General features: G+C 29.5%; 10 protein-coding genes across 12 annotated transcripts; 5 read left to right on the forward strand and 5 right to left on the reverse strand.

Annotated features, from left to right (window-relative positions):
• Window positions 1–9358: 9358 nt before the first annotated feature.
• Window positions 9359–10276, reverse strand: LOC108450101 (EPIDERMAL PATTERNING FACTOR-like protein 5). Its single transcript, XM_017747563.2, has 2 exons — window positions 10042–10276; window positions 9359–9923 (listed from the first exon to the last, which is right to left on the reverse strand). Exons 1-2 carry the CDS (start codon window positions 10124–10126, stop codon window positions 9676–9678), a joined length of 333 nt encoding a protein of 110 aa, XP_017603052.1. The 5' UTR covers window positions 10127–10276; the 3' UTR covers window positions 9359–9675.
• A 3256-nt stretch (window positions 10277–13532) lies between these two features.
• On the forward strand, window positions 13533–13868 carry LOC108450846 (putative glycine-rich cell wall structural protein 1). The gene has a single exon (XM_017748616.1). The coding sequence runs from the start codon at window positions 13533–13535 to the stop codon at window positions 13866–13868; it is 336 nt and encodes a 111-aa protein (XP_017604105.1).
• Window positions 13869–17706: 3838 nt separating this feature from the next.
• LOC108450100 (acireductone dioxygenase 1) lies at window positions 17707–19957 on the forward strand. The gene is made up of 5 exons (XM_017747562.2): window positions 17707–17860; window positions 17945–18032; window positions 18129–18223; window positions 19319–19558; window positions 19657–19957. The coding sequence occupies exons 1-5, from the start codon at window positions 17849–17851 to the stop codon at window positions 19783–19785; spliced, it is 564 nt and encodes a 187-aa protein (XP_017603051.1). The 5' UTR covers window positions 17707–17848; the 3' UTR covers window positions 19786–19957.
• Window positions 19958–27611: 7654 nt separating this feature from the next.
• On the forward strand, window positions 27612–29205 carry LOC108452427 (heat stress transcription factor A-6b-like). The gene is made up of 2 exons (XM_017750216.2): window positions 27612–28150; window positions 28231–29205. The coding sequence occupies exons 1-2, from the start codon at window positions 27848–27850 to the stop codon at window positions 28948–28950; spliced, it is 1023 nt and encodes a 340-aa protein (XP_017605705.1). The 5' UTR covers window positions 27612–27847; the 3' UTR covers window positions 28951–29205.
• An 8780-nt stretch (window positions 29206–37985) lies between these two features.
• On the forward strand, window positions 37986–44058 carry LOC108489848 (uncharacterized). The gene is made up of 18 exons (XM_017794525.2): window positions 37986–38506; window positions 39169–39408; window positions 39545–39608; window positions 39692–39821; window positions 39897–40044; window positions 40156–40404; window positions 40540–40624; window positions 41065–41167; window positions 41541–41666; window positions 41743–41856; window positions 42066–42184; window positions 42487–42568; window positions 42659–42751; window positions 42836–42925; window positions 43043–43162; window positions 43247–43338; window positions 43544–43601; window positions 43697–44058. Exons 1-18 carry the CDS (start codon window positions 38320–38322, stop codon window positions 43772–43774), a joined length of 2178 nt encoding a protein of 725 aa, XP_017650014.1. The 5' UTR covers window positions 37986–38319; the 3' UTR covers window positions 43775–44058.
• A 584-nt stretch (window positions 44059–44642) lies between these two features.
• On the reverse strand, window positions 44643–45787 carry LOC108451844 (early light-induced protein 1, chloroplastic-like). The gene is made up of 2 exons (XM_017749533.2): window positions 45256–45787; window positions 44643–45160 (listed from the first exon to the last, which is right to left on the reverse strand). The coding sequence occupies exons 1-2, from the start codon at window positions 45412–45414 to the stop codon at window positions 44738–44740; spliced, it is 582 nt and encodes a 193-aa protein (XP_017605022.1). The 5' UTR covers window positions 45415–45787; the 3' UTR covers window positions 44643–44737.
• A 1712-nt stretch (window positions 45788–47499) lies between these two features.
• LOC108452323 (early light-induced protein 1, chloroplastic-like) lies at window positions 47500–48667 on the reverse strand. The gene is made up of 2 exons (XM_017750098.2): window positions 48088–48667; window positions 47500–48006 (listed from the first exon to the last, which is right to left on the reverse strand). The coding sequence occupies exons 1-2, from the start codon at window positions 48229–48231 to the stop codon at window positions 47638–47640; spliced, it is 513 nt and encodes a 170-aa protein (XP_017605587.1). The 5' UTR covers window positions 48232–48667; the 3' UTR covers window positions 47500–47637.
• Window positions 48668–49431: 764 nt separating this feature from the next.
• LOC108450590 (perakine reductase-like) lies at window positions 49432–51920 on the reverse strand. Of its 2 annotated transcripts, none has more exons than XM_053018990.1 (8): window positions 51803–51920; window positions 51631–51705; window positions 51019–51189; window positions 50685–50888; window positions 50415–50587; window positions 50197–50293; window positions 49906–50059; window positions 49432–49722 (listed from the first exon to the last, which is right to left on the reverse strand). In XM_053018990.1, the coding sequence occupies exons 1-8, from the start codon at window positions 51896–51898 to the stop codon at window positions 49547–49549; spliced, it is 1146 nt and encodes a 381-aa protein (XP_052874950.1). In that variant the 5' UTR covers window positions 51899–51920; the 3' UTR covers window positions 49432–49546. The 2 variants fall into 2 exon arrangements, with proteins under 2 accessions (XP_052874950.1, XP_052874951.1); XM_053018991.1 differs by having other exon boundaries at window positions 51807–51912.
• A 1457-nt stretch (window positions 51921–53377) lies between these two features.
• Window positions 53378–55837, forward strand: LOC108453879 (transmembrane emp24 domain-containing protein p24beta3). The gene is made up of 4 exons (XM_017752235.2): window positions 53378–53726; window positions 54564–54750; window positions 54960–55067; window positions 55523–55837. The coding sequence occupies exons 1-4, from the start codon at window positions 53517–53519 to the stop codon at window positions 55654–55656; spliced, it is 639 nt and encodes a 212-aa protein (XP_017607724.1). The 5' UTR covers window positions 53378–53516; the 3' UTR covers window positions 55657–55837.
• A 172-nt stretch (window positions 55838–56009) lies between these two features.
• On the reverse strand, window positions 56010–60077 carry LOC108453878 (meiotic recombination protein DMC1 homolog). 2 transcript variants are annotated; one of them, XM_053018992.1, is made up of 15 exons: window positions 59839–60077; window positions 59662–59744; window positions 59017–59108; window positions 58868–58939; window positions 58737–58775; window positions 58573–58630; window positions 58438–58483; window positions 58234–58279; window positions 57706–57767; window positions 57495–57561; window positions 57319–57411; window positions 57158–57226; window positions 56836–56914; window positions 56506–56677; window positions 56010–56247 (listed from the first exon to the last, which is right to left on the reverse strand). In XM_053018992.1, exons 1-15 carry the CDS (start codon window positions 59853–59855, stop codon window positions 56217–56219), a joined length of 1026 nt encoding a protein of 341 aa, XP_052874952.1. In that variant the 5' UTR covers window positions 59856–60077; the 3' UTR covers window positions 56010–56216. The 2 variants fall into 2 exon arrangements, with proteins under 2 accessions (XP_052874952.1, XP_017607722.1); XM_017752233.2 differs by having other exon boundaries at window positions 56010–56252; window positions 56487–56677.
• Window positions 60078–70601: the final 10524 nt, after the last annotated feature.

Consider the following 70601-nt stretch of genomic DNA (forward strand, 5'->3'; position numbering starts at 1 on the left):
TACCAAAGAAAGATGGCAAAGTACGAATGTGCGTGGATTATCGTGACTGAATCGAGCAAGTCCTAAAGATAATTTTCCTTACCACTCATTGATCGTTGGTGGATAACACAAAAAACATTCATTGTTTTCTTTCATGGACGGATTCTCGGGTATAATCGATCAAGATGGCCCCGAGGATATGGAGAAAACTACCTTCGTAACAATGTGGGGAACATTCTGCTACAAGGTGATGCCATTTGGGTTAAAGAATCTTTGGAGCAACATATCGAGGGCTATGGTAACGTTATTCCATGACATGATGCATAAGGAAATAGAGGTCTACGTCTACGATATGATTGCTAAATCCCGAGGGAGGAAGAGCATGTAGTGAACTCAAGAAATTGTTCGACAGATGAGAAAGTTCCAGCTAAGGCTTAATCCGGCCAAATGTACGTTTGGGGCTACCTCGGGAAAGTTGCTAGGCTTCATTGTCAGTGAAAGAGGTATCGAAGTTGATCCAGATAAAATAAAAGCCATCCAAGAATTACCACCTCCGCGCACGCAAAAGGAAGTTAAAGGATTTTAGGAGATTAAACTACATCGCCCGATTTATCGCTCAACTTACCAACCAATGCGACCCAATCTTTCGCTTCTTTGAAAATATAACCGGAAGAATGGAACGAGAAATGCCAGTAGCCTTTGATAAGATAAAACAATATTTGTCCGATCCTCCAATGCTAGTACCGCCAACTCTTGGAAGACCATTGATATTGTATTTGATGTGTTCGAAAGTTCAATGGGTTACGTCTTTGGGCAACACGACGAGTCGGAAAGAAAGAAAAGCGATCTACTACCTCAAAGAAAAGTTCATCGAATATGAGGCAAAATATTCGTCCATTGAGAAATATTGTTGCGCTCTGGTTTGGGTAGCTCGGAGACTCGGACAATATATGTTGTATCACACGACATGGCTAATTTCAAAGTGGACCCAATAAAATACGTGATGGAATCGCCGCACTATCGGGAAGAATGGCACGATGGCGATCCTCCTTTGAATATGACATTGCCTATGTAAGTCAAAAGTCGATAAAAGGGAGAGCAATAGTGACTTCTTAGCAACTCGAACGACAGAGAATATGAGCCTTTAAGATTCGATTTCCAGACGAAGACTTAATATGCATCACGAAATAGAATCTGAGTCATCAAAGAGAAGTCATAGAAGATGTGCTTTGATGGTGCGTCAAATGCTTTAGGGCATGGAATTGGAGCAATCTGGTATCACCAGACGGAATCATTATCTGCTCACCGCAAGACGAACTTCTTCGTACCAATAATATCGCAGAATATGAGGCTCAGTATCATGAGGCTTCGTGCGACTATCGAACGAAACATCAAGATCTTAGAGGTGTCGGGGGACTCGACCCTAGTGATTTACCAAATCCGTGGAGAGTGGGAAGTGAGGACTCAAAATTGATTAAGTACAATGATTTAGTGGTGGATTGATCAAGGAATTCAAAGAAATAGCTTTTCATTACTTCCCACGAGAAGAGAACCAATGGTGATGCCACGGCCATTGGCTTCAATGTTTAAAGCAAGTAGAAAGCGAAATAATGCCCTCAAAATGAGCATATCTGAGGTCCCCGCACACTGTTGTAGCATTGAGAAAGAAGTAGACGGACGGCCTTGGTTCCATGATATCTTAGAATATATCAAGAATCAAAGGTATCCGAACAAGCGAATGAGAACGATAAAAGAACAATTAGAAGAATGGCGGTGGATTTGTTCTTAATGGGGATATCTGTATAAAGAGGAAAGGATCGGATGCTTTTGAGATGTGTGGATGATGTTGAAGCGAAAAATACTTGAAGAGGTCCATGAGGAATTTGCAAAACGCATGTCAATGGTTTCAATATGGCGGAAAGATCATGAGACTTCGGTTATTATTGGTGACAATGGAAAATGATGAATCAATTTTGCGAAAATGCCACAAATGTCAAATCTATGGCGATAAAATTCATGTAGCCCTTCACCCCTTCATGTCATGACTTCTCCGTGGCCTTTTTCTATGTGGGGCATGGATGTCATAGGCCAATTTCTCCAAAAGCATCAAATGGACATCGATTCGTTTTGTGGTCATTGATTACTTCACAAAATGGATAGATGCCGCTTCGTTTGCCAATGTGACGAGGATTGCAGTTTGCGTGTTTTGAAAAAGAAATCATTTGCGGTATGGTTTGCTGAAAGAATCATTTCAGATAGTGCCACGAATCTGAACAATAAGATGATGAAAGAAGTGTGTGAGCGATTCCAAATAAATCATCATAACTCCTCGCCTATCGCCCAAAGATGAACAGGTCATTGAAGCGACCAATAAAAATATTAAGAGGATCATTGGGAAAATAACTGAGACATATAAAGATTGGCACGAGAAGCTTCCATTTGCTTTGTTTGCATATCGCACATCTGTGTGAACATCTACGGAGCAACTCCTTTCTCTCCGGCTTACGGAATGGAAGTCATGCTACCTATTGAGGTTGAGATCCCTCCTGCGAGTCTTAATGGAATTAAAGTTAGAAGAAGCGAATGGGTTCGAGCTCGATATGATTAGTTGAACCTCATCAAGAAAAACGTCTAAGAGTAATTTGTCACGGCAGATGTACCAAGAGAGAATGATCGCGCCCATGACAAGAAAGTATGGCCAAGAGAATTCCACGAAGGAGAACTCGTCTTGAGGAAGATTCTCCCAATACAAAAGGACCTGTGAGGAAAATGGGCACCAAATTGGGAAGGACCATACGTCGTAAAGAAGGCATTTTCGGAGGACCTTTGATCCTTACCGAGATGGATGGCAAGGAGCTCTGAATCCAAGAACTCGAGATCTTGTGAAGAAATATTATGCTTGAGATGAAAACCGAAAAGGGCATCAAAAAAAAAGGGATCAAGCGAAAACCCGAAAGGCGTATTGATTAGCACAAAAGATTAGGATGAAAACCCGAGAGGCGTCCTAATGAGGTAAACTCGCTTAAAGAGCGTGGCGTTTAACAATGGGTCAAACAAAGGAGACTACAGATTTGAAGCATTTAAAGCTCAAATCTTCTACACAAGAAGCCGCTTCGAAAAGATTTTTGATTGAGGAACGAGGAAGAGTTCATGTGTTGAATATCTAGAGCATTTGTATCCATTGAATCGATCCTTTCTTTCTTTTGACATTTTTTACTCTCATTGGTTAACTTGCTTTGTTTGCCACATTTGAAATAGATGAATATGAAATATCATTTTGTCCCTATCGACCTTTTCATGCATCTCATTATGTGTTTATTTACATGATAAATGGTGAAATGACACACTCTAAGCAAAAAAATGTTAAGCATTACGGATGAAAATTTGATAAGCACAAGAGTCTCAAAGTAAGAACAAAGTTCAATCGGGGCAAAAGAGTGATATCGAGAAACGTCGATTACTCGTGAAGCTTGAAGATGTATAAGGCACGAAGAGAAAGTCGAGAATCAAAGCAATGAACACAGATCCTCAACAATCGTGGCTAAATGGACATACAACAAACATGCTTAAGGAGCACTGCATAATCATGTAGGCATAAAAGCATTTAAGACAAACATGTGCATATCATGATAACATCATACATGGCATATCTGGTACTCCAACGAGCAAGAAATCTTGAATGAAAGTCGAATGAATCAAAGGAAAAGACACGAATTCTACCAAAGGACAGGTTTTGGTATTTTGATGTTTTTAATTCATGCTTTTCAAGGAAAATCAACTCATATTGCGAGAGATGAGTTGAGCCTCAAGACACGTTGAGGTATTTTTAATTGTTGTTTTCAAAATCAACTCATATTGCGAGAAGTGAGTTGAGCCTCGGGACACGTTGAGGTATTTTTAGTTTTAAATTGACTCATATTGCGAGAGGTGAGTTAAGCCTTTTAATTTTGTTTTCAAAATCAACTCATATTGCTAGAGGTGAGTTGAGCCTCGGGCACGCTGAGGTATTTTCAATTTTGTGTTTTAATCAACTCATATTGCGAGAGATGAGTTGAGCCTCAAGACACGTTGAGGTATTTTTAATTTTGTTTTCAAAATCAACTCATATTATGAGAAGTGAGTTGAGCCTCGGGCACGTTGAGGTATTTTTAGTTTATGTTTTAAATTGACTCATATTATGAGAGGTGAGTTAAGCCTTTTAATTTTGTTTTCAAAATCAACTCATATTGCTAGAGGTGAGTTGAGCCTCGAGCACGCTGAGGTATTTTCAATTTTGTGTTTTAATTTCAACTCATATTGCGAGAGGTGAGTTGAGCCTCGAGTCACGCTGAGGTATTTTCAATTCTGCTTTTCAATTTACGTTGTTCAAGAATCAACTCATATTGCGAGAGGTAGGTTGAACCTTTTAATTTCTACTTTTTCAAAATCAACTCATATTGCGAGAGGTGAGTTGAGCCTCGAGACACTTTGAGGTAATTTCAATTCTGTTGTCAAAAAATCAATCTGGTATTGCAGTGGCGAGTTGAGCCTCGGGTCACACGCCGAGGTATTTTCAATTTCCGTTTTCAATTTTTGCCTTTCAAAAAATCAACTCATATTATGAGAGATGAGTTGAGCCTCGTGACACGTTGAGGTAATTTCAATTCTGTTGTCAAAAAGTCAACTCGTATTGCGAGAGGTGAGTTGAGCCTCAGATCACACGTCGAGGTATTTTCAATTTTCATTTTTCAATTTCTGCATTTCAAAAAAAAAATCAACTCATATTGCGAGAGGTGAGTTGAGCCTCGGACACGCTGAGGTAATTTCAATTCTGTTTTCAAAATTCAACTCATATTGTGAGAAATGAGTTGAGCCTCAAGACACGTTGAGGTATTTTCAATTTTGTTTTCAAAAATCAACTTATATTGCGAGAGGTGAGTTGACCCTTGGCTCATCTGCTGAGCTATTTTCAATTTCTATCTTTCAAAAAATCAACTCATATTGCGAGAGGTGAGTTGAGCTTGAGATCACACACTGAGGTATTTTTTCAATTTATATTTTCAAAAAATCAACTCACATTGCGAGATGTGAGTTGAGCCTCGGAGTTACATGTCGAGGTATTTTCAAAATCTGTTTTTCAAATTCATTTTCAAAAATCAACTCATATTGCGAGAAGTGAGTTGAGCCTTGGCTCACGTCTTGAGCTATTTTCAATTCTTTTTTTTCAAAAAATTCAACTCATATTGCGAGAGGTGAGTTGAGCTTTTAATTCTGCGAGAGTTGAGTTGAGTCTTTTAATTTCTTTTTCAAAATCAACTCATATTGCGAGAGGTGAGTTGAACCTCCAGTCACATATCGAGGTATTTTCAAAATCGCTTTTCAAGTTAAGTTTCAAAAATCAACTCATATTGCGAGAGGTGAGTTGAGCCTTGGCTCACGCTACCGAGCTATTTTCAATTCTCTTTTTAATGTCTGCATTTTAGAGTCAATTCATATTGCAAAAATGAGTTGAGCTCAGGATCACATGCCGAGTAGAGAATAAAGATTGAAGCGATTGAAGACGTCGATTCGCCTCCTTAAAGTTGTAGTGGAGTTGATCGAGGCATCGATCTTGCCTTTCCGAGTCGCAGAAGAGAAGACCAAAACCTTATCTCACCGAAGCGATAAAAGAGCATATTGAAATTGTAGATCTTATCTTTACGAGTTACAGTGAAGCGGATCGAAGCCACAAATCTCATATCCTTGAAGTTACTTTGGAGCAGTTGAAGCTACAAGGCATATCTCCGAATTTGCGTGGATTGAACCAAAGCTACAAGATGCGGTGGACTGAAAGAGACTAACTAAACAAGAAGAGTTCCAAAGCAAGTCAAGACCTAGCAAGACCGGCAAGTTTGGTCTTCCTTGAAAGTCTTTGCTCTATTATCGTTGCACGACAATGAGCAAAGAGGGGCAGCTGTAGAAGCCCAAATTGCCCGGGCCCAATTATATGAAAACCCAACCAAACCTCTAAACCCACTAAAACCCTTAACCCATGACCCATTTACATCTACCCAAACCCAATTCAAAAGCCCATTAAGCCCCCAAAAAAACCTAACCCAAAAAAAACAAAGAAAAAAAAAAAAAAAAAAAAAACCTACCAAAAAAACCTAACCCAAAAAAAAAAAAAAAAAAAAAAAAAAACCTAACAAAAAAAGATAAAAAAACCTAGCCACCTAACCACTTTCCCACTTGCCCCATTTTTCCTCCCATTGTCTACCACCACCACCTACAAAATAGAAAAAAAAAAAAAAAATCATGTAAAAGATGGCTATAAAAAGCCATTCAAAAATCATGTAAAAAAAAAAGGAGGAGGATTTTACAAAGATTGAAAAAAAAACACAAAATCCTTCAAATTTTGAACACAAAAGAAACATCAATAAAAGGTTGCATCTTTTCTTTTTTCCTCTTCTTCGAATCTTTTTTTTTTTTTTGTGTTGTTTTTTTCTTTCTTTATATATACATATATTGTTAAAAATTTACCTTTTCCGCCACACCCACGGTGGCCATGTGGTCGACGACATGGAGATCGACGATCGACCGGTGACGATGACCGCCCCCTTGGCCGGATTTCCTTTCCCCCTCCTTCTCTCTTCTTTCCCCTTCTTTTTTAGGTATTTTATATATATTATGTATATATTTTTAATGCCATTAGTTATATATTTCTTATGTATATATTCTTAAATACTATTATATACATATATATATATATATATTTTAAATACCATATTGTGTATATATTATTATTACAAATTATTACTATTGTTAGTATTATTATAACTATTATTATATTAATGTATATTTTATGTACATATGTATATATATATTTTGCACATATCATTATTTTATATTATTGTTGTAAATTTTTATGTATATATTTTTTATGTACGTTTCCTAATATTTTCTTTTATTGTAGATATTATTATTATTATTATTATTACATACTTTTATTATATGCATATATATATATATATGTATTTTATGTACATATTATTATTTTATATTATTATTACCAAATATATCATTTTTCCTATTTTATTATTAGTACATGATTTATTTTTATTTTGTAAATATCATTATTATTATTATTATTCTAATATTCTAGTATTCCATGTTAATATTTTTCATTAATGATATCATTTTTTAAGGTCCTTTATCTATTTTTAATTTCTCACTTTAGGAATATTTTTCTCATGTTTTAATTAATTTCAAAAATAAGACAATGTACCAATTTAATATTAAGCCATCGATTTTATCGCTATGTTGGGTGAAATTAAATCGGCTTGTGTTAAAAAGCAGGACACCCTTTCTAAAAAAAAAATCGAAAACTAAAATTCTCATTTTCAATCGGATCATGATTAAATATTATATTGAACTCGTATTTTTGAAAATCAAGTCAACACATGTTTATGAGATACCAATTTTGGGCGTCATGAGGGTGCTAATACCTTCCTCATGCAGAATCGACTCCGAACCCCAATTTTTCTCTGGACTTTCATGTAGACCTAAATTTGGCCTTCTTTTTGTTTTAAAATAATTTTATTAGGTGTCCGATCACACCTATAAAAAAGGATCGGTGGCGACTCCCTTTGTTAATAAAATCGAAAGTTGGTTTTCAAATGTTTAATAAATCGCCACAATTAGCGACCAAGCGAAGCTAAAAATTTTTTTTTACGTCGCTACAAGTTAAATGGGTAAATCCTATTTTTAGTTATTCTAAATCTATACTATGTATAATATATTTAATTAAATTGGTGTCACAAGTTAAGCGGATACTGAATTATTTTAAGGGTATTTTTATCTTTTACATTTTATATAAACACAAACTATCATGATTTTCAAAATTTCAAATTTATCATTCCAACCAACCTCACATTTATTTTAATGTAATTTTTTTATATAAAATATCATACAATTTTTCCATCTACATGGTAGGTGTGCCATAATTTAGTATTAACAATAGAATTTATATTTTATTGAAAAATAGAAAATGTTTATGTTTGGTCCATCTTAAAATTTATATTTAATTAATTTTTTAGTAATTTCACCTCACCCATGTTGAATGTAGATAAAACGAGATCATGGAGAATGAAAAAGAAAAAGAATTAAATAGGGAAAAGAATGTAGAGAAAAAAAGATGGAAGGGGGAAAAGAAGAAAGAAACAAGATGTCCCATTGATACTCTTTATCTATGTAGCTTCCGAGTCCCTACTCCAAGTAGAAAATAATGGAACCCTCTACCTCCATCACTTGCTTTTTGATTCCTTTTTTGTACACATTTTAAATTATGGTTCTCACAATAACACTGTTGTAGAGGTATCGGTACTGGTCATACAGGTTAATTACATATTAAAGATTTAAGTCTTGTTTTTATATCTGATATAACGGAAGTGTATAAAAATAAATAGTATAAAGCACAAAATGAAATTACAATCAAAACAATTATAATTTATCATTATGATACATAAATAAATAGATTGATAATAAAATATATTTAAACATATATTATATATATACATGCTTTTTAAAGATATTTATGGATTGAACAGACCGGGATCTTGGCCCCCAACATTTTGAGTGATTTTTTTTTTGGAAAATTTTAGAAAATTTTAATTAATCCTCTTAAATTTTTAAAATTTTTATTATATCTTTTAAAATTTTAATTAAGCTCACTTAAAATATTTAAATGTTCTCATTAATCTCACAAAAATTTAATTAATTTTTTTAAATTCTCATTAAACTCTTAAAATTTTTAAAAATTTTACTACCCAAAATTTAATTTCAAAATCAGCCATTTGAATTGAATCAAATCAAACACATGCGGAAAATGCATACATTTTTTTTCTCTTAAAAATTTGAACATAGAAAACTTTAACATACATATATTATAATATTATACATATTTAATCTTTATATAAATTACATAATGTTTAAAATAAAATTAAAAATAAGTCAATTTGGTCTCAAGCATTAAATGATGGAAATTGCAGTCTAAATCCTATCTATTCTTAAATAAAGTATACCAAAATTCGTATTTCAAGTTTAATATTCTATTTAAATAGTCGAATTGGCACAAAATTTCTAGGTGTTACTTGTATAAGGGCTAAAACTTTCAAAATGATAAAATAAAGACAAAATATTTTCAAAAGACCTCAAATAAGGACATTTAACGCACTTTACCTCAATTTGTAATAGAAAATTAAGTAAATGTCAATTGAATATACCATCAACCATGGTATATATTCATTCTATGATAAAGCATTTTAAAAATAATAAAACATGAAAAAATATATAGCAAATATGAATACATAAATCCACTACTACATGTTAATTGTAATATGAATTAAAAATTTAGACACAAATATTTTATCTCCTACAAACTTGTTTCAATGCAATTAAGATAAAAGGAGGACTAAAAAGAGACAGAGAGATGATTAGAGATCCCCCTTGGTAATCTCACATTATAAAATAACTTACATTTCCAAAGCTTTTACTGTCTTTCACAGGAAGATGCAAATTCATTATATAAACATAGATAGAAAGCAACCAACACTGTAAAAAACTTACTAAAATAGCAATACTAACATTATTATACTTTCATAAATTTTTTTATTTATTATTTTTTTTTTTGGTTTGAGCAAAAGTCTTGGATTTCAGTGTACTATTTTTGCTTTTGATTTTTTAGGGCATGAAAATCTTGTTGCCACACTTGCAACGCCAAGCTTCAGGGTAGTACTCGAGTGGCTTCATAACTAAACCTGGTTGAATCGGAACGTGAACCGGTTGACAAGGCGAGCAGCTCCCACAGTTGGATCTACAAGAAGGTGGTGAAGAACCCGGCCCACTGAGTTGTTTTTGGGATAAGAACCGGCTCAACACCACTGACCCAGTTCTCCTCTTGCTCCCTTCTCTCACCTGGAACTCACTTTCTGCACAAACAACCACGAAACTGCACTGAGTTCAGACCGAGTTAATGGTTTATATCGTACATGAGTAGTTTAAAAAGTCCAAAAAAAATGAAAGGAAGGGGGTTTTGAAGATAGTTACCGAGTTGAGAAAGAGTGGAAGCAAATAAGAGAAAGGTGAAGGCAACTAGGATGTGGTGGCGGAGGCGGAGGCGGGAAACGCCCATGCCGAGGAGGAGCTGGCGGAGGGAGAAAAGGTTATCAAGGTCGCCTCCGAAGTGCTATTATTGAAGGTTCTTTTTTCGGTTTTGCGTGAGAGAGTGTGTCCCAAGTCAAAGACAGAAAATACACAGGAAAAATTTTTTCAGAAGAGGGCATATATAGTGTCTGAAAAAATTTTAGACAAAATTAAAAATTATCTATATATATATATATATATAAACTTAAAACTTATATAAAAGTTCAAGTTTACAATTTTTTATATTTTACAATTATTTAAAAATATTACTTGTTAAATTAATGATAGAAATTTAATTTTATAAGAACAATTAAAAATATTATGTAATAAATTTATTTATTATTTTAAAATATTAATCAAGTGCATATATTATAAATAAATATTCATACTCATTATAAAAATTTTAACTGAATTGATATCACGAAATATTGATTAGTTAAAAAATAAAAATATTAGTATTTTATAAATATTTAATATTTTTATTCATGAAAGTAAATAAATAATTTATAATTTTATTCATAATGTTTGGAAAGTATTTATAATTAAGAATTAAATTTAATAAAATTAAAACCCAAATCTTAAACCTTAAAGGATTAATATTTTTTTATGGTTTTTCATTAGTATGGGATGAAACACTGTGTGAAAACACACCATCACAATCATTCAGGGCAGTGTAGACCCAGGCAGCAGCCCCACTTATTTAGCCTGATAATAAAACAAATATATTTCTTATATGTTACTTTAGTAAATTCACCCAAACAAAAACTTTTAAAATTAACTTATCTCATTTTTAAAACCCACATTCACATCAATGAAAAATAAATAAACCACACATTATTGTTTATATCACTTATCATTATTAGAAAAATATAAAATTTGTAAAATAATATTAATTTTTAATATAAAATTTATATAAAATATACTGAATAAATTTGTCATATTTTGACTTTTAATAATTAATTCTTTTCAACTTTATACTTTTATCTTTTAAAAAATTATTATAGATAAAATTTTAAAAATATATTATGAAAAATTTTAATTAATTTTAAATATATTTGTAAAGATTTAATTCAATTAAAATATTGAAGTCAAGTTTTAAAAGTCTTTGACCTAAAATGTCTATTATTTTTCATCCATAATTGCGACAAGTTCTAGTATTAATTAATCTTTTCATTCTTAATAGTCTTCCTTTTCTAATATTTTTAATGTTTTTTTTAAAATTGGATTGATAGTCTAATCGGTCATATTATCGATTTATCTATTCAATTAATTTAACCGTTTAATCGATTTGATTTTTCTAAAAATTAAAAATTAAAAAATCCAATTTAACTACCCGATTCAATCTATTTTTATCCTGTCCATATCGATTCTCAAGCCAATCAATTTAATGACTCTTTTTGAACTGATATTCTGATCTATTTCTGGCTTAACCAATCGATCTGACATGAATCAAACAATATTAAATATTTCCTTACAAAAGGATATTATAATGCATGTGTTCCAATTATACATGTGTATTTTAAATATCATATTTTATATTTATATAAATTTTAATATATTATACAATTAGCTTTTGAATTTGGTATATCTTATCCCAATTTAGTATTTATGATTTAGTTACCTTAATATTTTTTTAACGCCAGTAAATCTAAAATACATGTCACTTTGATAGCGTAACACGTGCAATAATTTGTGATGCAGTCGTCTAAAATTTTAAGGTTGTAAAAAAAAGGTTGAAATATCTAAAAAATGGCAGTGAACATAAATATATATAAAAATATTTTTTAAAAAAGCATCAAATAATAATTCAATTATTAGCCATATAACCTTATAAAACCAATCTAAATTTATTGTATATATAAAAAAGAAAAGTTAAAGCAATCCTAAGGTTGCACTGTCCAAATTTAAAATGCTTTCAAGTACGTACGTAGAAGTATATATGTCTATAAATAGGGGAACATCGAGTTGGGTGACGATTTAAATTTTTTGTCTAAGCTGATATTTTTTTTATGTTTATTATTCACAGTATATTTTATAATTAAATTTGAATAAGAATATTTTTAATCACATTATCCCTTGGTTTGGAGAACATTTTTGCCCTTACTCACATTTCAAGAGTATTCACATTCAAGACTTCAATTCTTTGCGACACCCAAAATTCTTTTGAAGATTTCTCCGCTTGAAGCATACCTTTGTTTGGGAAGTTGAGGTGTAGCAAATGGGGTAGTGGACTTGCCCCTTTACTTAAAAGGTCTATTGTAGGTATGAATTATTCAATTTAAGAAATTATTTTTTGAACTTTCGCCGCTAAATTTTTAAAATTTTATTTTAACCCTAATATCATATTCTTGACTTCGCCCCTGTCGAGAAGTACTAGACCTTCTAGAGTTTCATCCATAATAGAAAAGGGTTACGGAGAGCCTCCAAGCTTGTTTAGCAAGTAGTGTGTTATTAAAGGTTTGAAAATATCGAAAACCCAATCCGTTCCTTCTCTTAGATTTAACTAATTTCAGAAGTTGGAATAGCTGTAACAACTGCTTTCTTATTTCTTCATTGGTATTGGGCGAGAACTAAACCGATGATTTAGAGAAATTTACCATTTTTCTCGTAGCATGTTGGAACTTGTCAAGGATAATTTCTAAGCTATTATCATCCGCATAGGAAAATGGAGAAAGTTTTTCTGCAAACAAAAGTTAATTTATAGATGGACATTTTTTTTTATCAATCTAAAGGCTCATTTAGTAACCGCACTCTTCAAGAGGCAAGATCCAACATTTGTCACTAGATAAGGCAATAGTGGATATCCTTGCTGAATTACCTACTAAGTTATTAATTCATAGACAAAGAATCGTCTAAGCAAACAAGTGTTGAAACACACAAGTCTTGGGAAACCGTACAGAAAGATGAGGCAATAGTGGATCTCCTTAGTTGAATTACCTAAGTTATTCACTATATAATTAAGTGATAATAATTGTAACACTTATGATTAAAAATAATTATAATTATAATTATTGTTATTTTATATTAATAATCTTTTATCATATTTATTAGAAGTAAAAATTGCATGCCCGATTAAATTACTTTTGTTATCAAAGTTTTTTATTTTTTATATTTTAAATATAAATAAGAGTTGTTAAAGCTGTCCGTAGGAATGTTCTTTAGGAAGAAAAAGCAAGTATAACGCATTGTTGAGGGTCCTCATATTCTAATACTAGGTTTCGTTTAGCATTATTCATATCCCTTTTAATGTTTATTTTTTAGGTTTATAGCTTCCATTTAAAACTGCCACGAAAAACATGCATTCGAGTTACGTGAAATAGGATGGTTTCATCTCATTTCTCGCACCTATATAAATTGCTGATTCACTTGTTTAATAAGACTACAGTAATCTAGAGATGGCTCGCTTGCTTGTGGTGTGGCTTTTCTTAATTTCTCTATGTTTTTCTTCTTGGGTCCAATCGGCAAGCGCTCAACCATTGCAGGTGGGGTCTCCTTCCCCGTCACCTTCTACTGGTGCTAGTACTGGCAGCGGTAGTGGTGGTGGAGGAGGAGGTGGTGGTGGTAGCAGTTCATCAGGTGGGACTGGATATGGATCAGGAAGCGGCACTGGTGGAACCAGCGGTGGAGGAGGAGGTGGTTGCGGCGGAGGGACTAGCAGCGGGAGTGGCAGCAGTGGAAGTGGATTTGGGTTTGGGTTTGGAAGTGGCTTCAGAGGTGGTGGCTCTTACTAGAATGCATTAGGCTCTTACATGGTATCACTTGTGTGTGCACAACTATGCTCGGTTTTATGAATCAGTAAAATAAAGTATTATATATGGTGAAAACTTTAATAAACATATAAATTTATTTGAAGTGTTTTAAATCTAAAGCATTAAAATTTATTTTACTTCCTTGTTTTAAAATTTAATATTTTAATAAATATTTTCAAACTCAATTTTTATGAAAAGTTAATGATTAAATTTATCGTTTATAAAAAATTAATGGTCAAATTGACAAAAAGTACAAATAATGAGAACTAAATTTATTATCATACATTTTAAAATTAAAAAAAAGAACTTCTTTGGTATTCCCTATCTATTTTACCTCAATCCGTTGATGTCCTTCCCGATGATATCTGTCTCTATTATTTCCTAAAAATACAATTAGTTAAAAGATTTTACTAAAATAATAACATTTATCAATAATACTAAACAAGTATTTATTTGATACTACTTTTATTAAAGCTAAAACTAATCGAAAAATCGAATCTGAAGCTAATATTAGTTGAAATTTTAAATATTAATAAATTCTTATTCCATATAATTTATATATATTTTCTGTCAATATACGTAATTTATATTATTTAAGAACACTAATAATGGAATCTTTTAAGCAAATATAATGCACCAAAAAGTTAAAAAAATGTCTGTTCACGTGCAATTTGACGTGACATATATTCATCATATTTGGGGATATGAATAGCTCTCCCAATATTTTCCTAAAACTGTATACTTATTTAGTACTACACACTGTAAAACAGTAAAAGTTAAAAATCATTTTGAATTTTTTGATGGAGACCATTTGGCGTATTTTGTTTTTGAATGGTAGAAAGTTAGTTGCTTCGAACTACTCTTTTTTTCTTTTTAATTTTTAAAAAAATAATGTTCCAAAAATTAATAATGTGAATTTCATGAAATTTCATTCTCGGCTAAACTAACTCAGTTAAATTTTTAATAATAAGAGTTAATTATATTAAACATTTTAAATTATAATTTTAAGATAGTAAAATACAATTTCGTCATTTTAATAATTTATATTTTTATAAATTTTAAAAGATTAAATCAATTTTTTATCATTTTTAGGGAGAGCCAAAGTGTAATTTTATCTTTACTAATTTTAAATTTTAAAAAAATTTAGAGAGTCTAAATGTAAAATTTTCCATTTTAGGGGGACCGGAGCCCTACTAGCCCCCTAGCTACACCCTCGATTATGATATTCCTTCTAAATTGGTTTCAAACTTCAAAACATTCTAATTGCATCTCTAAATTATCGGTGTTATATCAATCGGTCATTTCATTATTAAAATTGTTATTTTAATCATCAAATAACACGTTGAATCTTATATAGTTAAATTTAAAATTAATTTTTAAATAAATAGATTGTTGCTACGTAACTTTTAAAATTAAAAATTAAGTAAAAGTTAAAAAAATACAAATTATAAAGCTTTTAAAAATTTCAAAATTACAAAACTAATTTTTTAAAAAAATTATTAGCTTTTATTATATTTTCATTTTAAATTATGTAAAAGAGATTTGAAGAATAATTTAAAGATGTTTAATGTAATTAGTTGTAATAATAGATTATAAAAAATTATAAATGTCCAAGGGCAAGAACCAAAGGGCCTAGCCATGAACCCATTAGAAGTGGATGATAGGAACAGTGTCCCTATTAAAGGGCTACATTACTTCCAAGTTGCAACATTCCACTTTCATTGGGTGTAGAAACTAGAAAGGGACACTTCAGAGATTTTGTTATTTCTCTTTTAATTATGAAAACATTTTCTATACAAAGAAAAGAGAGTAAAAATCTGCATAAACCTGTTTGGTCCTTATTGGTGACGTGTTATAATTTTGTGTATTTATATTAATTTTATGTTATGATTTACTTTATACGAATTAAATTATGCTTTTTTATACATAATTTATATTTCAACTATATTTATTTTGCTGGTATTTTGAATTTTGTTTTCTTCACTTCAATACTTAATACAAATAAATCACAATTTTATCTCAATTTATTGTAAAAAAAAGTACTAAACTGGATGATGTTTTACGTTCTTGTTGGTTTTTCTTTGAGCTGGTACGGATTTGGACAATAAAGATACTTCGAGCAGCTTGATGTGATTTGTAAAATTAAAAGACTGTCAATTTACATTTCAATCGTTTTTTGATATTTAAGTTAATTTATGAGTTAAAAGAATTTTCAGATAAAATTTGTAGGAATGAGATGGTCGAATGAGCATATAAAAAATGACAAGACATCTATTTAGGTCATTCGCCCATCAGATTTGTATGGTGGACAAATTATGTTAGTCATTTGTTTGGCGTCAATCTTTGGTCTCTTTGCCTTGTTGCCCAGAGTAGCGACGGGTAAACAAAGGCCTAACTTGGACTTTGATACTAAGAATGCTATCACGTGTAAGGTAGAAGGGAGGTGAGCATAAAATGACTTAAAGAGATAAATTGTCATTTTTCATATAAACATTCTATCATCTCATTTCCTAATTTTTTTTTTTCTAAACATTCGTTTAACCCAGAAACTGACTTAAGTATTGGAGTGGCAACTTGGACACCATTTAATTCGTCATTTGATTTTGCAAATAGTATCAAGCTCCTTGGAACATCTCTATCTTGATTTTTTTAGGTAAATTGAGACAAAAAATATCAACATAAACAAAAAAATTTAAGTATCAAAATGAAAATATGATATAATTAATTCTAAATAACAAATTATGTAAAAAAATATCAACTTGTTTCCCTGAAATAAATAAAACTATTCGATTAAGGAAAAAAAAATCATAATGTATATAACACATGAGAGAATTTCATATTTTGTCTTATTTTTCCACATGAGCATAAGGGTGGCATTTAGAAAAAAAGAATTGCAATTACCTAGTTAACCTATAGTATTTCAGTTCTTAAAAATTCAAATCAAAATTGAATACCGCGTGTTGACAATGATGGTTAGGGTGTTCATCATCTTAGGTATGGTTTAAGTTTGAGTCACGCTAATCGCGTTGTTGTTAAGACTTTTTCTTATAGTTCACCAAAAAAAAACATCAAAATCAAAATTTAATTGAATTTGAATAAGCATCAAACTGGACAAATTTTCATTCATTCGAATTTGTTCGATATTTTCACTAATTTATAATATATATATTTTATAATATAAAAGTATAAAAAGTTATAAATAACTGTAAACTAAATAAAATTTTAATTTTTTGAATAATAACAAATTTTATATAAGTTCTAATCATATTTGTTCTTTTTATGTAATCCATAACCATAAATAAGAGGATAATATAATTCAATGCACTCAAACCTACAACCTCCTATATTGACAATCATATTTATACCAATCGAATTAAGACTTAATCTACGTCAAATCAAATAAATTTAAATAATAATCAAACCCAAGTTAATAATACTACCATTCCAATCGATGTAGTCTTTCTTATTTTTCTTTTTCCTAATAATACCCTACATTTAACATCAAAAGTTAAACCCATTAATTCGATTAAAAAATTAGGCCCAAAATCTTTTACTAGTTTGTAAAATATAATTATTTACTAAATCTACTTTTTTTAATTTATTAGTTTTTCTAAAATTCAGTATTCTTATTTTAAAAGATTTTTTAACACGTGTGGCTGTGATAATTTTACTAATTATAATTCATCTCTAAATTTCATTTCATAATTTAAAATGAAATAATTTTTTTTCGGGCCATAAAAAAAGAATTGAAGCAAAAATTGATTTTATATATAAAATTAAATACCACAAAAATAACAAGAGAAAATCAGAGGCGACACGTGGGAATCAACAATGTTAAAATCTAACATGACGGGGTAACTCAACGTTGTCGATAAATACGAAACGGAGGAACTCACTAAACTTAACAAACAGTTGAATCCTTATCCCATTCACTGAGTCTCAACACCGAGTCATCATCACTCATGGCTATCGAGGTAAGTTTCTACAACTTCCCAGTTTCAATCATATAACTTCAATGGTAATGGGAATTTTTTTTTTTCAATAACCGATAAAAACAGGCTTGGTTTATGGATGAAAGCAAAGAAGACCAAAGGCTTCCTCATCGACGCAACCCCAACGAACCTGTTTCGTTGGAGCACTTGGCAGGTGAGTTCTAAACGTTTCTGCTGTTACATTTTCTGGGTTTTTTGTTTTTGGCTTTGGGTTTTAATAAAAATGATTGATTCTTTTGAATAATGGTAGAGCTGGGAGTGTTGTATTGGCATTTGAACCCCAAGGATTACGAGAACGATGAAGAGTTGAAGAAGATTAGAGAAGCCAGAGGTTATAATTACATGGTAATCTAACTTTTTTTATAATATTTTTTGACTCAATTAGTGTTAATGTCTTGCTTAAGTTGCTTTGCCTATTAGCTTTGTCTTTTATGCTCTTAGAATGAATTTCATTGTGTGTGATGGGAATTAGAAAAAGCCTGTTCCTGTTGTATTACTTTTGGGGGAAAAAGGGGATTCCAATTTGGTTTTTATGTACAAGGAAACTGCTGATGCAAACCAAACTGCTGAGCTTTTTTGCTTTGCAAACTCAATAGTATAGTACTCTTGTCTTTCTTGTTTTCGAATCTTGATAGGACTCTTTATTTAGAGTGACGACATCCCCTAGATGTGGATCTTGGTTTCTAGTAACATAGATTCATGCATGCATACATAAATACATACATACACCAAAAAAAAAAAAAAACATGTTATTTGTGCTATAAGCAAACGAGCAAATAGTTAATCTGTTATTATGTGTATTACTAAGATGAGGTATTGTGAAATTATGATTCGAGATGATTTCTTTTTGAGTTCTGAAAATGAGATCTATTGTGTGATTAACTGTAGTCCGTTAGGTAATGCAGAACGTAAGTTATAAGTTACGAGCTAATTTCAAGGTATATACTATATAGTTAGTTTGCATTTCATTCGCCTTTGTACCCAAATGGTGGGATTCTCTTGCATACGTAGCTTTTACTTTTAGGTTGTGTTAACTGGGCTAATGTTGTAAATACGAAGAGGAAGTTGATAGATAGAATAAGGTGTTGTACTCAATTCCAAATCAAAAGCAAATTGCAACATTGATAAAAGGTTTGGTCACAACTTACAATGGGACATTCCTGTTTCTTAATAGAGCATTTGTAACGGCTATTGAGTTGTTAAGTTGGTTTGCCTAGTTATGTCATTCCTACTCTTCATTTTTCACGAATCCGAGGCACATTTGGATATGAGTTTGGGGGATACGGCACTCCAAAGATGCTCTGAATACATGAAATACTTGGTAAAATCCATGTTTGACACTCACATTTGAGTTCGAATATTGTAGTTGCCTTGTTATTCTAATTTGAAGAGGAAGTTCTTAGGACCTTCATTTGTCTAATCGTTATATTGTACATGTAGGATTTGCTTGATTTATGCCCTGAGAAAGTTGACAACTATGAGGAGAAACTGAGGAACTTTTACACCGAGCACATCCATGCTGACGAAGAGATACGCTACTGCCTGGAAGGCAGCGGGTATTTTGATGTTAGGGACAAGGATGACCGATGGATTCGGATTTGGATCAAAGGAGGAGATCTTATTATATTGCCTGCTGGAATCTACCATCGGTTCACTCTCGACACCAGCAACTATGTCAAGGTAAGAAAATGTGTAAAATCAAGGGAACTTAATTTATAAGCTAGTTACGGATACCTCAGAGCTGCAGTTGATCGAATTTGTGTGTTTACATTGTGCAGTTGATGAGGTTGTTTTTGGGAGAACCGGTTTGGACAGCGTATAATCGGCCCCAGGAGGATCACCCTGCAAGGAAAGAGTACATTAAAAGCTTGACTGAGAAAGTTGGGGTGCCATTAGCTGCTCATTAGAGCTATTTGTTACATGAAGTTCCCCTCTATATATATGCGTGCATGTATGTATGTACATGTATTAGTTTCATAAGTTTCTCAAAGGCTGAACTTGATAAAACATTATGCATCTGTATATCAAAACATTGAATTGCATCTATTAATATATAAATATCATGTTATTTAGGATGAATGTGTTTTATTTACTAACTCTTGTTTAATAATATCTATTCAAGCGAAACAGATACTCATCGAATTAAGGGGAAAAAATAAGGCTAGAATTAGATGGGTATTTGTTTTTATTAAAAATATTTTATATAATTATATTCAACTATTGTTTGTTGGGTTAGTATTTAGTACACTTGAGAGTATTCTTTTTATTTTCGTGTCTTTTTTATTAAATATTTATTTATTTTAATATTTTATTATATTTTATAGGATACTTGTTTAACTTCGATCTTATTTGTAGAGTTTAAAAATTTTACTAGGAGTTTATTAAATATTTATATATATATTGATAAAATTGTAAGTAATTATGATTCGATGAAATTATTTATTTAACTTTAATCTAATTTTATTGTGAAATTAATAAAATAAACCAAAATGGAATCGTTTATTCTAATTAACTTAAACATAAAGGGACAAATCAGCAAAATCTGAAACTAAGATAATTTGTGTTCAAAACGGTTTAAATTCAAAGAGTTTACGCTTGTTCAATGGTCTTAAATTTTACCAAATTCGTCTAACTCAAATACGTTTTAGACCTTTTCATATTTTTACCCATTAAACAACTATACTTTGATTTGGTAGATTAAATGAGTATCAATCTCACATATTTGAGAATTTAGTAAGAGATTTAGATTAAATGTCTGTAACTAATAAAATTAAAACAAAAAGATTTTTAAAAAATTAATTTGATTTAAATTATTTAATAAGTAAAAAATAATATATCGATGGCTTGTTTAACTATAAAATAAGTATAAAGGACTTTTTGATATATTAGTCAAGATTAATTTTGTGCTTTATTTAATTTAATATGTTTTTATTAAGATTGTAAACATAGAATTTTGTGTATATATATCATAAATTCAATTTTAAATACTATAAATTACACCATATATAAAAATAAAATGTAACAATATTAAAAATAAGTTACACTTAGTTGAGCTCAAACTTTTAATGTTGTAAGTCAAATTTAGTCCATATTTTAAATTAACTTAATTTTTTTATCTATATTCATTTTTTGTGTCTAATATTTTTATTTAAATACTCTTAAATATCGAATTAAAATTCTAATTTAAACAAATAAGTCGAAAATCAATAATGAAACACTTAATTAAATAACAAACTGAAATCCACCTGAATAAATCTAAAATTTTCTCAAAATTTGACATTGGCATTAAATAAAGTAGCCGTAGATTGGAATCCGAAATAATTAGAAAAGGTGAAGGTAATGAACAAAATCCAGTGGTGGTGATGTAAGATATGGGTTCTGGAGAGTTCCCCATTAAGGAGGGTATGGGAATCTTGTGGAACCAATAATGGAGGGACAGACAGATACAACACACCTTGTCTTTATATAATTAAAATCATGTTTTTAATTCTTGAATTTGATTGCCATAATTTAATCTCATAACCTAACCTAAAAATACAAAATAATTATCAACTTGGCTTTGAAATTCTCTGAGGGTTTTTGGTGTGTCGGGTATATTCGGTGAAGTTCTACAATAAACCAAAAACTATTTCTTTAAAATATTACAATTAGGCCCATCTTTCATCAAATCAAACTTCAATTCAATCTTTTTAATGATTTTGTGGACTGTTCATTCCTTAGTCAAAAGCATGGTTTTTAGAATTATATTATCCCAACTTGATTCATTTGTATCTCAATTCATATCTATTTAAGAGTCAATTGATTCTCCCTTTTATTTCGAATTGATGTATCGATTAATCCAGTTTCAATAACTAAAGTTTAAATTTCTAATGACAATTTTCGCATAAAAATCACTTATCAATCAATATAATTTGATGCATAAATGATATCACCCACCTAGAGGCAAAACCAAAACAATTTTTTAGGGGCTGAATAAAATTTTAATTTTTTATAGTTTATATCGTTATAATTTTTAAAGTATTAAATCAAATTTTTATAATTTTAAGGGACTAAAATGTAATTTTACTTTTTCTAATTTAAAATGTTAAAAAACTTAGAGAACCTAAATGACAAATTTTCATTTTAGGGGGACCAGGGCCCATGCCAACCCCCCTAGAATCGCCTTTACACCCACCAATATATGATAATAACAAGGTTTTCAAATAAAAAAAAGAATATACAATATTTAGTAGACATTTATTTATATCTGTACTATTAATGAAATCTCTTATTGAGTTGGTATTACGGGCTAAATATTAACCAATTTGATTAGGAAATAGCTAATATATCTTTTTATTAAATAACTATTATTATTATTTTGAGAGTCCTTTTGTCTTTTCGTACTTTTATATAGTTTTAAAATAAAAGAACAAAAATTAACATATCTAATGAATGAACCCGTGTTTAATAGATTTATAAACAATTTTTTACTACTATACTAATAATAATTCTTAATTAAATTTAAAAAATAACTTTTAACATAAAATATATTCTTTTACCAAATTTGAGTATCTATACTATTTTTATTCTAGTTTGAACATATAATATATGTATTATTATTTTTAGATCTTACGTTTCATTATTTATTATATATTATGTTTAAATATACACTTATATTTTAAATAGATGGTTTTCACGCGCATACATATACAATAAGCTTTCTCAATAGTATAAAATTTGTGACTGAGTTTGATGTAATCGACTCATTGACACAAATTCAATAGTAAAATGACAGAAAAAGGTTGAAATTTGATTACAAGAAACTAATCAGTTAAGGATAAATATGTCTTTTAATGTGAGGAGAAAACTACCCACTATCTATTTAAGCCATGCTAATAAATAACTAGCATTAAAATTAATCATTCACGTCAAATAATATATATTTTTAAAATTTTAAAATTTTTAAACATAATTATTTATAAAAATACTATTATTGTTTATTGAGAAAAGTACAATTACAATACAACACAATTATAAGTCTGATCAACTACAGACAATAAATTTGAAATAATCAGATAAAATCTACATATGGCACGCGTATAATATAAGACAAAGACTTACACCGCGCAAGTACACATAGTGTGACTCAAATTTAAATCACAAAAATTCATATATTTATTTTATATATTTCAAAAAGTAACTTTAACCAATGTAATAAATATCTTATCAGTGGATATATCATTTTTACTTGTATCGATACATTTTGATATCGACATGTTTCAATTTTGATGTATTGTTATGAATTTATTAATCACGCAATTTTTAAGATATTTTATTTTGATCACCCAAGAAAATCATACAATTTTATCATTATTATTAGATAAATTTCTCATTTTAGTCATATAAGGATGACGTGGAATTACAGTTTCATACAATCCCTTCTCTGTACTTTAATATCAATTCTAGCTTTTAACTTATGGTAGAGAAAAAAATATATTAAATATCTGAATAAATTTGAAAGTGACACTTGTTTTTTTTTTTTTTTATATTTTTCATGTCTGTCTTATGATATGGCTGCTACTTCCAACGATATCATCTCGTCTTCCCCTTAAAGTGCAATGTGTCCCACCATTGCATCTAATCACTTGTTGGTTAAATGTTCATTTCTTCACAAATGGTATTTAACTTTTATATATAGTGTATTTTTGAATTTGTTTAAAAACATTATAGATTATTGAAAAGATTAATTACGAATATAAATTTTAACAAATTTAATATTTATGTTTTGATGAAACTATATATGTAAAGAATGTTGTCCAATTTTTGTGTATAGAAAAGTTTTATTCATATTAAGATTTTCAAAGAAGGTTTTATGGTATAATTAATTGTTATGAAGAAAATAAATGATAATAAAATATGATTTTAACTTTTCAGCATTATTCATGTACCGGTTCGTGCATTTTGGCCCCTCTTAATAATTAATATTTTATTTTATTTTATTTTAACACTAAATGTTCAACTTTGATCAATCCAAAATTTTATAATTTTAATTCGATTCACCATGATGAAATTCCTAGTTTACCCCTTTGTATGTTTATATGAATTTAAACAACATTAATAGTCTAAATTCTAAACATAGATTTTAGTAAAGTAAATGGATGAATGTATAATTATTAATATAGCAATTATATACTCATGTAATTACAATAAGTTAATTATACTGTAACTCTCTTTGTAATATTTAATAGCATCAATTATAATTATATAACTACGTAAATTTAATTCTAAAAAATAATATTAATTATTATAAAATGATGAATAATACTTGGGAAAAATTGTCTAATCGAGTGACAAAATTAAAATCAAATCATCATATATAATATGTTAGTTCAAGAAAGTATCCGACAATACAATGACTAATGAAATTAATAAAAAATTTAATACACTATACAATTTTATCTAATTATTCTAATATTCTATATTTATTTAAATCATGTGAATAATCACACTCAAATTTAATTTCCAAACCCACCATTAATATCTCATATTTACATTTTAATTGTTTAATTTACTATTAATTAAAAGTATTTTTAGTCTTTACTTAAATCTAACTTTTAAAAGCAGCATCTTTTTGACTTAATGATCACTTTTGGCCACTTATTAGAGCATAAAATCCAAAACCAATGATATTATGACAGGTTTAAACACCTTTGGAATTTACCAAATCGAGAAATAACAAAGTTCATACAATTAAATTGTATATTATACATCATGATTCGGACTTTAAGTGCTAAGCGAATCAAAATATAAATTAAATTAAAAGTATTAATATTATGTCAATTACATCCTTATATTAGCTTAAGATTACATTGGGTGTTAAATGTAAACTCAGATTTAATTAAGAGAATATTCAAATAAGTGATTAAAATTTAAATATATGTATACTTACTACATAGAGAGAACTTAAATTTGATGTGTTAAAAATATACGGTGTTGTTAGAAATTAGGAAAGTTACTTTTTTTCTTTTTAACATATTAGATTCAAATCATCGTTACGATACGGGTAGTTAAAATTTTATTTGTATTTTAAATATACCCTATGTCATATATGAGTTAACATTTAGCGCTCAAGTTAATTGGTAGCTAACGAAAATACTTAATTGATATAATATTGATATTTTGAAGATTCAATTAAATATTTTTAAAGTTTATGTACTAATTTAGAATATATAGTCTAATTTAAAGACATCCTATATGATTAATCCTCATTAGAAGTGTCATAAATAATTAAAAATAATTTTACATTGATACTTATACATTTTATAATTAAATTTAAATAAAAATATTTGTTAATTCTTAAACAATGAAACAAACCATTTGAGTCGGTTTAGGCGAATTACCAAGATAGGGGTTGAATCTATATTTTTTTAATAAACATCTTTGATTGTACATGTGTCAGGTAAATATCATCCATTTTTTTCAAAATTGTAGTTATTTGTATAAAATATATAATCTCTTTTGTTAATATATATATATATATATATATACATATGTTTAGTAATTATAATTTATACAAATATAACCTAGAAAAAGGGAAGGGGGATTGGCCATTCCAAAATTTAAGCATAAAGCCAATGAGCCCTTGCCTCAACAACAAGGATGAAATTTTAAGAATGTTGAGAATTTAGATTCCAGTTTTATTATGTGTAAATGTTTGAATTATTTACTAGATTTATTTTAGGTGGTTAGTTAGTTACATTTAATTTGTAAGAGTTAGGTTAGTTAATCAATCTAATATTTGTAATTATTGATTCTATTTTAACTTAAAAAATAAATTAAAGAATTTAATGAACAACAAATATAAAAAATTATAAAGTCTCGTAATCAAGATTAGATTTGTTTAAGTCAATCGAATTTTAGTTCAGTTGGTATTAGTATTGTTATCAATGCAATAGGCGTGTGTTTAAGTACGCTGAAGTATATTATCTTCTTATTTAAAGATTGGGAAGAGGTTGCGGATGGTTCTAGGTATTATATCAAAAAACAAAAATTAGGAATCGTTATATGCACTCACTTACCTGAAATGAAGTAAAAAAAAAAAAATTGTTTAATGTTGGAGCTGCTTACTCAATTCAATAAGTTGAGACTTGTATAAAGCAAAATTTAATTGGAACTGATTAACTTGAAATTAAAATTTTAATAATATAATTAAAATTTTATTTTGATTTAATTATAAAATTAATAAATATTAATATAAAATTATGCATTCATATTTCATTATTTTTGAGGCAACAAATTAATGAATTATTCAGATCAAACTAGATCTAGCCGGAATATAACAATCTTAGATTTCACTTTGATTAGTGCATAAAATAATACTTAAATGCTTAGATATTTTCCAATAAAAAAGGACTATTTGCTAGATATTTTTGGAAACCCTAAATCCTTTCCCCAAAGTCTCCCACATAGATTGGTCAAAAGGAAAGGGGGAGCCCTTTCATTTAGAATAGTAATAAAAGTTTGCTGATTTCAAAAAAATTGCTACATTTATACCTTCATTTTACATACCCATTTTTATTTGAAAGATTTAAATTAAAATTTTAACTTCTTTTTTTATAAATTATAAGAAATTTATGAAATGTTTTATAATATTTAACTGTGTAACATAAATGTATTATACGAGTGTATACCAATATTCTAACTTGTAAATTGTAATTACACAAAAGATTACAACACAAAGTAAATGAAGGTTTTTTTTTTAGGTCTCATTGTAGCAAATGAAGTTGAACAACTTTCAGAATTGAAGTTTTAGTTTTAATCTTGCTACTTTAATTTAATATAATTTTATTTCATTATTTTCTAATATTATTAGTTTACAAAATAATTAACACTATTAAATTATCTTATTAAAATAAAATGTGATTTTTCCTTGTAAACATTGTACTTAATTTACTACTTAATCCTTGCTGTTTGAATTGATGTAATTTGATAATCCTATTATTATAGTGTCATTAGTTTATCAAAAATTTGGTGTGATTTTTCCTAGAAACACACTGTTTAAATTATGATTTAGTCATTATACATAATTTGATCCCTTTATTTTTATAATGCCTTTAGTTAATTCAAATAATTAACACTATTAATTATTTCGAGTTAAAACGTTAAATTAATACTCTTTTCGGTGTTAAATTATTAAAACTAAGCATGATATTTTTAAAATAAAGAGATCAAATCATACCGAATTAAAATATAATAATAAAATTTCAAATTTAAACATGACAAAAATAACACAAATTGACCCTAAATGAAATCTATTTGGTTAAAAAACATATGTCCCAAAGAGAAAGGATTGAATGAAATTGTTATTCTACGTTATCCTTATCACTTTCCAATAGGAGCATGATAAATCAGATTTTTTCTCCTGATTTTTAGTTTTTTCCTGATGTAAAATTTAAATCCAACTAAAAATACTAAAATCAATAAAAAAAAATCTAATTCATCATGATCTTATTAAAATAAATAAAAATAAAATAAAATCACATTTTTTTACAATACATTCTTTTGTCCCAAGACAGTTACAAGATATAGTATAATAATATTACAAATAAAAAACAACAGGAATAAATAAAGCCAAAATGACTTTCTAAAAGGAGAAAGTTGTGGTGGGGAATATAGCAAAAATATCTCGTTGTCATTGCCATTGCCAAATTTTATTTCTTGCTTTTTCACAACATCACCCAGCGTCCTAACCAACCGAAAGTAAAAGAAATGAGCGAAACAAAGAAATATATATATAAAAACAATTTTTTATTATATCAAAGTTCCTACGGATTTAACCTAATGAGACCCATGTTCACATCTCTCTTGTTTCTCAACTCTTCCATATGTCCTTTTTTCACCAGTACTGAACTGTTTTTGGTCCATCCATGGCCTGAATCTGCAAATCAAAGCCCTATTTTTTCCCCTTTCTTTTGGGGTTTCTAAGCAAAGATGAATCCATATGAAAGAATTAAACAAGAGTTTCAAGGAACAAGCTCATCATCCTATCATGGTGATATACCGTCCATGGCTACCCCTCAACCAATAGAAGGACTCCATGAAGGAGGTCCTCCTCCATTTCTCACAAAAACATATGATATCATTGATGATTCAGGCACCAATCACATCATTTCATGGAGTGGAGGTAACAACAGCTTCATTGTATGGGATCCCCAAGCATTTTCAATGATCCTTTTACCTAGGTACTTCAAGCACAACAATTTCTCAAGCTTTGTAAGGCAACTCAATACCTATGTAAGTAAATCTTTTTGAAACTTTGGTTTTGTAATTTAGTTCCATACATAGAATTAGATCTTCCTTTTTTCTTTTTATAGGGGTTTAGAAAAGTAGATCCAGATAGATGGGAGTTTGCAAATGAAAAATTCCTTAGAGGACAAAGGCATTTACTTAAAACCATTAGAAGAAGAAAAACACAACAAATTCAAGCTTCATATGGTGGTTTAGATCCTTGCGTTGAAGTTGGGAGGTTTGGGGTTGATGTCGATATCGATAGGTTAAAGCGTGATAAACAGGTTTTAATGGCGGAACTGGTGAAACTAAGGCAACAACAACATAATACCAAGACATATTTACAAGTAATGGAAGAAAGGCTGAAGAAGACTGAGATGAAACAACAACAAATGATGAGTTTCTTAGCTAAAGCAATGAAGAATCCCAACTTTGTTCAACAATTAATACAACAAAAAGATAAAAGGAAAGAACTTGAAGAAGCTATAACTAATAAAAGAAGGAGACGAATAGATAACCATAATCAAACGTTTGTTAAAGCTGAACCAGTTGAGAGCTTTGGTGGTGCATTTGAAGTTGTAGAGTTGGATGGAATGGCAATGGACTTGCAGGAAAAGCATGATGAAGAACACGGAAGCTGCTATGATAAAGGTAAAAGAATTGATGATGAAGGGTTTTGGAATGATTTATTGAATGATGATATGGAGGAAGAGATATCAGCTTTGCAAGTTAATGGGGTTGAAGATGAAGAAGGAATAGATGTTTTGGTTGAACAGCTTGGGTTCTTGGGCTCTAGTCCAAAGTAGAGCTTTTGCATTTGCAGAAATGGGCGGTTTCTAACAGGTTCCCCTTTCTGGCTTCAATGGCGGCCTTTGGGAGGGGCAAAACCAGGTAAAGCTTTTCTTTTCTTTTCCTTTTTTTTTTTTCTTGAGGTTTTCGGTTTGTTGAAATCTTAGAATTTAAAGCTTGTAGATTTACATAATAATTGAAAGAACATATTAGTACAATTCATTGGTGGAACTTTGGAGAAGAAGACCCTAGTTGATTACTATTAGTAACTATCTTTCATCCCAATTTCTTATTTCTACTTTGCTCTAGAATATGCAATTTAACACTTTTATTTTAATTTTACATAATTTAATAATATCATTAGTACTCAAAACCTGTTAATACGCCTAATTTTCTTTTAAATAAATCTAATCGAAATATAAATATATTATTGATTGAATATAATTTCTAACAATATCATCTCCAAATATTAAAACTTATTGATATGCCTAATTTTCTTTCAAATAACTTCAAGCATCTTATTGAAATATAAATTTATTATTGATTGAATATAATTAACTATATATAACCTTATATGTGTGCCGATGACAATAGTTTTTCTTCTCATCATCACATTAATGAAACAATTAAATTAAAATAAAGAAACTAAATTAAACTAAATTAAAGTATGAGAAATTAAACCCCAAATTAATTTCAGACTAAAATCAGGTTTTCTACTTCCACATACTTGGTTAAATTCTTTTAGATTTTTAATGGGATCAATTTGTTTAAATTGGATAAGTTGCTATTTGATAAATATTTGTTTAGGTAATAACTAATAAGATTAAAGCTTTTAAAGAGAAGTGGTCTTTGAATTATGTTCTAAGAGAGGCTAATTAGGTAGTAGATGCTTTAGCGAAAATAGCTTTAACGAGAAGCGAAACATTGCACATGTTTGAGGAATTCCCTTTGGAGATTAAATGGATTATAAAAGAAAACTGTACTCTCGATAATATATCTAGGAAATAATCTTTGTATTTCTTTGTTTCAATTACCAAAAAAAGAAAAAGAAAAAGACTTAATTTGATAATTTTGGCTGCAATGAAAATTTTACCTAATTTGATAGTTTTAAAGAATGTCTTTATAATAAAATAAAAATTATTTTTAATAACTTCGAGGTCTTGCAATCAAATTTGTTATGAATTATATTTATAATTGAATTCGGATAGAAAGCAAGTGCTTGATTAATTTGAAAAAATATTAATTATAATAATATACTTGTATTTAATTTGAATATTTTTATAAAAAATCTAATGTACTAATCCTAATAAATGTATACCTTCGTTGGCAATTCTTTTAAGTCTGTATTTATTTTAGACAGGCATTAATCTAAATTTTATTGTATTTAATAATTATTCATATATATTATGTTGATTATTGCTCTCTAAATAAGCATGAAATAATAAATTTACTTCCTAAAATACTATTTTTCACTTACAAAGTGACTACAACAAATACTAGTAATAATTAGGGTAAGTAAAAAAAATTTAGGAGTTAAAATTATGTTACATATTGTTATAGGAGTCATATATTGATAAATATAGTGAACTTTAATTGTTTTATAATTTTTTATATAATTAAAGTATTATTTATGTTCATTTTACGCCTCATAAAAATTATTTTTTTGAAATTCGTGATTCATACTTTCAACAATATTATATTAATTAAACTTCAAACTTGAGTTTTGTAATACGTTTTACTACAACATCCAAAATTTATTGGTTATGGTTGAATAATAGAAATGATAGTGAGAGATGAAAGATGTTAGTAAATTTGGGGAGTAATGATAATGGGCATGGGAGCTGCCATGGACGCATAGTGTGAGACTGTGAATTGAAGCAGGCAGGCAAAGCGAGGGACCAGCAACTGAGCCATGCATGTGCAGTTAGATCTTTAAAAAAGGAAAACAAAGGGTTTGGGTAATTATATATGAAAGGGGCAAATGGCCCAGCGAAAAAGCTTAGATGATGAAGTACTGCAGGAAGCTTAAACAAGAAACTTGAAAATATAGGCATGGTTGCCACCGCCTACAAGATTTGAGTTGGCTCACGTTTTAACACTTTTTTCTCTCTTGCCTGTTTAATGGATAGGATTCCACGTGCTTCTTGTCACTCTCTCTATCCCTACCATTCATTGGATCTTACATTTACTTCAACACTAATATTTAATCAAAATGAATTCCTGACCATCTCTAAACTGCACATCCAACAGATATATATATATATATATTTATGAAGAAATTGGGTAACGAAGGAGATGTGTGTCCATTGAAATAAATAAATAAATATCAATAATGGTCCTTAATTATGTTTTATCTTTTCTCATTTAGTAATAAAAGTTACAAAATAGTTGTTAGTATATATATTTAATTATGTTTTATCTTCTTTTAGAATTTGAGATTTAATTTAGGTACTTTAAAATTTAAAAATTAAGCCTTTTATTTTTTAAATTAAAATTTCAGTCTAATCACTAACATTATTAGTATATTTTGTAAAAAATTATCGACTTAGCATGTTGATTAAATTAACTTCATATGATGTGACTTACGATTGATAAAAAATAAATATGTTCACTTCATAAATTTTGACGGAAATTACCAATGACAATGATTATTGGATTAAAATTTTAAATTCAACAATAACATGATTAAATTTTAACTTGTAATAAATCTCAAATTTTATAAAATACATAACATACTTTAACCTATCCAAAATAAATTAATTTCCCTTTTTTGTTTTTGCCAGTATTTCCAGACTGTTAAGCTTGGAAAGTGGAGTTGACCCAAATCAAAACTAGGCACTTCAGTTACATTTCTTGAGTAGGTTGAATTGCTTTAGTTTCTTTATTATTTTCCTTGTATTTCACTCTCGGAATTGAAAAATTAATCTCTTTGCTTCGATTTATTAAAATTTAATCTATAAACTTTATGAAAATAAAAATTTAATCTAATTGTTAATAAATACGTTAACTTAAATTTACTAATTCTTGTATATAACTTATTGAATTCTCGATTTTTATTAATTCACTGTGTATAAATTATTAAATTGGCGACTTTTTAAATCTATGATTTAATAGCAAAAGTTAACAATATTATTAAGTTGTACTAACTATTTGAGTATAAAAATCAATTTATTATAAATTAAAATACAACAAATAAATTCTTAAATTTCATAAAATAGAGGAAATTCAAATTTAGACGACTATGCTTTCTAATAGTGTGAAGTTGGGTGGAAAACCTGCCACTTCAATTTTCCCTTAACATTCCCAAAGATTTAACTTTTTTTTTTTTTCACTTTCCTATTGACTTCTTAAGATAGTTTTGGTCTGCAATCATAAAATCAATCTTATACAACTTCTTTTTTTCAAGTTATCTATTGGAACGAGCCTAATAATTAATTCTCCACATTCTATAGGCTCATTAAAAAGTAGATGTTGACCATGAATTTTAATCATACTTAAATTTACTAAAATAAATCACTTTATTTATTGTTTTTACTTAGGAAGATTAATTAGTAAATTAAGAAAAATTTAACTCTTAACATTTATATCTTTTGTCAATTTAGTCATCATTCCTTTTTATTAGCTAAATTTGGTCTTAACTTTTTAAAAATAGTCAAATTTGACCATCAACATTTCATAAAAAGTTGAATCATAATTTTTTAACATAAATATTAAATTTTTAAACAATATATCTACATGACAATTCACTCACATGTATTTTGTACTTTTTTTTCTTTAATTTTAGGAACTTTTATATATTTTTCCTTGAATTTTATTTCTTAATATTTTGTATATTTAATTAGAATTTCTATTAAAAAAGATAATTTAATTCTTTTTAAAGGTTAATGGTCAAATTTAACTAAAGAAAAAAGAACCAAATAAACAAAATTTATAAACATTAAAAACTAAATTTACCATTATACCATAAAAAGTTACGGGTTTGGGTGTGTATATTCTTTGTTCAATTAGTAGGATTCTAAAATTCCACTCTTTATTCACCATTATTAACAACTTCAAGTTTTACAATTTAATTAATAAAGTGACATATTTATTAAAATATTTAGTATATTGATAGTGCATGCTTTAATTTTATAAACATGATTAAAATTTGTCACACTTTTAGGGGTGTAATTAAATCTAGTCAAATTCAAATAAATAGTAAGCTTGAGCTTCGATTTAAATCAAAAATCAAAACTCGTACTTGATTTGAACTCAATCAAATATCAAATTCTGAGCTCAAGCTCAGCCAAAAATATAATTAATCTACTCAATATTAAACTTGATTAAGCTTATTCATTTTCAAACTTCAATTAATTCATATTTAAACTCATTTAAACTCGTGAACTATTCAAATTGAATATTTATGAAACTTGTATCCAGCTTGATGGATACTTAAATTAAAGCTGCTGGAATTATTATCAAAATTTGTCCTGAATTTTGAAACGTTATAGAAGATGCTAAACAAAACCAAATGGCTTTCCTTATTAGAAAGGTAAAGAGTAGCCATCAAACAAGCATATGAAAGCACATCCGAAGAGTTGAAGGGCCAATAGGGTTTTCATTGAAAGGCACTCACTCTCCCAATAGTGTGATGAAAACAACATGGCCAGCCTCAAAAGGATTATATATATTTTATATTTCACATACCCACCACCGACACAAGCCCAACGCCGTGGTCTCAATCTCTTGAACTTATCCTTTCTTTTTCTTTTTCCTTTGTAATTATCCACAAAGCTTTGTCCTTCTCTAATTCCCTAAATCATTGATTAAACAACTTAAACATTTTTTAATCTAAAAACCCATCCCATTGGAGTGTTCACTTTCAACAATAATACAATAATAATGGAGTTTTTCTTCTTAATTTTGCAAGTAAAATAAAAAAAACTATCTATTTTGATCGATTAATAATAATTTTTAAGACATTGGCTCATGTTCTACCAAAAATCTAAATATTACATCATGTGAAAATATTATAAAATGAATGAGATAATTTTTTCTAAATATATTTTATCATGTTAAAGGATTAATATATTATTTCATACCTAAGTCTGATTTTAATGTTTAATTTGTTATTTAAATTTGTTATTTTGTTTTAATTTGATATTTGAGTTTAGTTTTATTGTTCCTTTCGGTACTTGATTTCAACGTTCAATTTAGTACTTGAGTTTTTTATCCCAATTAAATTTTTAGTTTTTTTTTTACTAAAATATACATGTCAAACATTCATTGAGCCATATAATATCGTTTGGTTCGGTATCAAATTAAATTTTAAAACTAAACTCAAATATCAAACTAAAAAAAAAAAGCTCATATATTAAATTATATATTAATCTAATATTAAAATGAATCCATACATCACTAAAAAAAAAAACTCACCTTGATGTAATTTGAATTGAAGAGCTCAAACTGTTTTTTGTACAAACCATTGGTGGAGGGGATGACCACCAAGGACGAAGCTAAAATTTTGAATTGAGAGCTCAAACTAAAATTAAAGAAATCGGAGGTGAAATTAAAAAAAAAAATTATACTAAAATGATCTAAATTGAATAAATAATTCTTTAGAAGGGTCAAAAATATAAATTTCTCATCTAATCAAAATAATTAAAATTAAAGTCCAACTTCGCAAAGGCCCCTATCTCCCAAATTTTGTCCCTGATAACAACAACGAAGTTTGAACTTTAATGTTAGCAATGGATTTAACCACTATTTTCTTATATTATGGGTGATAGTTTATGAGATTTCAACGATATTAAAATTTTTCTGTAAAATTTTTTAATTTTAGAATTTTTATTTATATATAAACACATGTATATACATTATCAATAAACTGAAAAGTGAAATAAATTACAACAATATTTGCTTAAAAAATGAAATAAATTACAATAATATTAATACTTACTAATTTTAAAACATAAAACGATGTGCTCTAACACTACGGAATACTTTTGGTCTCAAATTCAAAATACATTAGATTTTTCTATGGGCAAAGAAAAAAAAAGTTTTGGACCTTTCCACACGTTAGAATATTGAATTTAATTTATAAAAATATATATTGATTCTTTTTAAAGGAATAGTCAGAGCAGACTCATAAATCTTAAAAGTCAACAAAACGAGTGGCATACCCTAATTGATGGCACGCCCAACTCTAACATCATCAAATTTATTAATTAACAATTAATACAAATTTTAAAGTGTTTTTCCTTAATATATAATTAAAAAATAAAAGCGACTTTTGTTAAATTCAGAGCCTCGGAAATTTTGTTATTTTAAAAATATGAAGCGCGTGTGGAGACGAGGATTGTTATTGGACCGTGATTTATTTATTTCATTTTCAAATTAATAATTGTAATATAAAATAATATATATATATCGTTAATTTCCAGGTGGGCTCTTGCCGATGAAGGAAAAACAGTTTGCAAAAGAAGTCTGTAGTTAATAAAGAAACTTCACCTTAAAAGATATCCAAAGACTAAATTGCCCTCCTCTATAATATTAAAATTAATATTTATATTTTAAAATCTAAAAAACTTGTTATTTCCATTAAAATTAAGTTTTAATCCTTAAATTGTAATATATATATATATAGTATATTAAAATTCTCTCTCAATAAAAATAATTTTAACAAGATAAAATTTTATCTAATGATTGAATTTAAGATTAATGTTAATTGAAAATATCTTTTATTATTTTATCAATAATTTAATCAATTTTTTGTAGTGTGGAGTTGACAAACTTGTTTAATTTTGAAAACTTGAAATTTATGTTAGGATTTGAAATTTATTTAATAAGGAAAATATGAACCAGTGGTTTGAAATATATATAATTCATTTAAATTAAATTTAAATTACTGGTTTGATTAATTGATTATGTTATCTGTTTATTTAAGTGTTTAGTAAAACTTAGTTGATAACTAAAAGTTAATATGTGTAAAATGATAAATAAGGACATGATATATTTTATTATTAAGTATTTATTTGTTTATAATACATTAGTCTTTATTGGTGAAATTATTCAAATAAAATACTATTACCGGTGAATTAAAAATCAATCATGGAAATTAATTAGTGATTTTTTAATTTTAAATAAATAAATTTATTGAGTTCCTTATTTGCTAATATTAACTTTGTGGAAATTGATAAATGTTAATAGTGTATCAATATAATCGTAGACTATATTCTTAGTGATAATTATGCCATGTTATTAGCGTGTAAATTAGTGATAATTAGATTACACTCGAATAAATTTATCAAGTAGCATATTTCAATTAATATAAAATTGTATAAAAATCATTTTATACGAGTAATTTGAAAATAAATTAAGAGTATATAAATATTCAATGATAAATAATCTCGAATAAAAATTTCTCGCGACAATGTTGATTTTTGTAGATTTACAATGGAGTTTTTTTTTTTTTAGATTTACTTTGGACTTTGGAGGTGGAGAAAGTGAAAATGAGATAATGGAGGCTATTGATATCTTGACATCAGTATTAAGTTTGAGAACATGTAGTAAAAAGAGTAATTTTTTGAGCAAGTATGGTCGGATATATCATTTCACATATCTCATTCCCAATTAATTGCTAAAAATAGTTGCCCATCCAAACTTTTTTGTTTAACTAACCACCTATTCAATATATATTGAATTTAATTTATCAACAAGCTTTTGTAAATCTCTATTCACCAAACATTACAACTAAAGGGTTTGACTACCTAATCCTTAATTTGTGTCCAAGTCTACTAAAAAAAAGCTCAAAACTTAGTTTACCAAACATCTCCAGTAAAAATTAAAAATTAAAATTAAATATAAAACTACTTTTAAAAATTAAAACCATTAAAATTATTAAAAAATATAAAAGTATATATATTTTCATTATTTTTATTTTTAAATAATAATTAAATGCTTACATTAATCTATGTGTATGTCATGTAAGTAAAATTAACAAATATTAACTTTTTTATCTATTTTAAGGTAATTTGATAAAAATTTACAAATTTAAAAATTAAAAGAAAATGAAAACTTAAATGAATGGTTAAAATAATTTTTTATTATAGGAGAATAAAAAAGTCATTACACCATAAATGTAAATTGGAAAGTTCAACATAAGTACTATGCAGGTGTAATAATACAATCATAAATAAAACAAATTCAAGCAATTGCAATCAAATTTAATTTATTACAAAGCACAATCTAATTAAAAATAAAAATATATTTGTACAAAATCAACATATAATAAAATTGAATCTAAAATAAATCTGAAAAATACTACATAATATTTATGTACAAATAAATTTAATTTATAGTGTATTTAATAAATTGAAAAATTAAGTGTTGAAAGATTGAATACTAAATTTGATAGGCGTTAATTTTATATTAGAAAATTGTTTGATAAATTAGTAAATATAAGTATAAAATATAATTATGTTGTTTGATAAAAGTAAATATTGATATTTAAAAAATATTTATTTCTTAATTTTAATCTTATAAATATAATATTTTGTATTATTTTGGATCAAATAAAAAATTAATTTGAATATCTCTTATTTTTAAAAAATGACAATTTATTTCATTTTTAATAAAATAAAACAACTTAATATTTTTTACATTAAGTGATAAATAGCCATATATCTACTTATTTTATTCAACATGTTTTTAAATTTTTTATTAAATAAAAATTAAAATAATTATAAAACACATTTAGAATATTAAAATTTAAAATTTTTATTTCATTAAAATAAAAAAATTAATAATTTATCAAACACACCCTTAATACCTTAATATTTGTCAAGATGTAATTGGCAGTCAACACAAGTATTAAATTCATATATGGAATTAAAATTTCAATAAAAAGTATAAAAATCAAACTCAATAAATTAATCCTAATATAGTAAAATTCTCTAACTATTATTAAACTACAAAGCTGTAACTCAAACAAAGGAAGGAGGGCAATTCCGTAAAATCAAATAATAATGATCACATCATCGTCTTAAAAAAAAACTAATTTCTTAATAAAAACAAAACAAAAAAACAAAATTAAAAGAACCCTCGATTTATCCCTCTATTTCTCTCTCTACCTCTTCAAAACCTTCCTCTCTAAGCTCCCTCTTCCCTTTTATTTTTTTATTATTTTTTTCAATTGAAAGTTTTCATTTCCATTTTGAAATTTCGGAACCAGATCTCTCTTTATCTTTGCAATGCCAATTGGTTCCGAGTCTGAGATCCCTTAACTCGCGTCCTCTTCCTCCTTCTGAAATCAAATCCGGTTTTGTTTCCTTCTCGACTCACTGAGTTAAACCGCCAATCTTTGGCTTTGTGTTTTTTTTTTGTTTTTATACGACGGTAACCGAAGAATGGGAGCGGTGCCTTCGACGCCGCGCCATACAAGCACCACCGCCGAAGCGGCGGAGTATCTAATCGGCACCTTCGTCGGCGAGAAATCCTTTCCTTTGGCTTCCGATTTCTGGCAGAAGCTTCTGGAGCTTCCTCTTACCCTTCGCTGGTCCTCTTACCGTGTTCAACAAGCTTGCGAGCTCTTCGGCGAGTGCTTTCTCTCCAAATTAATTTCATAAAACATTTTGATAATTGTTTTCTTTGGAATAATTAGTTGTGTAATTTACTGCTCAATTTTTTACAATTCACAAAATGCAGCTGTTTTTTCGCACTATTTGTTAATAGAATTTATTGTTGTCTTGAAAATGATAGCAATCTTATTGTAGGAATACAATGCTTAGCTAATGATAAGGTTCCGATTGCTTCTACAGTTTTACTACCTCTGTTATTTGATTGGCTTACTTTTCTGGACCGAATTGGAGTGCTGTTGTAGTGATATTATATGTAAAATGTTTGAATACGCGATGATTTGAGCTTCTGCTTTGTGATCTAAAACTAAACGATCTGAAAATATCTCAACGGGTGGAAGATATTTGTTTGTTATTGATACTTTACTTTTACCAAGTTGAGGGCAGCTATTATGAAAACTATACAGAACTTCCAAACACTTACCAAAAACGGAGCTAAGTGAATTTTATTAATCAATCTCTAAATTCAATGCTTAAGTTGCGAGAGGCATTTTCTGAATTAATAACTCTTTGCAACTTTATTTTAAATTCTACCACTATTAGTTGACCTTCGTTTGTTTTGTTACAAATATTCACAATCATGCTGACTTTGTTTCTTTGTGCTGGATCCTTCATGTACAGCACAAAACAACCACCACACCAGGCACCTTGCGAAGATTTTGATTCACCTTTCATGGTGTTTACAAGAGGCAGTTCGAACTTCTGGTGCTCCATCTGTGGTTTATTTGAAGGCCATTAATGCGGTGTACTTTTCATCTGTTTTTTTGAAGTATATTATTGAGAATTCACAGAGTGACAATATTGAGGAGTTATGTTTGTCTCTTCTTGAAAATGAACCGGTGCCTAAAGATTTCATGACTGGTAAATCCATAACTATTTGCCTCTTATCATTATTTGCTCTCAAGTTTTGAAATTAAAGTTTGTAAATGAGTATCTTGCAAGTTGTTATTTTACTGATAAAATTGCATCTGACCTGATTTTTATTTCTATTGTGCAGATCAAAGGATTGAAAATCTTTTAATGCATAATGTGCTTACCTTCCTTGGTTCAATAGATGTAAGGTACACCATGGCTTAATGGTGCATTTGTTACATTGGCATTTCTACTTAATTTTCTCCTAATATTACATTATTTTCCTCGCAAGTCCTACGACATCCCTTCTGCACCAGGAGTTGCTTAACTTCATGCTTGTTGCAATGTCTACTCAACTTCTTTCTGGACCAACCCCAGGGCCGAAAGATGTAAACCCTTTTCTTGATGCTGCAATGTCTCAGGTTATAAGTTAAAACCTTAGCTTGATTTTTTGCTCCAACAATATCCACTTTGCATACTCATTCTTTGCTTCACAGGAAAGTATGCTGGTCAGTTCAGTGGTTCACAGATTGCTTCTCAATTATATAATGCGACCTCGTCTTCCTTCTAGTACTGCTGCTTCTTATTCTATTTTTTTCGAGGAAAATCAACCTGGTGTTTTACAAAGAGTTGGTTCTGCTGCTGGTATGGTCTTTTCCTTGACGCTCTTATTAATACCGAGTCCCAATCTGTGCTCATTGCTGTAGGAACTTTTCCTGGAATATGTTTATAATAACGTGTATGCTATGCTTGCAGCAAACTTTGTATTGTTGCCATTCAATTATTTGGTCAATTCAAATAGTGAAGGCTCTAGAAATCAACTGGCAGATTGCAGTCTCCACGTGCTACTTGTTCTTATTCATTACCATAAATGTGTTGTAAGTGATGAGTCTATAACAGATAGAAGTGATGACAGTGCCTCTACAGATCCTGTTTCTAAAGTAAATACATACTTTACTGTCAACCCTTACAGCAAGGCCTTAGAAAATGCAAGGGACATCGAATGTGAGATCTCTTTACGATTTCCTTTTGGGTTACTAGCATTTTTTCTATATAGTTTTCTCTTCCTATTTTTCCATGCATGTCATTATGATGGCATATTAAACGGTATTGGTGAATGTATAAGAATTTTGCTTGCAGTTGATCGTGCCGATATTGAGGGGAATGCACAAAATGGACCAGTTGTGAGATTACCTTTTGCATCCCTATTTGATACCCTTGGCATGTAAGTATCTTTCTATTCTATTATTAATATGTGAATGAGTAAAATTACCTCTATGAGATTATTAAAGATTGCTTTTTGTGGATTATGATGTATTCATAGTGGGCAAATCTGGGTAATAAGGTTTGTATGACTGCTTCATTACTGTTAGTTTTTGCTAACATTTTGCCAAAAATGGGTTCTATTCCTTGGTAATGGCTGTTGGCTTTCTTTTCCCCATTTTTCTTTTGTTTCTTAGTTGATTTTGTTTAAAACTGTTCTATAAAGAAAATTTGACTTAAGTTTAGACTTCTATTTTGTGGAGTATCTGTCCTTCGCATAGCTGTGAACTTTGATTGACACAAATGCTTTGCCACTTGTTACTGTATTCAGAATCAATATTCCATCTCTCATGGCTTCTCTCTCATTCTTTTTTAGTAATTCGTAATGGTTCCCACCTGCAGGTGCTTGGCTGATGAGACTGCTGTCCTTTTACTTTACTCATTGGTGCAAGGGAACTCTGACTTTTTGGAGTATGTACTAGTGCGAACAGATTTGGATACATTGGTAAGAAGCTCTAACTTCCATTATCTGCATTTCATATATAATTCTCAGGAATTCCATTTGCAAAATTACTTTCTGATTTTTTGAAGCAAGATGCGAATTGTAGATGGTGTCTTGTTAACGTATTTAAAAGTTTTCTTGGCCTCCTGCCTATCCCCTTTTCACCAGAAAGAAAGAGCTTGAACATTTCTATATGAGATGTTCAAGTCATACACATTGCATCTTGTTTTGCTTGATCTTGTCTATTATTTTGTTTTTAATCTTTCATTGTAATTCTTCTGTATGTTTACACTTTACATTGCATAAACACCTCTGCCTGTTTATATCGTACGTCGCATATGGTTTTAATCTGTGTTTGTACGATGAATATCAACAGTTGATGCCCATCTTGGAAACACTATACAGTGCTTCGAGGAGGACATCAAATCAAATATACATGTTGCTGATTATACTCCTCATACTTAGTCAAGACTCTTCATTCAATGCTAGCATTCACAAGATGGTAAGCATCTCTTTCGTTTGTCAGCTTTTGACTTTTATGAATGAGTATTGCCTTGATGTCTTATTCATATGGACAGATACTGCCTGGTGTTCCATGGTATAAAGAGCATCTCCTTCATCAGACATCACTTGGTTCCCTGATGGTCATAATTTTGATAAGGACTGTCCAGTATAACTTGTCAAAGTTGCGGGTATGGCTCTGAATGTCTTAGATTCTTACCACACCATGTTATGCTTATTGAAGTAGTAGGCTCCAGGAGAATATTGTTAAATGGCTGAAATTCTCTCTTCATATGTTAGTTTTTAGCTCTAGGACAGTAATATATGATTGTATGGGTTCTACACCTGTTAATATCTTATTATTTGGGAGTTGATTCTTTTTTCTTTAATGAATGAACAGGATGTCTATCTTCATACTACTTGTCTAGCAACTTTGGCAAATATGGCACCTCATGTCCATCGTTTGAGTGCATATGCTTCCCAGAGACTTGTCAGCCTCTTCTATATGCTTTCACGCAAGTAAGTCATCTATGTTTAGACCACTTTTTTCTTCACCATAATATTCCTTTTGTGATTGTTACCTCTGTTACCGACCCTTCAATCTACTTGAAACTGAAAGTACCATTTCCCAACACCTATGTTTGATGCATATCAGGACATGGTTATAGAATCCTCTAAGGACCCTCCAAATGTATGGAAAAACTTAGAAAAATTGAACATTACCAATGTTGGATTCAAACCCGAGTCTGAGTAACAAAGATTCATGTATATTTTGCTATCTTGGCACTCCTAACTTCTATTGTAAATTTGTTGGAGTTCAGGTACAACAAATTGGTAGAGCTAAGGGACGATAAACTGCAAACCAAAGCCATCTCAACAGGGGATGGCCTTGTAGAAGATATGGTATCTGTCATGGTTTTGGCATGTGATGTAGCCCTTTGTAAAAAGTTTGCTCTGTGTATCCTAAAATAATATCTCTTCCCCTTGTTGCAGTCAGCAGAATTGCAAATTTATACCGACTTTTTGAGAATTGTCCTTGAAATATTAAATGCGATTTTGACATATGCACTGCCACGGAATCCTGAGGTACATCTTTTATTGAAGTTATTCAAGATAATCTTCGTCTGCATTCCATCCCATCAACACTTACGGACATGTGCATTTGTGCAGGTTGTCTATGCCATTATGCACAGACAGGAAGTTTTTCAGCCATTCAAGAGCCATCCTCGCTTTGCTGAGCTGCTTGAGAATATTTATAATGTATGCTTTATGAGTTTATGTGATGAAATGCATTATTTAATCTTTCATTTCTTTGTCCTATTTTCTTCTTTATTTCACCTTGCTTTTCGATTGTTTTGATCTCTTTGGCTTTTATAGGTATTAGATTTTTTTAACAGTCGTATGGATGCCCAAAGAATGGATGGTGAATGGTCTGTAGAAAAAGTCCTCCTGTTCATAATTAATAATTGTCGATCTTGGCGCGGTGAAGGGATGAAGGTAAAATTATACGACTGTATATAATCATTGTGTTATTTAGTATGGTTGCTTCCATTTCAATGCATTTTGGTTCTATTTGAACAGATGTTCACTCAGTTGCACTTCTCGTATGAACAAGAGAGTCATCCCGAGGAGTTCTTTATTCCATACGTTTGGCAACTCGTCCTATCCCGCTGGTAATAATCTGAACCTTAGAAAAATTATAACCAGAAACGTGGAGGGAGAAAAACTTCTGGTCTTCACACTATTAGTGATTGCTATGTTTAATAATTTGTATTATTGAAACGACTGTATGGGACTCACTTTAAACAATGTTTTAAGTTTGTACCGTAATAATTTTCGCTGATCTCTAATCCATATTCTGCCCCTTTTTCTTTTCAGTGGATTCAGTTTTAACGCAGATGCTATAACTTTGTTCCCCGTCGATATGCATGCCAATGTAAGTTTATGATTATTAATTATGCGAAGAGTTCTCTTCATATGATTCTTTCAACTTGCATTGAACGTTTAAACCTTTCGTTTTACTGTTTGCAGAAAGAAATTTACTATGATGAAATGAATACGAACCAAAACGGGGAGTTGAATGAACAAAGAGTTCAGTTTGATCCATAACAAGAAAAGTAAAAAAAAAAGGCATTTTATACCATTGGCTTGTGCTTCTGCATGTACGTTTGTGGTGTATTTTGTAAATACATAAAAAAATGATAAAAATAGCAGAAAATGTATTCTTCTTAATTCTTTTCTGTTTATATATGTTTGAAACACTGTAGAGGGGTCTTTTTCGAGGTAGATTAATATTTAAATTCCTTTGTATGAAATAAAAGAGAGGATTTGATGATTCCTTTCCTTTTTCACAAATATTATTTCAGCCTCCATTTTTTTTCAAGGAGATGAAACTCATGCTCCTTTGCTATTATGAAGCTGATGGATCGGAGAAGTTTCAATGATATAATAACTTAAGGTATTTATATCTCATAAAGTTTATGATATTTATATTTCCGAGATTTTCTAGGAAATGTCTATTAAAAATTGAAAAAAAATTCCCCACCTGGCTTTGTTATTGGATTTTACTTTATTAATAATTTCTTTTCCAAATATGTGAGTATAAATTTTAAGATTAAATGTAAACATCTCTATTGATAAAAATAATTAATCATTAGACATTTTAACTATTTATATCTGCTTTTACAGATTTCTGACGAATTTTTTTCTAGTATAATAAGAAAACCTCGCTGATGATTCTTTTGGTATAATGATAATTTTTATTTTAAATACAAACCTGTATAAATTTAATCATTGACATTTTAACTATTTATATATGCTTTTACATTTTTCTTACGAATTTTTTTTCTAGTATAATAAGAAAACCTTGCTGATGATTCTTTTGGTATAATGATAAATTTTTTATTTTAAATACAAATCTGTATAAATTTAATATATTTTTATTGTGGTGAGTTATCTTCTTTTATTTGGATGTCAGTTTTAATTTAATTCACTCTGCAAAATTACGTTACTTAAGCTTGATAAATTCGTTCACATATTCAACAACGTACAAAAAGCGAAACCAACCAGAACCTACACTAGGGTTCCGCCCTTTACATATTCGGTGAAAGCCAAGGCAACAAGTCCCAACATGGCGAACCTCCCATTCCACAGCTCAGCATCCGAGCTCATGAACTGACCGGACCTTGATTCCACCGTCTCACCTCTAAACAACGGTATCAAAGATGCAAGCGATAACACAATACTAGTCCCAACGAACAACGGGATCCCACCGTTGGATATTTGGGTCAACACATCTTGACCTTTGGATAACTCCATTGCCAGCGCTGCCACAAACCCAACCATCGCCAACCTGCCGTTGATCCTCTCCGGTGCAGGCCCACTGAAGGCAAACACATCGGAGAATTTCGTGCTCAGTTTGGGTGATACCGGTGGAGGGCTCGGCTTAGGTTCCGGCGTTCTTGCCGTTGGCATTGGCTCCTTTTGATCACCCTCCTGCAAGTGAAAAAAAACGAATCACTTAAAACTAAAAACCTGTTTAAAGTCAAACCCTGAATGTCAAATATCAAAACAGGAACTTATGAACTTACCTCTGCCAAACAGCGAACTTGAAGATTGAGTTTCCTTTGAAAACGAGGCATGCGTTTCACGTTATAAAACTGAACCATTTGTCTCTTACTAGCAAGGCCAGTCATGGGACTTGCTAAAAGGAGGGATTGCATTTGCATGGCAGGTGATGATGCGGCCATTTTCTTCAATTTAAGGATAGATATGTGGAAGTGGAAACTAAGGAAGAACCCTAGAGATTATTTTGTTTTTCAAAATCTAAAGTAAAGGCTTAATGAAGCGAAAGTAGCAATGAATAATGCAATTGAATACTGATGGTGAGTAAAGTAGTGCAAGTGTTTTGCTATAAATAGCGTAGGATAGGGGAAGGGGGTTGTGGATATTTAAGGGTCCACGTCGCTCTGTATCTAATACTCGAAAGTGAGTGAGTCACGTGGGATTGTTTGTCCACACATGATGAGTTTGGTGACGTGGGCTCTTTTATTACCGGAAAGTGGTTGTTGGTTCCGTAGACTGCCGGACCTTTTGGTCTGACGTGGCCTCTTCTCGATACTAGGAAGAACTTTCTAGACTCTTAGCGTGGGACGTGGTCTCTTTCTATGCGTTGTTTTTTCTTTTGGGTGAAATAAATTCAAGTTGATTAAACTATTAATAAATTTATGTTTTGGTTATTTAACATCAAAAATTATAAAATAGTTATCAAATTATTCGAAAGTTTTTATTCAAGTCATTGGACGTTAAAATCGTTATTGTATGACCTTCTTTATTTATACCATTTGTATCAGTCAAGAAAGTTTTCATAATCAGACGAGATCGACTGGTTGGATCAAGAATCTACCTAGAAAACGATCTGAAATAAGAAGTCAGACTGGTTGACCCGTGAACTGATTAGATTGGTTAAATTGACTAGTCGGATTGGTTGAACTGACCAATTGAATTGCTTGTACTAATTTTCTTTGTTTTAAAATATTTTTTAAATAATTTATTCATTCAAACCAGACGAATTAGTCAAACTAAGAATTGATAGTTTAACCGGTTCAAACATCGGTTTGGTTTTAAAAACATTGATAAAAAACTCTCCTTTCTCTTTTCTTATACAATTTAGTTTTCTTTCATAAAAAAACTTTGAAGGTTACGAATTTGTAAACCAAAATCCAAATAGCTTATTTCTCCAATCTCTAAGACAGATCGTTAAATAGATTTGAGGTATGTTTTTTTACTCACTAATGGGTATTGATCTATTGTACCAATTGTTGAATCACTGTGTGGAGTTCACAAGTTAGACGTTTTAAAAAAAAACTTAGTTGCCCAGTGACTTAAAATAAAAACTTTCGAATAATTCCATGATCATTTGTAACTTTTTAAAATTGAGTGACCAAAATATAAATTTATTAATACTTTAGTGACCTTAGTGTAATTTACTATTTTTATAGTGATTACTTTGTAGTTATTTGAATATTATGATTATATTACATTTATATTTGCAAATAATTAAAAAAAAAACATTTTCAATATATAATTAAAAATACATACCTGGGCATAACATTTTGTTGGGCCTTGATTTTGAGAGTATTATGAATATTACGGTCATTGCGGATTAATTGGATAAAAGATGCTTTAACAAAAATAGTTCTATCGAGTGATAAAGAATTGCATATGCTAGAGGAACCTTTAATGGAGATTAAGGAGTTTTTGAAAGAAGCTTTTCTTCGAATAACTCATTTATAAATATTTTGATGTAATTTTTTTTCTATTTATCAAAAAATATCATAAAATACTAATTGAATTAATCTAATTGACAATTATTTTATAATATTACCTGTGTTTACGCAATATATTAGAGTTAATATTAAATGCAATCACAATATATAGTTTTATAAATTTTAGGAATTAAATATGAAGTTAGGTGAATATAATTTTAAAATTTTTAGTAATTGATCATCATTTAATTGGAAAAATGATACATAAATTTATACACCAATACATAAATATAAATTTTATTAAATATTTAGAAAATAGTGAAAGTTCTTCGCAGATTGCTCTATTATAATATCCTTATTAAATTAATATTTATACTATTAAATGAATCCATTTAATTTTTATACTATAAAAATTAAATAAAATTATATTTTAACAAAGTTAATATTTATTATTAACAAAACCGATATTTTTAAAGCTATTATATTTTTGCAAATAAAATATTTTATTTGAAGTTGAACTATAAATAAAATCTCAGTGAAACACCATTAAAGGGGTATAAGGATTAATTTGATTCTTTGAAAGGCTATTAAATCGTATAATGATTAATTTGATTTTTTAAAATAGTTTAGAGACTAAACTGATCAATTTAAAAGTTTAAACACTTATTTGATCAAATAGCTATAACAGAGGGACCTATTTTACCTTTAGAAAAGGGCACCACCCTTGAGATATTCATGGAATGCCATAAAAACAAGGCCCAACATTGCAAATCTCCCATTCCATAGCTCAGCATCAGAGGTGTAAATCCCAACTGAACTGCCCTCAATTCTCATCCCTTTCAACAATGGGATCCACGATGCCATTGCTATCACCATACTGCTTCTCACCATCCATCGAATCCCACCCTCTGATGTGATCTGAGTAAGTAGATCCTGGCCCTTGCTTAACTCCACCGCCGTGGCTGCCACGAACCCAATCATCGCCAACCGCCCATTGATCCTCTCTGCCACTGCTCCACTAATTAACGCATCAGACAATTTCAAGCTCTCGAAATGCCCCTCATCTTCATCATCCTGAAAAGTACAAAACCTGGGTTTAAGAAATGTCCAGCGTTATAGCTAGGGAACTAAGCAAGAAAAGTACCATAAACTTACCTCCGCCAAGCAGCAGATGCAAACATTGGGTCTCTTCGGCACATATTTTACCCCGAAAAACTGAAAAACCCTACTTCTGTTAGTGAGTCCAGTTCTCACAGGACTTTCCACAAACAGTTGGACTGCTACTAGTGATGCAACCATTTTTCTTGCTTCCAAAAACCTCTATTATTTTTTTTTTCCTGAAACTGAAACTGATTGATCATCAACATAGCATATAAAGCCAAGAACTTTGATGCAATTACAAAACCCAATAAAATTCAATGCAATTTACTACAATTAGCTCATTGCATTGACGTAAGACGGTAAAGTTAGGTATGTAATTTTGAAATGTAGAGAGAAAAAATGGTGGTGGTAAATTTGGGTCCACGTCATTTTCATATTTAACTTTCAAAAGTGATTGGTAAATTATGTATTGGGCACAAGTTTCATACTTATAGTTTGTGTTTAACTTGACATGAATGATTTTCACGTTTATAAAATATTATTTTTTAAATAAAAAAAACTAAATATATTATATTGTAATGTAGGTGTTAAAACTATGTTAAATTGTTTAAGTTTAAAATCTTAATAAAAAGATTCGAGCAACTTTCAACTTAAACAACTATTATGGTATAAATATTATGCATAAGATATTCCAACCTGAGCAATGAATATCTTTAGATGTATATGGTGGAGCAAGGTAATTATGGTAAATGTTTGTTAAATTTCATTCCGCTTAAATTTTAAAATTACTTAAACTCTGCTATCAGTCTTTTGCAAAAGTTATAGATTTAGTCCTTGTAGATTATTTTGATCAATTTAAGTTATTGTACTTTTCAAATTGGTAAATTTTAATCTCTATACTTTTTAAATTTTAAAATTTTAGTCCTAACTCAAACAATAACAGTTAAATTCAATTACTAGTTCTGAATTATGCATACAATTGTATATTTGGTCCATATTCTACAATTAGATCCTTCTAAGACCTTATATTTTAAAATTTTGATTTTTCAATCTTTACTTGAATGATAGTTGTTAATCCATTAACTGAATTTTTAGTGAGTAATGTGTAGAAATAATACATGATAATTTGTTTGACACATCAGGTTTTAACAATGGTAAAACTTAATGAATTTAACAGTTATTTTTTGGTAATGACTAAAACTTAAAAATTACAAGTATTAAAAACAATCAAACTGTAGTACAATGATTTATTCAACAATGTTCGTAAAGTACAGTGACTAATAGCATAATTTAACCCAAAAGAAATGAAGAAGTGCAGTGTGGAGTAATATAAAGCATTTATAATCTGGAAAAGTATAACAAGTTTTGGTACAACTGTAAAGTATATTGCAAACTCAATTTCAAATCATGGAAATAATATTATTGGATGGAACAATCATGAATCTCGAAAAGATTAGTCTTCATGGATCGGCATAAGCTTTTCGATTCTAGCAATTTAGCTTTACATTTACAATCACTTTTTGGGGGTATTTGCAAACTTATAGGAATACTGAGAAAAAACATCATATTCTCTTTCACCATTCACTTCTTCAATTGGCACTGCATCACACATTTCTTTCAAATCATCTTTCGTCAGCTTCAATGTCAAGGACCCAATGTTGCTTTCAAGGTTTTTAATCTTTGTTGTAGCTGTAAATTTCAATTCCAAAAAAAAAAAAAAAAATCATATACCCGGACTGGTGCATATTCGGATAAAGACATGGGGATATAACCCTCGGAAAACACTTCAACTGCATAGAGAAATTCTAAAATATTGAACATACTCGTGTAAGATGCAAACCCGAGTTCAAAGAGACTGATGAAAAAATTTACCAGGGATTGGAATTATGTCTTCCCCTTGATGGAACACCCATGCTAGAGCTAGCTGAGCAGGGGTGCATTTATGCTTCTTTGCCAAGTTTTCTAAACGAGCATAAACGAGCTTGTTCTTCTCTAAATTATCCCCCGAGAATCTCGGATGCATTTTCTGTGACAAGCACACATCGAATACGAATCAAAAATGGAGATTTTCATACCAGAGATGTATATAAGATGCATAGGTTTTGATCATAAAAATGGGAATTAAATCATTAAAAAAAAAAGAAACTTATGGATTTGATGTACCAAAATACTTTCACTAGGCAAGCTCTCCACACTTGCTTTCCCACCAAAGAAACCTCGTCCAAGCGGACTATAGGCTACGATCCCGATACCAAGCTCTCTGAGGAAGATACAAAAACAGTTGGAAAGACTCGGAAATGAGTGTCAGACGTAGGGTATTATCCTACACGAATATGCATGATTTTAAGGAAAACAAAAAGTATGGGTACCGACTAACAAACCTGCAGACTGGAATTATATCATCTTCGATCTCACGACACCAGAGGGAATACTCCATTTCCAAGGCTGATATAGGATGAACAGCATGAGCTCTTCTAAGGGTATCAACACTAGGTTCAGATAGACCAATATATTTTATCTTTCCCTCTTCTACAAGCTTCTTCAATTCCCCCATCTGTTTTTGCCAATGTTTGATGCATTAAAAAATGTTATCAATTTTAATAATATCTATCGAGAAAATAGGTGTTTTTTGAGATGATATATATGCTTACAGTTTCCTCTATAGGGACTGAAGTATCGACACGATGCTGGTAGTAAAGATCGATATAGTCCACACCGAGTCGATTCAGGCTAGCTTCACAGCATTTTCGAACATATTCACGGGTCCCTTTCACCTCAAAGTTAAATCCTTCTAATACACGGATCCCGAACTTTGTTGCTAATTGCACTTCATCCCGCGGAAGCTGCTTCAAAGCCTGCGAAACAGGACATATATGCATGTATCGACATGTGTTCATGAATCAAGACAAGCTCTTATCTAACTAAATATTGACACATACAATAGCCGAAACCACAAAATAGCGACCGTATTGCAACAGTACATACCTTCCCGATCATGATCTCGTTATCGTAAAGTTCGCCGTAAAGGTCAGATGTGTCAAAGAATGTGATGCCCTTAGAAAAAGCTTCCTTTAAAACAAAACACCCTTCTTCATGCGAGAGAGGAGCATTGTACATACCAGAGAGTGCTCCACAACCAAACCCCAATTTAGAGACCTGAAAATACACGCACACATATATAGAGAGATGACTCGAACTCTTGATTTTTCTAAAGAATTCGTATTCGACCACCACATGTTCAAATAAACATAAACCAAGACACATATCCTTTTGACACTCACTCGAGTCTAAATAACATTGAAGTGAATATATAAAAATAGTAAATTAATCCATAACTTGAATCAATTAAAAAATCGAGACTTAGGAAATTTTCTTGTTGGCCAGAAAGTCAAATCCATTTCTTACCCTTGTTTCCAAATGCTAAAAAGCATTCAAATAAGTTCAAATCCTAAACTGGTTTCATATAATAAATTTTAAGTCCCAATATTGCAGCATCCATTGCAAGAACAAAAAAACAATCAAAATGTCAAATAATATCTTATCATATCATAAATCCCTATTTTTAATATAATGTGAAGAAGACCCATTTTGGCTTACCTCCAATCCTTGAGTACCCAGCTTCACCCTTGGAATTTGAACTTGGGTTTCCTTCTCCATTTCCTTTTTCTGAAGCTGAGTTTTGTTGAAAATGGAGTTTCACAATCCTAGCCACTTACAAAATGAAAATATCGTATATTATATAACAAAATATTGATATATATTCCCTTACCAACCTTTTTGTTTTACTTTTGCATCCACCAACCATTGTAGGAGCAGTTCTTAGCAGCCTTTTTCTTTTTCTTTTACTTTTGCATCCACCAACCATTGTAGGACCAGTTCAAAACATTGACTCACCACGGCTATTTTAACTCAAAAAAATTTTGATATTTACAAAAATAACCCAGTTTGAAATACAATCACCAAAATTATCAGGCAAATACAAAAATACCAATGGCCAGCACCTGGGTCATTTTAGTAATTATATTTGAATTTAGGTAATTTTTATAAATGCCAAAAATTTTTAGATTAGATTGGTAAAATATCCACTCACCACTGCATTTGTGAGTTCAACAAGGATGCATCAACTCATTATTTTGGTGAACTTTTTTACCCCATGAAAATGCTTCCTGCAATTGGAGAAGAAGGGCAGCAAATTTCTTGTGCTTATCGCTATATATATATATATATATATATTCATATTGGAGCACAAAATCTTTTAAAGTACCCAAAAGCAAACAAGAAATAAACAAAAGTTATCATCAAGCAGCTAATCAATCAAAATGGAGAAACAAGTAGTAGAGTTTTGGTAATCATTTATAAAAAGTTAGAGAATCAAATCAATTCATATCATAAAAAGGATAATAACAGGAAGAATTCCTAATTTATCTTTATCTCCAATGCGATTCATGTAGTTTTAAAATTGTTCAATGGAGTATTAAAAGTTCCATTCCATTTATAATACTTGAATTTATTAGTTTAAAATTTTGAAATAAAAAAGAAAATAAAGAGTTGTAAGTTGTGATGATTAATACTTGAATTTATTAGTTTAAAATTTTGAAATAAAAGGAAAATAAAGAGTTGTAAGTTGTGATGATTATAACTGTAATACTTTAATGGAGTTTTAAGCATGAAATATAGAAAAAGTAGTGATAATTATAATCTACAATTATTAGTTTAAAATTATTGACATAAATAAGAAATTGTGCACACACAATAAAATTATTACTTGAATAAAATTCTGAATATTTTATTTTAAATAATATTATTTTATATTAATTATAAAATTATATTTTATGTTGAATATGTTAAAATATTTTAATTATATTTAAAATTTTAAATTAAAACTACTATTTTATACTAATTAATAAAATTAATTAAATATTAAATACATCAAATCAGAAGCTAGTAACTAAAAAGTTAAACAATAATAAAAGATAAATCACCAGTTATAACCCGACAACCCTAATTTGTAAAATACTAGTAAATATGAAATTACATAAATAATCTAAACAAGTACATAAGAGATTAGAAATTTATAATCAAATTCAACAGCATCAAAATTTTGTAGGACTTTTGTAAAAATATATTCAAATAATATAATTTATTTTAATTATAAAAATAATATATCTTATTTTAATTATAAAAATATTTTTATAATTTTTTATCCGACTTAATACCCAACTAACTAGTGAGGCAAATTTAGTGAAAGACTTAAATAATAAAAAATAGATAATCAAGGTATCAAACCCAAAAATATATGAACCGGCGTCGTATAAAGTAACGAGAAACGGTGTCGTTAACACTATAAATGCAATGATAAACTGAGGCAGTCGTGGAATTCTCAAATCTATATCATACACCAGAGTTTTTGACTTCTTTGCACCACTGTTAGTAATCAAATCAAAAGAGAGAAAAAAGAAATCCCCAAATCTGAACCCTAAAAGATGGCGAAGATATGGGGAAAGATGTGGGCTTTGATGGGTTTGCTTCTTTTTAATTCGGTGTGTAATGTTTCCTCCCTTTCGGTGAATGTGAACAACATCGAATGTGTGTACGAATATGTGCTTTACGAAGGAGACACGATTTCCGGCAACTTTGTCGTCGTTGACCATGATATTTTCTGGGGTTCCGACCACCCCGGCATTGATTTCACTGTAAGTTTATTTTCCGATCTCTAAACTTGATGGGTTGTCTTTTTTGGGTGAAATTTGTGTTAATTTTATATCTGCGTATTGAATTTTGTTTGTAAAGGTCGGGTTTTTATGGCTATGTTTCAATTGTTTTGATTCCTGGGTATTGGTTTCCTTTGACCGGAGGTTGATTTTTAATGATATTTTCTCTCTCTTTTATTTCACTTTTCTTTTAATGTTTGATTCAATTGACTTAAGATTTAATTTTTAATGATATTTGATACCTTGCTTTTGGTGGAATTATGGGGACTTTTGGGTGATTCTGAATTTGGAAATTTTGATCTATGGCCTAAGGTTTGGTTTTAGTGGTGAAAAGGGTGTTTATTCTTTAGATCCATGCATTTCAATAGAATTCATATGATCTATGGGATATGTTGTCTCTGTTTAATTTTAGGCTTATGTTGATAGATAGATCGAACACAATACCAAAAAAAAAAAAGAGAGTAAAACATATCAAAACAATTATTATACCTGTTGAGGGGGTCGACTTCTTTGGGAGAAGTCTTTGAAGTGTCCCAATAATGGTTGGGTATTGTCCATAGCAGGGGTAAATGCTCATGTTTCCTTTTTTTTTTTTTTGGGGGGGGGGGAGGTGAGGCACTCCCTCTCCGGGAACCCATCCCTGCACGAGGACAATACCCTACCATTACACTTTGAAGACTTCTCCAGAAGGAGTCAGCCCCTCAACAAACCATAATATGATAATGTTACTGAAAATTACCGGAATACACAAATCGCCATGTCTATTGGCAGTATTATTTTAAGGAGTCTTCTATCTGTCTAATCTCTTGCTTAATGCAGGTGACTTCTCCTGCGGGTAATACAGTTCACGAATTGAAGGGGACATCTGGGGACAAGTTTGAATTCAAAGCCCCAAGAAGCGGAATGTACAAATTTTGTTTTCACAATCCCCACTCTGCACCAGAGACCGTCTCTTTCCATATCCACATTGGCCATATTCCTACTGAGCATGATCTTGCCAAAGACGGTTTGTTATATTTTCCTCGGCATACTTTTAATTCTATATCCGATTTCTTTGTAGGGAAAACTGTATATTGCTGTTATTATTGGCATTCAACTTTGACTAACATTTAAGTTGCTTTTTTCTACCCTGTTTGTAGGCGTAAATCATATATTGTTGTCAATATTATTTTTTCCTTAATATTTAGTAATTTTCCTTTATTCTCTTCATTTCAGAACATTTGGACCCAATTAATGTTAAAATTGCCGAACTTAGAGAAGCCTTGGAATCCGTTACAGCAGAACAAAAGTACTTGAAAGCACGTGATACTCGGCATCGTCATAGTAAGTAGCTTCAGTTTCCTGCTTTTGCTTTGAGTTCATAAGTAGTGTTTAATTGATTTTAGTTGGTAGCTAGATGTTATCTAGGCAGAATAGTGGGAACTTACTTTTCCTAGGCTTAGAGGAACTTATGTGCCCAACATGGAAATACCCAAAAGTTTTCTATGTTTTTCCATTTATTTGGAGTATACCTTATATTGAAATATGTGTAGGTCAAATTATGATTTTGAACCCTTTGTGAGATTTAGTCCCTATACTTTAATTTGGTACAATTTGCTTTCTTTACTTTTATAGTGGAACGATCAAATTATGCCAAATTAAAATATAGAGACAATCTCAAATTTTAGCATAAAGAGGGATCAAAGTGAACCATAATTTGACCCATAGCTAATAAATAACATGTGTTATGTATTATTATGGAAACACTTTTTAATAGCTCTATACTATTTGGGTGGCAGCAAATGAGAGCACAAGGAAGCGAGTTATAGGATACACAGTTGGAGAGTACATTTTGCTAACTCTAGTTAGTGCACTTCAAGTTATCTATATCCGCCAACTCTTCAGCAAATCAGTTGCGTACAACCGAGTTTGAACCACTTGATGTCTGATTATTACTTTTATTATGTATTTTGTAGACGAGTTCACAGAAAAATTATGCAATCAAACAGTTCGGTGTTTTATGTTTTTATTTTAAATACAGTGTAGCTTCTTGACATTAATGTTTTAGACTGACTACTATCAAATTGACATTCTTTTTTACTTTCCATTGGAAACCTGGGTCTCATCTGCATCAATTCGATGCATACCCCTTTTTATATTTCTAATATTCACACAAAGTAGAGAACAACGTTAGTTACACATTTTCATAATTTCTGTAGGCTAAAATAAACTGAGCATATAGGTAATGTTGCGTTTCACAATTTTCATTATTTTTATAGGCTGAAATTAGCACGCAACTCTCATAATATTCAATTTGTATTTTTTTTCTTTTGTAAAAGGGAAAGGATTTACCATATAGGTAGGGAAATATAAAAGGGAAGGCAAATCCTTACTTTGCAGCTTAAATTCTAAGGGTGAGGAATATAAACAGTCAATTAAAAAGTATATTACTTTGGCCTACATTTTTCTGCCAAGCTTGGTCTCACCTCGGAGTCAGTCCTTCGCATCTGCAATGCCCCCTGGTGTTATCTGAAAGACATGCTTCCGTCAAGGATAACCAAACAACAAAGTTGCAGTACTTAGATAATTTGATTCATACAGTCATGTTTGAAAGGTAATATCCAATAGATTAAATGATTTGGTCTTAGTTCTAATCGAATTAGTTCATGCAGTCTTTGATTAAGAGCTGGTAACTTGTAGTCTGATCATCATGGTCAAACGACATGGAGTTAAGTGATTAGAGGGTACTCAGAAAAACTTTACACTGAAATTGAGGTAAAAGGATATTGCTTCAGCTTCGGGCAAATTTGGGGCATCAAACACCTTGCAGACTCGCTGTTCACCTTTGCCTTTCCTGAACATCAACCTTATTGTGGCCGCATGAGCAAGCACATGACCCCCGGCTGGTTTCTTTGGATCTGATATAAACACTCCACCGCCAGGATCGGCAATAACTGCAACAAACAAACAAACAAACAAACAATCCATTAATATAGTTTAACGATTGACCTTCAATTTGGCTCCAGTTTGTAAAATTTAATCACCAACTGTTTCTCCGATTGTAGTTTTGCCTAAGGAAATATCAAAAAGCTAAAGAGCTTGGAGTTGCAACCTTGGTTGGTCATGTAGACTGCAACGTTGAATTCTTCAGCTATTTTTGTCAATCGGGAAAGCATCTGAGCCAATTTTTGCTGAAATATGGCAAAACGTTCATGTAAGCAAAATTTTACATTTGAACAAAGTGGTAAAGAGTTCGAAGTCGGTTCCATTTTCAATCTAGAAACCAAGAAAGTAAACTTATTTGCTATTTGACTTAGACTCTAAAACAGTTAAAAACCCAGTGTGACTACCAAGTACATAGGATCTTAGAGAGAAAAAAGAAGCAGCAAAGTTTTACGTTTGAAGTTTTAATTATAGGCTTTTTCAAGATAAACCTGGCGCTCGGCTAGTTCTCCTCTTCCGGTGAAATCTACTCGAAATAGAGCAATGACAGAATCCACAATCTGAAATATTATGAGCGTAAACAAACATCATCAAACAGATCCCATAATATCAGCATTACAGAATGATGCTAAAACAGTAGTAAAATACTCACCAGAAGTCTGAATTGTTCTCCAGACATTTTTGCTGCCAAACCCAGAAGTAGGTTGTACTGATGCTCATATGTGTATGCACGAGCATAAACAATCTTTCACAGTCACAGAAAATGAGAACTATATTTAAAACCTGGTTCAAAACTCAATTGATGATAATGTGGTTGTTGATCCTTACATTGTCAAGAACTGCTGCTGGGTCCATCCCAAATCTTTCTGCTATTGGTATAATTCGATCAGGCCGGCTTCAAGTGTATCTAGTTAAAGTAAACAAATCGACCCTAACTGGAACTACTTCGAAGATAATACTCCTTAGTTAGCGTCTCAAACAAGAGAAACTTGAATCCGTAACTTGAAAATTTAAAGTAAAAGAAAAAAAAAAAAGATACAAAGTTCCCTCGGTATCAATGTAAGCAACTTTCCCTTTCCCTCCTCTCATGTTTGCAGGAAGCTGCAAATCAACATAAAAATCTAATTTAAAAATGTCCAATGTATATGATATATTTACTTAGACTGCGAGATGAGTATCTCAGTAAATATGTTTGAATATTAATGTTGAATACAAATATTTTAAGAAAAATATGGTGTAGACGTAGATGACAAATATTGTCAGCTCCTTTAACAAAATCAATACCATTTCTTGGTGCATAATGTTCTTGCAACATAAACTATACTGTAAGCCAGCACTAATTAGCAGTATTCAATTACGGCATCCTGAAGAAATATACTATAAGTATAGAGTTCCCATTGCAACAGTTAATTTGAACAAATCAAATCTCCTCCAAACCAATCCAAATAACATTAGGAGTTTTGAGTCAATTAAACAAAGTCAGCGCTATTCTCTATTTTTCTCTTCCATCCCTAATTTCTAAAAAAGATCTTGCATTAATCATGGACTACAAAGGTGAGAAAGCAACCTGTGTAGAAACGCAGAGTGTATGTGCCAGCTGTGTTTTTCCAGACCTGAATCAACATTGTAGATTAGTAGACAATTTAATCAAAGCCTCAGGGTACTAGAAATGGACAAGCTGCAAATATTTCAACTGGCAAATCATGGTATACCATTTAATATCCAGATATAGGAAACTGGAGAACTATAAGCTGTTGTTCTTAGTTCTTACCTAAATTCTCCAAAAGCTTCCGTGATAGCCGATGTTTCTATGCCACCTTTTAAAGTTTAGGCATAATTAAATGACTTCTATGAGTGCAGTATATTTAGCAGCAATGGAGCATCCCCCCAGAGCAGAAGTACTTACCTCCTAAGAGTTCATCTAGGGCTTGGCTTCCAGTTGTAATGCGAATAACAGATTTTCTCTACAAAGCCACAAATGTGTAATACCCGATAGCATTCAGTTTTATCCTAAACGGAAATTAAAGCGTGAAAGGAGGAAAAGAAATAAAGCGTTAAATTTGAACTTACTCTTAGCAAAGCATCGCTTCCAGTGATATATCCTAAGTTCTGAAGAAACAAGACGTGAAAAACAAAAATTGAAACAGAAAATCGATAAAAATAAAAAAAAGGATTAAATCCATGAGATGAATTCAACTAACCACTATCTTCTCAGCTGCTTCACAGATCTTGTCAACCTTAGCTTCAGATAAACCTTTGATTCCGGTCAAGTTCTGCATTATACACGAAGATGATAATAAATTTTTTAAAGAAAATTCCCGCCATATGCAATTAGTTTGAATCGAATTACCTTCTTAGTGTGCATCATCAACCCGTTACAGGTGTAGATCCCTGCATCTTGAAGCTTCTTCACGTCTCCGGTATTGATACCTGCAGATATCACTGCAGGAAAAAAAAATGTTGCAGTTCAAATTAAATATGCTGAAAATTAATAAATAAATGTTTAAATGATCCTTGTTTAAATAACGAAATCTATGACACAACAAAGAGAAATGTTCAAATTAATTTATATCATATATGTAACTTCAACAACGATTTTGCCAGCGATATCAATGAAAGCTTATATCCTAAGACCAAGTTGAGACAGAGAATAACGGAAAGCAGTTCTGAATCTGAACCGCAAGGCAAGAAAATAGAACTCCGAGAGTACTCTAGCAAATAAAGCTAATTCACTTAAAATATGTTAACAACTAAAACATCTCACAAATAACAACTACGTGCTCATTCAAATCCCAAACATACGATCAAAATGAAGATTAAGAAAGCCAGCAAGCTGATACGAGAACATGAAATCGTAAATAGCAGAAATGATTCAGAAATCTTCAAACCGAATTCAGACTGGATGTATGAATAATCAGAAGAAAAAGACTAGCGCGCAAAAGCTTAAAATCACAAATCTTAAAAACAAAAACAATAAAGGATCAAAATAGTTTACATTTGTTGATGGATTCAAACAAATCCTCTTCATCGTCAATATCTTCTCGCTCCACCAGCTGTAACTGGCTCGCTTCTACAGCTCTGATTTTCATGCAAATTCTCGTTTACAATTCAATTTTCAAACAAGAAAAGAGAAACGAAGAACAAGAATATCTAAAGGAAATCATGAACTCACTTTAGAGTAGCAATCATCTCCGTTGCAGTAAAAATTATCTGTTTGTTTTCGGAGAAAGAGAGGGAGATTTTGATTTGAAATTGGCAGTGAATTAAAGAAACTTAGGAAGATTTCAGATATTTATAAGCGCGGGAATCGGGAGCAAGAAGTTTGTGGAATTTCGCTTGAAACGACGCTTGAAATCCTCGTTTTGGACGTTGTTAGTTACCCGTCGCTTCCCGCTTTGTTTCAAAGTTCGTATCCGGTTATGATTTATACGATGAAGACATTAACCCACAATTACGTTGCCATGTCAGCACACTAAATGGGGTCCACATATTTGGCCGCAAATGCTGAATGGGTATTTTTTTCTTTGTAATTGAATTTTAAGAAGGGTTATATACCATTTGGTACATATATTTGGTTTCAATGTTCAATTTGGTACTTGAATATTTTTTGTTTCAATTTGGTACCTAAGTTTAGCTTCAATATTCAATTTGATATCCAAACTAAACAACATCATGTGATCCAATAAATATTTGACTTGAGGGATGTGCTCAGCGCCAAGGAACATGTACTAAGGTGTATGTGTGACTTGTTCAGATCATGGGTAGAGAAAAAAGAAACAACTTTTTCAGTATAACCATCCATGCCAGTGAATAGAATGGGGTTTGTTCATTCACTGTCTAAAAAAGACAGATTTAACATATCCTTCTATTGTGTATGAAATTTATGGTTTCCATTTGCGCCAAATCCAATCTTGGAATTTACGATTGTGCTCTAAAATCAGGTGCTAAATTCAACATTCAAGCCAAATCTAGGTACCGAATAGTATGTTATTTAGGAAATATATATTTTTAATTGGGTTAATTCAGCAAATGTCTCCAAACTATGACTCATATTTTAAATTGATCTTCAAATTTCAAATCCTTATTTTTGAGTCCATAAGGTATTAATATTGTTGTATCAATTAGGTTCTTCCATTAGCCTTGCCATCGGCTTAGGCCTTTAATGTCAAATCGAATATGACATTGAACATATTTAAAACATGTGATAAAAATTTAAACACGGATACACTATTACATGGATAACTTGAATTGGCCTAGTTTAAAAAATAAATAGTCCTCCTAATTTAATGATATTGCCTATTTTGTAACATGTTAGTAACAAGTTATTCATACGAAGGTATCAATTTATTTAAAATTTAATCATATGTTTTTATGTATATTTCACCCTATATCCAAGTTAGAATTCAATGCTCAAAATGATAACTATGCTAACAAAAGGATTTGAAAGATAAGATATTAATACTTTGAATATTCAATTAATACGTTTTAAAGTTAAGGAATTAATTTAAAACTAACTCGTATGGAAATGGGTTAAAATACACTCCCAAGTACTTATATTCTTTGCACTTTTAGAATTTAATATCTTTACTTTTATTTTAAGGAATTTAGTATATCTACTTTTCAATTAAAATTCTTATGTTAAATTTAAATTCATTACAACGTCATTTTTATTATTGCAAAGCTATCAAGTGAGTATTTCAAAATATCATACTAACATATTTAATAATAAAATTTTAATGGTGTTAACAATTTAGACATAAATTTTAAAATTTAAGGAATAAAGAAACTAATTTTAAAAAAAGTCTAAATATACCAAAAAATATAGAGACTTAAAAGCATATTTTAACTTTAAAAATATAGACATTTAGAGTATATTTTGCGCCTTCTGTCTCAGCCCGTGGAAGGTGTTCCAATTTTTTAACACTTCCACCTTTGTCTACCGAAAGAAAAAAGGCTGTACATCTTTTTTGCTTTCCAACCATCCCAAGAACAAAGCAGATGTAAAGTGAAAGGCAGAGGGAAGAAGTGGAAAAACATGCCTTCCTCTCTCTTACAATTAAATCAATGGTTTTAATTAGAAATAATAATTTTAAGCATTAAACTAAATTATTAATTCATAAATTTAAATTTAAACTTGAAATTTTAAAATTTTCAAGTCTTAACCTTATTAAATTAAAATTTCATTAGCCTTGTCTTTCTCTTTTAAACTTTGTTTACCATTAAAGTTGAAAATTATTTTTAATCTAAATCATGATTAAAAAATTAGTAAATTGTTATAAATGCTATTAAGTGGATGTTCGTTATAATTAACCTTTTACCTTTCATCTTCCTTAATTTTTCACCTATCATATTCTTTTATATTTATGTATTAAAAATGAAGAATCCAATCTCTCTCTCTCTATATATATATAAGAGTATATTACTTGTAATGATGATGGAAAATATGAGAAACTCATTAGAAATCTCCGTTTATTTTTATCTATTATTCTTGTGTTCTTTGCATTATTATTATTTTATAACACAAACAATTAGTTTTTAACTCAAAACATTAATTTTAGACTGAGATTTAACTTAAGCAAAAAGCCAATTTTGGCTTTTGAAAAAGTACTTTGTAATGAAATTATATTTTTATCTTTAATTAAATTTTTACTTTAAAACATTATATCTAAAACAAATAAATTTTTGTCTTTTCAAAAGTAATTTTGATAGCAGCAATAAACAATCAAAATTTTCAAAAACAATTTTCGATGATATTTTTCTAACTTCAATGATAAACTAGCACTTATGCTTACCAAAAGACAATAGAAAAGAAGGTAAAAATACCATGGAAGCCTTGAATTAGGAGTTAGATTGTATTTTACCCCTATATTAAAAAATGAGTAAATTAGTTCATATACGTTAAATCAAATAACAAATTGGTTATTTCTGTTAAAAAATTAATCTATTTGTATTGTTAAAAATTAACGTGGTTGACAGAATAATTAGACAGTGATATATAGTATGTCACATGTACTTTATGTTGATGTACAAAGACGATTTATAACAATAGATATAGAAACAAAATGACAAATTTACTCTTTAATCTAATATATTAAAACTAATTTACTCATTTATAAGTGAAAATGACAAAATGAAATTCAATTCTAAGTAAAAATAGCTTCAGAATTTTGGTTGGAAAGAAAAACCCAAACCTATCTCTTGGTAAACTTTATCTTTATTTTGTCCCTAGATGAGTATATATCTAAATACATAGTGGCTTGTCATTATTATTTTGCGGTTTTGGTTCACTAATGTTTTTTCATGATATTTATCATAATTGTCGCAATCCATTTTAATATCTGTGACAGCAATTTAAATCACTGCCTACTGGACCCTGCAATCTGGAAATGCATTGAGTCATGAGATAAGAGAAAGATACCACCACCACCCCTTCCCCTTCTCCTTTCCAAAGATGTAGACTGAGTAATGAGGCTTGCAGTTGCTTTTTCATACCCTTCTCTCACTTTCATTGCGCTCATTATGTTTTTGTCTTTTATCTTTTATAAAATGGTGGATATATTTGATGCGTTTGTGTGATTTTGCAAGAGATATTTTTAACTTGTATAATAATATATTTACTTATTAATATTTATATATTTTATTAATTTATCTTAATTCTAAACAATTTAATAAATTTAATTATTTTCATGTATAAATTCTATTAATTTAATCTTCAAATTTTCTAATCAAAATTTTTAATTTTTAAAACAAAAACGTTTCACTTTTATAAATTTGTAAAACCCTAAAAAAAATCTTCTCTCGATTACCAATTAGTAATGTACTTATATTTAGCAAATTTGTAGTGGTTTTGCCAATTTATTCATGGCATGGATTTTTTCTGCTCATTTTCTTTCTTTAAATATACTTTTAAAATTTTCATTCTTCCGTTTTAAACACACTCATGAAAGATTAAAAATATGTAAAAATTAATTTATTATCTAAATTAATAATAATTTTTAAAAATTAGACGCATTTAAGAATAATTTAAATTATATTATTGATATTACATAACAATTCAAAAGATAAGTACCTTTAAAATATTTTTTATTAATATATAAAATTGATTTTAAATTAGAGGAACTTTAGAGTAATTTAAATTATATTATTAATTTATAGGTGAGAGAATTTTTTTTACTACAAATTTATAAATGTGGATTGCTTCATTTTCAAAGTTGAAAGCTTTAATTAAGAAGTTTGAGAATAAAATTGATAGAATTTGTAAACTTGAAAAGTTAAATTTATTGAATTATTTAGAATTAGGATCACATTGATAGAATATGTAAGCATTGAGGACTAAATATATTATTATACCAATTAGAGAAAATGCTTTTTGTTATCAAGGGTGACCAAAACAGGAACGAATTTAAACGTTAATACCTAAATTAAAAAAATTTAAAGTTGAGTGATCTAAACAGGAATGCAGGCATAGTTGGGTGACTGCTTGCATAGTTTGGCCAAAAATTTTTAACAAAAAAGATTAATTTGCTTTTTGATTAAAGTTATAAAACTGATTTATCGTGAGACTTCATTCTTAGTTTCCGGTAAAGTTCCAAACACTCAACTAATTATAATATCTCAAAAAAGACATTACAAATTACAACTTTGAAATCACAGGAGTTAAGTGAGACGGCAATGGTCTCTCTTAGCCTTAACCAATGGTTAAGGATTTGATCTTCACCCTAGATATAAAGCAATTTTAAAACTTGTGACCAATATCTATCCTATTAAGTGGTCTATAGAATGTGAAGGGTTATTTACTAGGCTCACTCCAGTTGATACCTAGATAAATAACTAAGTTACAACTTTAAAAAATCTAAAACATCTTTGATACCAACTGAATTAATATTGAATCGAAAAAATTAAATATTTTATATGTTTTCCGTAAGTAATAACTGTCCTTAGGGACCACTTTACTCTCTCCAACCCCACTTAATATACTTAATTAAGTAGATCCAAGGCTATATACCAGTCAGGCCAGCAAAGGGCAGAACCCCAAAATTTTCTCTTTGTGAAATGAAATCTCTCAATTGCACGCGTATTTTAACACATCTTCTGGCATCATTCGACTCTTTCGGCATTGTAATTTGCCCCATTTGTTAATATACTCTTCCCTTCTCCTCGTGACTTTGCTGAGCAGGGAATAGATGCTTAACAATTCTAAATAACAAGCTTTTTTAATAGAATTTTAATTGATAGGAATAAATATCCCTTGTTACTAACCAATTCACCTAGGAATCTTATTCATTTTAAAACCATAAATAAAAGAATAGGCTATCAATGTGTGACAGCTACAGTTGGCCTAAAAGTTTTACCTATTAAAGGAAAAGGTTGTAGATAGGCCTGTGTTTTAAATATAACTATAAAAAGATAAATAATAGAGCTGTAGTTTTTTAGATTTATCTCTCATCATCAAATAAATATAAAATATTTTGTATTTTGAGTTGAATCCTCAAAATGGATAATTATTAACTTGAAAAGAAATAATTTTCATTAAGTATAAAACAAAACTATTAAATTCTTCCAGCTAAGCAAATTCTTCAACAGCTTTTAAATTATTTTTCTCAGGCAATGAAAAACATGTTTACTGTCATCCAGGCTATTATAACAGTGCTGTTAAAAGTAATTTAACCAACATTTGAAGTAAATGACAAAGTGGTCTTAAAAGAAGAAGGTAAATTTTAACAATACAAACGTGGCTATTTAAATATCTTTAAGTAAAATTCAATTATTCTTATTAAAGTTAAAAATTTTCACCCTTAATATACCAAATAACTATCTAAAAAACATCAGAGCTAATGTGATAAAAAATCACATTAAATTTGAAGTCGAGTTGAGTTAAATTCTTAAATTAAAAACAAAAATCTCCTAACACTATTTTTTATCTAATCTAAAAATATGTGAATTCTATTATAATATTTAGAATTACTAGAGAATGAACGGTGGACTATAAGGTGAAAAAAAACCTAACCAAAAATAAAATTAAAAGCACGCCTAGTTGCAGCAGTTGGACCACCACATATAAGGCATTTTCAATTTCATTCTAGTAACAATTGGTAGCAGCTACTAAGAGTTGGCTGCTGCTGATTAAAGATTTTGTGGCCCAGTGGTCCCCAAAATCATCCACTTTAGGCAATTAATATCCAAATTCAAAAAAAATATTGCATGCGATGTGTGTTCCATAATTTCTAGTCCCAAGTGAAGAGGAAATAAAGTTGTGGGACAATGTTTCCTCCCCTCAACACAAATATATTAAGTAAAGGTTATACTAAGCAATTATTTCATTAAAAAGTGAAAATTTATCAGTCGTTACCCCCCAACTATGCATATGGCTTGGAACTTGATGGCATTTGGACTAGGAATGGGAACTATTACATTAACCTCTTTTTTTTCGGTTAAATTAATTAATTCAACAATAATGGTAAAAAGTCAATGATCTGAATCTGTTTAACTCTATTAATTTGAACATTAAATAACTTAAATAAGTAATTTAAAATGAACTTTATTTATAATGACCCAAAAAAAGGTCATAAAACTCAAATAATTTGAACCAAAAATTATATCAACTTTTCTTAAGAGATGTGCCATAATGTTAATGCTCTTACAAACTTCTATAAAATATATGGTTGCAAGGAAATATTAAAATATAAAATATTTATAATTTCGGAGTAAAATCGTTATTTTTTAGATTTTTCGTTTTTAAAATTTTTAGATTTATAATATCATTTTTCCTTTTCGGATTTCTAAATTTTGGAAAAAAATTGTAAATTTTAAAGAACTTTTAACGATTTATTTTTTCTATTTTTTATGCTAATGAATTTTAGATTATTTTATAGTTTTATAATACTATATAACTTTTCTTTAAAATGTTAATATTTTAAAATTCAATAAATTGTGAATTTATAAGTGTATGATTTTCACAAATACATTTTTTCTTTTTAATCTATTAATATGGAGATTAAATTATTATTATTTATTTTGAAAGAGGATAAATAATTTCTCCTCCTCATATTTATTTGGAATCATGTAATTATCTTTGTTGGTAAAAAATTTAAGTATATCAAACAATCAATGTCAGAGATTGAAAAAAATACTTTTTTTAAAAATTTCTCAAGGTGTCTAATCGAAGCGAGCTGAGTAACTAATTATTTGCATTCTGTAGGCCCATTAAGGGGTAAATGCTATTCACGAGTTTTAAAGCTACTCCATACCTAGGGTAAGGAACAAACCTTCAACCACTAGTTAAGGTAAGAGAGACATTTACCATCTCACTTAACTTTTGTGATTAAAAAAACTTCATTATTGATCCTATAGTATGGTTCACAACTTAATAACACAATTTCATATTATAATAGAATCCTGAACTTAATGCAAATAATTATAAAGAGCCATCTTAAAAAGATTATTTTTCAAAACCATTATATACAATTTAATTTATGAAAAATAATGAAAATTTTATTTATCCTAGTTTTAGGCTAAATTTTCTTTTACACATGAATTTTTTACTAATTATAATGATACTTTTTATGAATTTAAATTTAATGTGTTATAACGTATAAACTCATACAATTCAATGTGGTTATGCGATGCCACTAATTCTAACAAAATATTAACGTATTATTTGTTACATTCATGTCATTAAATTATTAGTAAGTTTATGTTTTGGTTATTTAACTTCAAAAAGTTACAAAATGGTCTCGTAACTATTCGAAAGTTTTTATTTAAGTTATTTGGTTGTTAAGTTTTTTTTTCAAAGTCCGGCTAGCGAACTCCAAGCAATGATTTAACAATCAGTACGATGAATCGACACCTATCAGTGAATAAAAGAACATATCTTAGATCCAAGTCGATCCAACAATCAGTGTCAGAGATTAGAAAAGAAAGTCGTTTGGATTTTGATTCGCAGATTCGTGATGTTCAAAGTTGTTTTATAAGAAAAACTGAACTCTGGAAGAGAAGGGAGATGAGAGCTTTCGATTGGTGTAGGCGGTGTTAATAGAGAAGGTCATACAACAATAATTTTAACAGCCTAGCGACTTATGAAAACTTTTGAAATAATTTAGTCACCATTTTATAACTTTTTAAAATTGAGTGACTAAAACACAAACTTTTAGTGACCTTAAGTGCAGTTTACCCAATATAAATTTATAAACTACTTATAATAACTCTTATTTCATAATTTACTAATGATAGTTGAAACTTTAGTTGTTGAAAAAGATTTGTGTTGATAATAGTCACATAGGTGCCTTAAGAGTGGTTGGGGGAGAATATTACCCATCAACCCTACTAACCCTAGTCCTACATTATGATAATTATAGGGCTTCTTAACTGTAAAGTCTTAATTGGCCCACTTTAATTTTACATAATTTAAGTCTTAAGATCTTAGTTATGATTTATCCCGCGCAAATTTAGAAATTATTCTAAGGATGGTAATTGAATAATAAAATTTTAATATATCAAAACATAAATTTTTTAATGTATTAATTTATCATTTCATCAATTTTAAAGGGCTGAACATATTTTTTCTTTTTTTTTAGTCAAAGTGTAATTTTATCTTAAATTATTTTTAATTTAATATTTTAGAGGATTTAAATAACAATTTTCAATTTGAGGGGTCCAAAGGCCCTTCCTTCCTTTGAAATCACCTTAGAATTTAGTTTTACTGGAGAGAACATATAGTTATAATGATAAAGGATAAAATAACATTTAGTCATTGAATTTGATAACTTTTCTCAATTTTTAATCCATATGATGATGTAGCTCTTTGATATTATATCATGTTATCTCTTAAAAATTATAATTTTTCAAAAAAAAAAGGTGATAATAAGAGTGACATCATCACAATAACTAAAATTGAGAAAATTTGTGAAACTCAACAAAAATAAAATAAAAACCAAATTAATAAAACTACCAATTTCAAGGGATAATTTTCATATTATCCTTAATAATATTTTTTATTTATAAGGAAAGGATATTCCAATATAGGAATCTAACACACACAAAATCTCTAAAAGGTTAGGCAAATCTCACTGGGGTTTATAGAACACCAAACATTTTGTTAATTAATCATAAACATTAGTGCTTATATTAAAATATCTCATTTCTTTTACTTAATAATACCTTATTGTATATGCTGAGAAAAATATATTCAGATATTGGTTCCATCATCACTCACCCTATAGAGCTAGTGCACATAAATAAAAGCCTATGAATTTTCTAAACCATTAACTATTTTTCTCTTCTTAGCTTCCTAAGCTTCATTTTCATAGGTAGGAAAGTATCTTTTTCATCGTACAGCTTTTAAATTAATAAATTAATTTTTCGATTCGAATGAAATTTCACTCGAATCAATTTAATTATAAAGTATGAAATTTCACTCGAATAAATTTAATTATGATAAGTTATTGAAATAAATTGTTTTACTTTTTAAATCGAAAATATTCAAACCCAAATGATGTACACAAATATTTTAAAATACCCAAATTTAGGGTGAATTTAAAAGAAATTTAGAGATCAAAATCTAATTACAAATTTTGACATTTCAAAACATAATTTTATCATTTATTAATTTATAATTTCATCATTTTAAGAGATTAAATTTTTTTTATATTTTAAAGGTCAAGATGTAATTTTCCATATATTAAGTTATAACTTTATTGTTTACGAGAGAATTGAACTGACAATTTTTCTTTTGTGGGAGGCCAAGTTCCCTTAAATTTGCCCCAGCCCAAACTTGAATTAAGTCTAATTTAATAAAAACAATATACTTATAGCATAAATTATCAATTAGGTGTATTTCTGTAACTTGTAAATATTATATGGAATAATGGCATTTAATATTTTAAAAATTAGATTGGTGATAGAATTAATAAAATTATTAATTTTGGTTCTATAATTGATCTAATTACAATTAATTAATTAATTAAAATAATATAATATTATCAAATTTAATTATAAAATTAATTCAACCTCCGCTCATAAACCGATTGAACCTTTTATTCGAATTGGTATACCCAACCGATCAAGTTCCAAATGAAATTGTAATAAAATATGAAATTACCAATATATATATATATAACTATCCTATGCATTTCCATATTCGTTATATCATATCTATAAAACTATGCAAATGATTATACATGTATATAATTATATTATCATATAATCTGTAATTATTTCAATAGTATATTAATAAGGTTAAAATTTTAAATTGGGGTCAAACATTTTAAAATGGTTAAATACAAGTCAAAATTTTTAAATAAGTGTTTTTTACATATTTCATTTAAGTTTATAGTAAAAATTAAGTGAATGCTAACGTGTCTAGAGTAGAACACATGGAAGCTAAGTCATATATTACTTGAAAAGAAAATAAAATTAATTTGAAACATGATATGCAACATTTGAGAACCATTATTTGAATGTATTTGAAAATGTTGGGCCCTTATTTGACAATTTTAAAAGTTTTAACTCTTATTTGAGCAACTTCAAAAGATTTAAACTTTATTTGATATTTTAAAATTTTAACGTAAGTATTTAACCTATTAATAATCCATTCCATTATGAAAATTAATTTACAAATTTAGAGGTATAATAACACTTATGTGAGCACTTAACCTATTAATGAATTAGGGTATAATAACACTTCTTTGACTAAAAGTATATATAAAATATATAAGTCTCGGATCCAAAATTACAAAATTATATTAAAATAAAAAATTTATTGTATAAAACAATTAGGCACAGCCTACCATTTTCATTCAAATTATGCCTCTTAATTACATTTTTAATAAAAACATCAAATATTTGTCAATAATCTTTTAGTCCAATAATAAAGTTATTATGTTGTAGGCATAAGAGTTTGAGTTCAACCCCAAGCAATTACATTCTCTTCCCTAACTA

The sequence above is a fragment of the Gossypium arboreum genome, chromosome 9 (genome assembly GCF_025698485.1).
Source record: "Gossypium arboreum isolate Shixiya-1 chromosome 9, ASM2569848v2, whole genome shotgun sequence".
Lineage (NCBI taxonomy): Eukaryota > Viridiplantae > Streptophyta > Magnoliopsida > Malvales > Malvaceae > Gossypium > Gossypium arboreum.

Excerpts from the sequence above, each read along its gene's own strand:
- LOC108452427 (XM_017750216.2), top strand. The coding sequence starts at position 27,848 with ATGAATCCATATGAAAGAATTAAACAAGAGTTTCAAGGAACAAGCTCA. Across the intron at positions 28,151-28,230 it reads TAAGGCAACTCAATACCTAT|GGGTTTAGAAAAGTAGATCC; the intron begins GTAAGTAAATCT and ends TTCTTTTTATAG.
- LOC108451844 (XM_017749533.2), bottom strand. The coding sequence starts at position 45,414 with ATGGCCGCATCATCACCTGCCATGCAAATGCAATCCCTCCTTTTAGCA. Across the intron at positions 45,161-45,255 it reads AAGTTCGCTGTTTGGCAGAG|GAGGGTGATCAAAAGGAGCC; the intron begins GTAAGTTCATAA and ends TTTCACTTGCAG.
- LOC108450101 (XM_017747563.2), bottom strand. The coding sequence starts at position 10,126 with ATGGGCGTTTCCCGCCTCCGCCTCCGCCACCACATCCTAGTTGCCTTC. Across the intron at positions 9,924-10,041 it reads TTCCACTCTTTCTCAACTCG|AAAGTGAGTTCCAGGTGAGA; the intron begins GTAACTATCTTC and ends TTGTTTGTGCAG.
- LOC108450100 (XM_017747562.2), top strand. Across the intron at positions 18,033-18,128 it reads TTCGTTGGAGCACTTGGCAG|AGCTGGGAGTGTTGTATTGG; the intron begins GTGAGTTCTAAA and ends GAATAATGGTAG. Across the intron at positions 19,559-19,656 it reads ACACCAGCAACTATGTCAAG|TTGATGAGGTTGTTTTTGGG; the intron begins GTAAGAAAATGT and ends TACATTGTGCAG.
- LOC108489848 (XM_017794525.2), top strand. The coding sequence starts at position 38,320 with ATGGGAGCGGTGCCTTCGACGCCGCGCCATACAAGCACCACCGCCGAA. Across the intron at positions 39,609-39,691 it reads CTTGGTTCAATAGATGTAAG|TCCTACGACATCCCTTCTGC; the intron begins GTACACCATGGC and ends TTTCCTCGCAAG. Across the intron at positions 42,752-42,835 it reads CACTGCCACGGAATCCTGAG|GTTGTCTATGCCATTATGCA; the intron begins GTACATCTTTTA and ends GCATTTGTGCAG.
- LOC108453878 (XM_017752233.2), bottom strand. Across the intron at positions 57,562-57,705 it reads ATTGATACCGAGGGAACTTT|CCGGCCTGATCGAATTATAC; the intron begins GTATCTTTTTTT and ends ATACACTTGAAG. Across the intron at positions 56,678-56,835 it reads AGTCTACATGACCAACCAAG|TTATTGCCGATCCTGGCGGT; the intron begins GTTGCAACTCCA and ends TGTTTGTTGCAG.
- LOC108452323 (XM_017750098.2), bottom strand. The coding sequence starts at position 48,231 with ATGGTTGCATCACTAGTAGCAGTCCAACTGTTTGTGGAAAGTCCTGTG. Across the intron at positions 48,007-48,087 it reads GCATCTGCTGCTTGGCGGAG|GATGATGAAGATGAGGGGCA; the intron begins GTAAGTTTATGG and ends TGTACTTTTCAG.
- LOC108450590 (XM_053018990.1), bottom strand. The coding sequence starts at position 51,898 with ATGGTTGGTGGATGCAAAAGTAAAAGAAAAAGAAAAAGGCTGCTAAGA. Across the intron at positions 50,294-50,414 it reads GATATAATTCCAGTCTGCAG|AGAGCTTGGTATCGGGATCG; the intron begins GTTTGTTAGTCG and ends TATCTTCCTCAG. Across the intron at positions 50,060-50,196 it reads TGCCTAGTGAAAGTATTTTG|AAAATGCATCCGAGATTCTC; the intron begins GTACATCAAATC and ends TGCTTGTCACAG.
- LOC108450846 (XM_017748616.1), top strand. The coding sequence starts at position 13,533 with ATGGCTCGCTTGCTTGTGGTGTGGCTTTTCTTAATTTCTCTATGTTTT.
- LOC108453879 (XM_017752235.2), top strand. The coding sequence starts at position 53,517 with ATGGCGAAGATATGGGGAAAGATGTGGGCTTTGATGGGTTTGCTTCTT. Across the intron at positions 53,727-54,563 it reads ACCCCGGCATTGATTTCACT|GTGACTTCTCCTGCGGGTAA; the intron begins GTAAGTTTATTT and ends TGCTTAATGCAG. Across the intron at positions 55,068-55,522 it reads TGATACTCGGCATCGTCATA|CAAATGAGAGCACAAGGAAG; the intron begins GTAAGTAGCTTC and ends TTTGGGTGGCAG.